Source organism: Pinus tabuliformis, chromosome 6 (genome assembly GCF_031772625.1).
Source record: "Pinus tabuliformis cultivar Carrire ecotype Pingquan chromosome 6, CPIR1, whole genome shotgun sequence".
NCBI classification, from domain to species: domain Eukaryota; kingdom Viridiplantae; phylum Streptophyta; class Pinopsida; order Pinales; family Pinaceae; genus Pinus; species Pinus tabuliformis.
The window spans coordinates 622,487,292-622,559,380 of record NC_142292.1 but is presented as its reverse complement, the minus strand read 5'-3'; the positions used below and the strand labels follow the sequence as shown (position 1 = coordinate 622,559,380).

General features: G+C 32.6%; 3 protein-coding genes across 3 annotated transcripts; 1 reads left to right on the top strand and 2 right to left on the bottom strand.

Moving 5' to 3' along the window:
- Nucleotides 1-7,972: 7,972 nt before the first annotated feature.
- Nucleotides 7,973-9,036, bottom strand: LOC149260132 (uncharacterized). The gene is made up of 3 exons (XM_089379066.1): nt 8,927-9,036; nt 8,575-8,672; nt 7,973-8,299 (listed from the first exon to the last, which is right to left on the bottom strand). Exons 1-3 carry the CDS (start codon nt 8,978-8,980, stop codon nt 8,116-8,118), a joined length of 336 nt encoding a protein of 111 aa, XP_089235192.1. The 5' UTR covers nt 8,981-9,036; the 3' UTR covers nt 7,973-8,115.
- A 525-nt stretch (nt 9,037-9,561) lies between these two features.
- On the top strand, nt 9,562-10,075 carry LOC149260131 (SNF1-related protein kinase regulatory subunit gamma-like PV42b). The gene has a single exon (XM_089456804.1). The coding sequence runs from the start codon at nt 9,647-9,649 to the stop codon at nt 10,073-10,075; it is 429 nt and encodes a 142-aa protein (XP_089312930.1). The 5' UTR covers nt 9,562-9,646.
- Nucleotides 10,076-29,265: 19,190 nt separating this feature from the next.
- Nucleotides 29,266-30,546, bottom strand: LOC149260130 (bidirectional sugar transporter SWEET3b-like). Its single transcript, XM_089456798.1, has 5 exons — nt 30,497-30,546; nt 30,176-30,398; nt 29,893-30,054; nt 29,635-29,757; nt 29,266-29,481 (listed from the first exon to the last, which is right to left on the bottom strand). The coding sequence occupies exons 1-5, from the start codon at nt 30,544-30,546 to the stop codon at nt 29,266-29,268; spliced, it is 774 nt and encodes a 257-aa protein (XP_089312924.1).
- Between the last annotated feature and the right edge of the window lie 41,543 nt (nt 30,547-72,089).

The window sequence follows — 72,089 nt, the reverse complement described above, 5'->3', positions numbered from 1 at the left end:
GAGTATCACAACAATAAAATCAATCTTATTTGTTGTTTCAATTACTTTAAGAAAGCTATTGAGTCAATGCCCAAAAATAACCTTTGGAATATCTTAGAAGAGATAAAGTTCTCTTTTTGAGTCGAGATTTGTTTTAGTAAGGATTTATGAGAATGTTATTACCATGTTTAGGAGCACTAAGGGGTATTAAAAGGAAATTATCTACAAACTAGGAGCCAAACAATGTTGCCCTTATCTTCTACCCTTTTTGACATACACATTGAAAAGTGAGAGACTTTTTTGGAAGATGTAGGTTGTGTTGGTCCAATGCTTGTTGGTATAGTCACCATCCATACTCCTTATGTCAATGATATTGTTATTATAGAAAGGAGTCACGATGAGCTTAATCAACAACTTATAATCATTAAGGAATTTCATTGTAGTATATAAATGACCATGAACATTAACAAAATAAAGGTTACAATAATCAAATCGAAAAAAATGACCTATATTACTTTCATGTATGACAACAATAGCTTTGTGGAGGTGTTTTTGTGCAAGTATCTTGGAATCGATATTTATCATCAGATCAATTGAAATTGTGGCATTGGAAATGTTAAATGGAAGGTGGAAATTTTATTATAGGCTTGAAAATAGCTGTAAATGAGTGTATATTTGGCTATTGGATAAAAAAATTTATTCTTTGAGGCTCTCATCAGTAATTGTATCTTGATATATACATGTGAATTTTGGGGATACAATATGTCCTGAGAATCTTGGAGAATGATAGAGTAGATCCAAAATAATTTTATAGCTTATAATCTCAAAATTATAAACTAAATACCCTATCCTATCCTCCTCATAGAAGTGAGTATTTCCCCTATAATAACCCAACTACAATTAAGTACTTAATGTATAATAACAAGATACAAAACACGGATTACAAGAGGATCCCTAAAATTGATTTCTACTCCAACCAAAATAGCCAATGATTTAAGCAGGGATGGCATAAAGATGCTTGAGTCTTACATAAGTAATTGTGGAATAAATAAGGAAGTTATTTTGTAAAATATTGATGATATTAAATATATTAATATTGTTATGTTTAAGGAAAATATGTAGGTATCTCTAATAAAAAATTTAAAATTTGTTTGTTATACCTTACACATATGTCTTATGTAAGTTATGGTTTCTCAATGGTTTAGAAATCAATTTCAAACAGGTTATCTTAATATTATTTCTATCACATTTTCCTGAGGCTTTTCATTTTGTAAAAATTTTAGAGATCATACAAGACAACAAAAGTTCCTCAAGTAAAAGTTTCATAATTATATTTAAATAGTTGGACATGTGCAATATTATACAAGTTTTTTCTTAGGAAGAGGCCAAAAAGCAACAATTTTTAGGAAAGTTACCATAACTTTTACTTGGAAAATAAAATTTTGTTTAAAGTTGTGGAATCATAGAGAAGACATACCAAAGTATTATAGATTTATGTTTCATATTCATAAGGGCTAAAATATTAGAGATATATCAAGAAAAATGTCAACCATTCATATATTATCCAAGTTAAGGTTTTAAAGGTACACAAATTGAAATTAATATATTTTTTTACTAGAAGATCCATTTTTTTAGGTGACTAGAAAATGTAAAAAATAGGAGTACTATTATTATTTTCTGATATGGATCCAAAGAAAGATCCAAAACCTACTACAACAATTAAAACTCCTAAATGTTCATCCAATAGTTATGAAGAAAGTGGAGACTTTTAAATTAGGTTCTCCCAATTAGAGAAGATATTTAATGAACTGGATGGTTGTATGTTGAAAAAGGAAGATTCATTAGGCTCTCAATAAAACCTTAAAATAGAAATTATTGGTGAATTGGAAAAATAAGATGAACAAAATGAAGGAATAAATAAAAAAATCCATAAAAGAATTATAAACCAAACTATTAAATAATCTCCCAAAAAAGGATATGGAGATCTCAGTAAATCATGAACATAATGAAAGGAATGGTGTTGAGACTCAATCACATATGGTTATAAGTATGTTATCACAATTGGAGAGAGAAAATATTGAATTATGAATTTTCAATCCAAGATACACACCATAAGGGCCTAAAATCAACACTAAGGAATTACTAAATTATGAAAATTTCTATGAGGAAGTGTGATGGTAACAATATTATCACATGGGTTTTCTAGATGGAGCAATACTTTGATATAAAATAAGTTGCATCCTTATAAAGGGTAAATATTGCATCCATTTTCTTTGGAAAAGACAAACATGTATGGTATAAATGACTTTGTTAAAGGAAAAAGGATTCTACTACACCTTGCTCCATTTTTACAAACTAAGTGATAGACAATTATGAGGATATTAAGAGAAATAAATTCTTGAGTCAATTGGTAAATATTTGACAAAAATTTTCAAATAGAGCACATTCAAAAATTCCAAAAGTTGAGTCTCAAGGTAAAGCTAAATTCAATGAATAATTTGTTAGATATGGAAACCTTAAAGGGAAGCATCCAATATGAGATGTGTCTCTTTAAATATAAGTTCCTAGAGCATGCTTTCTGTATAGGAAGGAAAGTTGAAATTATAAACATGATGTTAGAAAATTTCTCACCAACAACTGTAGGAAACATCATTCTCCCTTGGGTAGCCTCACTCAACCAATAGGGTTGGCACCTCCACAAATGGATGGAATAAGAGAAAAATGACTATGTTTAAATTGTGACAAAAAGTATAGTAAGGGGGGTAAATATAGTGAGAATAAATTATCCTACATGGAATCTGAAGAGGTAAAAGGTCAAGAAGTGGAACCATCATGAGATAAAGAGCTAGAAGAGACTGACCCAACAATACTCTTTCATGCATCAGTTACCATCAATAATCCAAAAGTCGTTAAGTTAGAAAGATACAAAGAAAAGAAAAAGGTAACAATGTCGATTGATTTTAGAAATATCTATAACTTCATCAATTCAAAATTCAAAGAAATTAGAAATTGTTTCATATATCTAGCACCAAAGTTTCAAGTAATGATTGTAGATGGAGGTACCATAATATTAAGCTCAATATGGGGAAGTACTTATTGAATAGTGATATGATTGCAATACAAATGATTGGTGTTGATGTTGTATTATGAGACTGATGGTTAAAATTATTGGGAATAGTGACATTTAGTTTTTAAGATCGCTTTATAATATTTACCTTAGAGGGAAAAGAATTTGAACTTAAAGGTATCCACGGGAATCCCCCTAAAATGATAAGCTCTATTGGAATGACAAACATACTCAAAAAAGGAAAAAAGGGTGTAAATGTGAAACTGTGTTCACTAAATGTTCAAATGTCAATATAATATATGTCAAAGGATCTCCATAAAGTTGTTAACAATCATTCCAAGGTATTAGGAGTAATTCCTAAGTGTCTTCCACTTGCTCAAGATTGTGATCATGTTATTCATTTGCAAACTATAATGTACCATAGATAAATGAAGAAGGGAAAACCATACTAAAAGCATAAAAAATCATTGAAAAAAGGATTAAGTAGCTAATTAACAATTTTTTAGTACTTCATCGAACAAAATAAACTACCGTGGAAGAGATGGCATGGGAAGATGACATATTCATGCAAAATCACTAGCAATTAGTCAACTGTTCATCAATAAAACTAGTTTGAAGTAGGGGGGCATGTTAAGCCCTATATAAGCCCTATTTTAACTATCAAACTCCTTATTAAGCCCTGTATATTGAGAGATTACATTTCTATTGTTATATTTTTACGTAGGCTAGAATGTTTCATGGCCCCATTTTATTATAATTGTATCCTTTGTCTTCCATATAGATAATAATGAGACTTGGTCCGAGGATTATCAAATATTTTCTTGTACATTGTATTGATAGTAAATGGAGGTTGCCCCCTAAAAGAGGATTATAATTCTTGGTTTCTTATCATTTTAAGGTGCAATGTTTATAACAAAATTATTGAAGTAGAAATATCCAAATGTCATACATGTGGAAATAGTGCAATTTGGAGTTAATGATAGTTAAAATATCTTTTTGATCTTTGCAAAGGAAAGAATCTTCTTTTCATCGAATGTTAGAGATAAGATTTGTCATGTTTGAAGAAAAATTGATTAGGAGTTGAGTGGATGCTATAATCTATTAAGATTTCTCAGTTTGAAGTAAAAATACTATATTAAAGTATGATGTTGCAATATGGATATTAAAAATGAGATAATGGTATAGGGTACCTTGAATTCACATCAAAAACATGTCCCCTTGTTGTTTGCAAAGCCAAAGTCAAGGAGTATAATATAATATTATGAGAAAAGGTTTATGAGAAAGGTTTAAATATGTCACCTTAATTTGGAGATAAATACAAATAATGCATTGAATCCTCATTCTTAATTCACCAATATTGAATAGACTACATTTTTGATAAAATCCTATAAGTGATAGGGCCAAGATGCTTGGATTGTGCAAGATATATTCCAATTGTTAAAAAATTTCATTGTAAAAAAGAAAAACATGATTACATTCAAATGTTGAATAATGCAGTGGCTTCATTATAGCATATGAAGATAAAATAATTATAATTTTCTTGGTCAGTATATGGTAAATTTTAATACAATTTGGATATACACACACCCACACATAAAAATTGGCAATGTTATTAATATAATAATTTTAGTTTCTTGTCAATTGGGTTTAGTTCAAATGATTGGGATAAATGTTGTCATCATTCCCACTCTATTCAATTCCTACATGAGACATATTGAGTACTTATTATAAAGACTTTGAGCCTTTTCTTCTTACTAATCCCTCGAGAATTGAAACATGTATATTCCTAGTATGAAATATAACAATATTTTTCATATATTAAACTTTAACATAAATGTAGAAATATGACATGTAATATTTAAGAGAAAACTCCATATAAATAAATATTGTTTTTTATTAAAAAATATCGAAATTATATAATAATGAGTTTAAGTGTATGATTCACTGTCATGAATAATATACTTAATTTCTAAATTTGTATATTATTAGACATTTGGTTTCCTACCCTCTAACTAGTTTTAAAATTTGTATCTTTTAACCAATTATTTACAATGAAATTATTTTCACATTTTTCAACAAGGTACACAAAAATTATTTATTAACTTTTAATTTAATAAATTATGGGTGATAAAATACGATATAGAAATGTAATATGGGTGATTAAATATGATACAGAAATTTAAATATGATACAGAAGAAGACTTATTAAATATATTAAAACAAGGGAGGCTGCATCGCAACTAGTCCCTGCCTTTTGTTAGGAAAGGCCTTAAGCGTCGGACAATGCAACTGTATAGTAAACACCCAAAGTCAGTCAGTGAGCCAAAGCCAGGGAAATGCCTTAAGTAAATGCCAAATTCAGTCAGTGAGCCAAATCCAGGGAAAGGCCTTAAGTGTCGAATAGCACAGCTGTATAATAAACGCCAAAGTCCGTCAGTGAGCCAAAGCCAAAGTCAGTCAGTCAAAGCAAGGCAGTGAGGCAAAGCCAGATCTAGATCATCGTTGTCAAAGCCAAAGCCAAAGTCAGTCAAAGCAAGGCAGTAAAGCCAGATCTAGATCATCGTTGTCAAAGCCAAAGCCAAAGTCAGTCAAAGCAAGGCAGTGAGCAAAGCCAGATCTAGATCATCGTTGTCAAAGCCAAAGCCAAAGTCAGTCAAAGCAAGGCAGTGAGCCAAAGCCAGACACTACTTTTTGCTGGGAAAGGCCTTAAGTGTCGGACAACGGAGCTGTATAATGAGCCGAAGCCAAAGTCAGTCAAAGCAAGGTAGTGAGGCAAAGCCAGATCTAGATCATCATTGTCAAAGCAAGGCAGTGAGCCAAAGCCAGATCTAGATCACTGTTGACCCACCAACATGAGCAAAGCTATAAATTGGAAGGCTACTTCTCTGAACCGCCTGCAATCACTAACTTTGTACTCCCGTGAATGATTGCAATCACTAACTTTGTACTCCTGTGAATCATTGCATGGAAAACTCTCTGCTCGATCGGTTGTTTTTGGTTTGCGACTCGACTCGACCTTGGTTTGTCAGGAAATACCCACAAACTAGTTTGGGTGTTATTAAGGTGGTTTCAATGCACGTTCAAGGAGACTCTCAATGTGTTGTTGGATGGCTTAAAGAAAACGGTCAGCTTAAAGCTACTGATCTTCTTTGCTGGAAGGAGAGAATTAAATTCTTGAAAGAACAATTCCAGCATCCCTTCCCGCATGTTCATAGAGAGCTGAATTGCAGAATGGATGCATTATCCAAGAGAGGTCTCCAGGAAGTCAAAGGTTCAATCGCAGTGGAAAAAATTCAGGACAACCAGCTTCTGTGGAGAGGGCGCTTTTCTGGTCCCTCTAATCACAGGCTTTTGCCTCTCTAGTTATCTTTGTCATAATCATGTTTATGTGCACAGATCATAGTGAACTAGTCTCTTTTTGAGTTTACTTTTTGTCAGTGCAAATTTTGCCTTCAGTCGGCTGTCTCTGTAATGTATAGAAGTTTATTTGGTTCTTTCCTCAGTATTTGAAGCCCCTGTAGTCCTTAAATGATGGTATAGTTGGTATTTAGTTTTGGGTTCTTTCTCTGTCTTTTCTGCGCTAAGTGTTTGTTCATGTTATTTTTACAGAACCTAAATAGTTCTGGAAGATATCAGCTTTTATTTCAGTGACTGTACATGTTTTCTATAATAGAAAAAATGATCTCTTTACTTCGGAATGAAATGGAAAAAAAAAAAAAACACAAACCTCCAAACATGGCATACCTTGTATTTAGTTCATTTTCCCATATCTGAATGTTTCTTCTACTCACCTATAACTTCTCATATTTCAACTTGAAATTTATTTACAATTTATTTTTTTAAATAAATTTCCCTCTTCCTCCTTAACTCAAGAAAGAGATATATATTACAACATTTTTCCGTATAATGAAAAGTCGAGGAAAAATAGAAAAAGACAGAAAGTAAGTGATGCAAGGTGTTTTAAGCGTTATACACAACCATCCTTAACAGACCCTTAGTGAAATTTCACTCCTTAACTGACCCTTGAGTCTCACTGCTACTTTGGTCTGTTCAGTTAAACCCACATATGAAAAAAGGTAGAAGTATAAATAATAATAATGCCACTGTACGAATTTTTTGAACTGCATGACTAATAATGGCTCAGCTGCCTACCCTTAACTCTCTTTGGGGCTAATATAGCATATCAATTTTCAATTTAACTAATAACTTTCAAAGTCTAAAATACTGAGGAAATCCACTTCCAGTTTGTCTAATCTAGTTTGAACTTTGGAAAAACCACCTTAGCTTGAACTTTGGAAAAACCACCTTAGCGTAGAGAAGAAACAACATGATAAAAAATAACAACAAGTGTTTGATTGTTGAGAAATATGATTGCTGCTATAGTATACTATTCATGTAATGTCAAACTGCCACAAATATCACCAGTTTCTTTCGTTGGCTTCCATAGACACAAGTCAAACATCCTCGTTTCTTGCCAGAAATATTCAACACGAGCAATCAAATGACCAATTCCATGTCCAGATATTTCATGGTCTACATAAGATACATCTGTTATAACAATTGAATTTGCTGGCAATGAGAAAAACAAAACATCAGTTAATAATACACGTTTCCTTTAAATTGACACTTTCAATGCATGTGCCATGCTCGATCCACATGTAATACATGTGTGGTGCTCCATGTTCGGTGTTAAAAAGAATTGAGAGGTCCTAAGAGGCTCTTTGTTATCTTTTTTATTACTACATCTACAGTGGACTTCAATGTGGAAGTTGCATTGACTTTATATTCCTCAAAAACCTTAATGTGCCACCAAGTTTCTAAAACCCCTAAGCAACCCGCATTTCCTGTGTTTTCACTTTTAATTAAACCATAACCCAGGCAAATGTAAAGAGTATAGCCTCCAGATTGTTAGACTCTCGGCCTTTTGCAATCCTAAAAACATAACATTCGTAAGGGCAGAAAGACTACAAGGAAATGTAAACATATAAATTGGGAAGAAGATACTGTAATATGATATTAGAATTGCATTTGAACATTCTCCAATTGTGTACTAATTATATTGAAAGTATTCAAGATCGTTGTAAAGAACACTGAGCTGTTACGTGTACGGTTAAACTACCCCAAATTTTGCAAAAAAGTGAAAGAAATGGGGAAGAGAAAAACAGGCAAGTAAAAAGAATCATTATGCTGTACTGTAAATACAACATAGAAGTCAATGGTACCTCGTGAGGGATTAGTGCGGTTGGAATAACCCTGCCAGAACAAAACAGCGATATGTTTAGGGTTAATGGAATAAATTAATTATTGAAAACGAAGTAAACACAGATAACCACATTATCTCGTCATTACAGGAGATGCCAATTTTTGTCAGTTCAGCAACATCAATGCTATTGTAAAAATTAATTTTACTCCTAGGAACCAGAATTGAAACAGATAACACTGTAATGATCTGGATAGCCATAGGCCCCTTCTTATGAAAGGGCAGAAAGATCAGAAGAACCAAACCCAACAAGCAATTTATCTCTTACCCAAGAACATGGCAGCCACCATCATGAACAGTCCGAGAGACCAATCCCATGAGCCCCACGCTCCCCCCACCATAGACCAGGTCAATTTTTCGCCCCACCTGCACCATATGGGCATGAAACCACTTGAATCCCACAAACATGCAGAATGCAAATTCCAATTCCAGCACACACAGAAAACAACAAACTCAACATATTTAAAGCCCTGCAACAATATAACTCATGACTACTGTCAAAATTCTATTAGAGAATTCATAAGCCCAATTTTCCTTTAATCAAGCAAATGCTCCATGGCACAGTACGCAAATACGTTCAGAAAACAACAGACACAAAGAGACACTGTCATACCCAATACCTTGTTTCCAGGGGAAAGGTTTCGCTGGGAATCAGCCATCCCAGTGGTCCCCATGACCAGGCAAAGGATGATACGAAAACACAAACCAGCAACACTATTACAGCGTCGTGAGGAAGATCTGTAAAGGCATGCCGCCCATGTGTTAATATTAAAAAATCTATAAATGGATAAAAACAACACAACAAACTTGTGGGTCCACGCGATGCTTGCATGAAAGCTACGTTGCCACTATGCAGACTTCACAGTAGAGTATGAAATTAACACATAAAAACATGTGGAAAAGAGTTTATCAGACCCTTAGATTAGACGATATCACATAAAATAGACCAACAATATCTTACTATAATTTTTTTTTTACTCTTTGTCCCGCTTTTGGAAAGGAAATGAAAGTAATAATTGAAATAAGAATACAAAAGAGCCATTGACTAAGTTCATTAACCTATTTTGAATGTTATAGTAAATTATTTTCCCAGGTCAATGAGTATTTTGAGTGGTATAATTCAAGTAGGTTATATGTGTAATGAAGGTTCATAACGGATCCCCCAAAGGTAGTCTGATGCAATCAAAACAATGGTGAAATTTAATAAACGTATAGATTATAAATTGCTCTGTCTGTTTCCAACGACAGGTGTTGGAAGGAGAGGCACAGTGCCCATGCAGATAACGAAGGCTTCTCTTTTCTTGTATTTTTCCAGTGGAGCTGGTGGATGATGAGACAGAATGTTGCAGAATCAGCCAGAGAAGGAAGAGATGAATGGCAACACGATATTGAAGAGCGCGAAAGTGAGGGAGATCATCCAAAACAAGCGCAGGCTGGTGGAGGTGCCACACACGGCGAGTGTAGCCGACACTCTCAATGCACTGCTTGCAAACAACATATTGGCGGTGCCAGTGGCAGCCCCTCCTGGGCAATGGATAGGAGCAGGGGGTTCCATGATATTGGAGTCTGACAAACTCACCGGCTCAGTCAGGAAACAATATATAGGCATGGTCAGTATGTTGGATATTCTTCTCCATGTTGCCGAATGTGTCGTTGGGACTGATATAGAGGCCAATCTCATGTCTGTTCCTGTTTCTGCTATCATTGGGCGCTCTTTGGAGGGACTCAGCTTATGGAGCGTCAATCCTGATACCAGGTACATCGCTTAGTTTCTGCTAAATTCCTATAACTTTGCATGTTTGGGTGTCTATAACAAACAACTAGGGCCACTTTTTATAGGCTGCTACTAAGTATTTCAGTTAATGGCAAAGAACGGGGCAGTAAAAATAGGTGACCAATTTTGAAATTTGGTGCAAGTATCCTCTCCTGTTATAATTGGTTTTTCATGATAGCAAAAATGATATTTCATACATTGGATTGCTGAACCTAAAACTTAATTTCCTGAAGCCATATTCTTCCTGTTATAAGTTTTGAGGTTTTTTCTACTCTATATTTTTTTGTCGAATGTGTTCAAAATTCCAGTAAGAATTTGTTCAACTTACAAGTTTGAATTGTGATTTTTTAATAATGTGAGTGTGCCAATAATTTTGAATGAGCTGAATTTTAAACTTTGACCAATTTTTTTACAGAATTCTAATGGCTTTACCTATTAAGCTTCATGAACACGGGAATTTTACTTCGTTTTCATGTGTTTGCAGTGGCATTGAATCAGATTCCTAGGGACGCCATGCCAGAGAACATATTAGTACCCCTGACTTTACATGCAAGGCAAGAGAGACTGAGACTTGCCATGACAAGAGACGAATGCCTCATCTGCAGGCAAGGTCAGAGGAAAACAAGCTGATTATGGTAAAACCACTTCGGCGCAATACGAAAATGCAGGACCCTTTTTATATTCGGGACCTGGTTCTGCTCCCTGATGAATTACCGCTACTGTTAGATTTACTGCAAAGCTTTTGAATGTTAGGTTTATTGCAAACTTATAAATATCAAAATTGATTATCATAACAAAGAATGCATGAAATCATCACAAAGGATGCAGTTGTTTTTCTTACTAAACATGAAATCATCACCTGTGCAGGTAGTAAATAAAATGTAACCACTGCTGACAGTTCAGATGTCAGACCAGCACCACACCTGAAATCTGCGCCCAGATGCTGCCTAGAAAGTATGTAACTGCTCCAAGAATAGCATTGCTTGCGCGTAGAGGTACAAATCCGTGCGTTTGTTGTCTCTGTCTGTAGAGGAGGAACAGTACGATCCTGGACTGGCCATATGTGAAGATAAGAAAAATGGGGATGAAACAAAGGTCAGGTTTAAAACAAGGAAGACCACAGCCAGATCAGATTCTCAAGCGAACAACAATTGTCAAGCATGCACCATTGGGTTCTCATGCAAGCTGCAAATTTGACACGGAAGTTGCAACGAGATGTCAAACATTTTAGCTTGTTTCTCATACATGATATATAGTAACAGACATACATGATATATCATATTACCATAGACATTTAATGTCTATAAATTAATGCTAGCATTAAACCAACGTTCATTTATATGAACATTTATATGACGCGTTTACTTATTACTCTAAGTTTTAAAATGAGGAATGCCTCGGTTTGAGGCCAAATAAGACTATAATTCCTTTGATTGGTTAAAATAAAAGATTTAAGTATAGTAATTCGTAAGAAGAAAAAAGAATTTCATTAATATACACAAACTTTGGTTAAAAGGGAAAAAAAGTCATTGATTTCAGTGTCGTACTAATGCATATCCGGAAAACCAATTACTATAGTCCCTGCCAGCCCTTTGGGCAGGGACTAATAATATGAAAGAGGACTTATTCACGCAAACCTACTCGTAATTAGTCAAGCATTTTATAAATTTGTATTCTTAAATAATTATTTTCGAGTGAAAACGTTTTATTTAAAAGTATAAAGGATTAAGTTATAAATTGACTTTTATTTACTCTTGTGAAAATCCTATGCGATAAATTTTAAATAAAATTATATGTAAATGAAGATTCATTTATTACTAACAAATATAATTATTTCATAACAAATACTAAGTATACTATTGAGGATATTGGGAGATGTATTATAAATAATTAATTCTGAATTTTTAGAATTCTTATGTATTGATTTATCCATTTATAATATTGATAGACATTATGTCAAAGGAGATTATAAAAATAATTATTTTTGTGGCAAGAGTTATATTGATGAAATTGTTCGTTTGCTATAGAAAAGACTAAAAGAACATGGAGCAGATATTAAGCACAAAAGATCTCGTACTTCAGCCTTGGCATAACATTCCTCAAAAGCTAAGCACCATGTTTTCTTGGAAGACACCTCAATCATTGCAAGGGAGGAACAATATCATAGACGGAAGATTAGGAAGGCTCTTGAGATTATAAAGCATCCACAGAATCTCAATAGGGACAATGGTATAGAAATCAATGGAAGTTGGCAAACTTTAATTAGGCAGATCATGACACCCAGTTCATCTCAGGTATAACATCTCAGGTAACTTTTCTCCACTCTAACGTTCTAATCTTATTTTATAAATAAAAATTAAATATAATAATAATTACTATTATTCTTAATAAATAATCAATATTATTATTATTAATTATTTATTATAATAATTAAATATAATGATGATTTATAATGATAATAATAATAATAATTGTGATTAGTAACGATTTTTAATGATAATCAGTAATTATAGTATCTATTAATTAATTAATTAATATTCTCTAAAATAGAGATAATAATAATTAGTTGGTTCAATTATCTTATATTAAAAATAAAAAGTAAAAATAAAATAATTATTATTATTATTCTTAATAAATAATTATTGTGATCATTATTAATTATTAATATTAATAATTAATCATTAATTATAATTAATTATTTATAATGATAATTAGTAATTAATTATTATAATATATATGAATTAATTAATTATTTTCTATTCTTTAAGAAATAAGAGCATTAATTAAAAAAAATTATTAAGAATACTAATCAATATTAATAAACTAATGATAATAATTATAATAATATTTATAAATACTATAAAGAATAATTATTAATAAATAATCATATGTTTATAAAAATAAACTTTAAATATTATAAATTATGAAAGAAAAATTTGGATAATAATTATTATTATAAAAAAATTAGGTTTTATATCAGCCTACATACATCTTCCTTAAAAAGAAATTATATTATACATATTTATCCTATGATTAAGCTTTTCTATTATCTTCATTCATAATGGTCATGATGATGGATCCCCATTGGGATTTGAAACGTTGAAAAATATTGGTTATTACTCTCGATATTCCAAAGATTAACTCAACCAATAAAAAAATGACCCATGGATGTCTTAAATCCAGAGTAAATTTATATTTTGAGATCAATTATTTGTGATTTTAGTATTCTCATACAAATTGATAAGACATAATCAACATTAATATGAATATATAAATACAATAAATAATTTTTGAAATAACATTTGATGTAAATAAAAAAAGCATCAGGAATACTTAAAATTAATTGATTATGAATGCTAAGTTGATTATTAAGAATCATTAAAATTAATTAATAATAAATTTTAAGTTGACTATTTAAAATTTTAAATGACTTTGATCATTTTCAATTATAATACATTTCATTTTCCAACCACAACTTTTTGTAAATATCTATTTGAAATCAATTATTTGTAATTGAAACTATCTCATATTGCTTTCACACTATGTATTTGTTTTGCCTAGAAGATAATAAATGACCTTGTTCTTAATAGATCAAAGATGACCTTTAATCTTATTTAGCTTTGATTAACTTAACAAAGTTTCTTTCACAATCTCACTACCATTTCTACTCTTGCACTGAATCGCCCTAACATTGACCTATTAATGGTCACAATTTAGAGACTAATACAAATATTTCATCTTATCTCAATATAATATGGTGATAGATAGTGGTTATACGAGTATGGTTTTCTTACCAATATAATGGTTAAATGGACATGAGTCCTACCTATTTCACATATCTTCACATATAAACTCAAATATTGAAACAATCATGTATATTTTATACAAGTTTATCAATTTAAATTTTATCAGAATTCTATCAATTTAACTTTTACTTGTAAGTGTATGTTTGTTTGTTAGTGTACTTTGTCATCGTTTAAGACATAAAGGACTTCTATTTCTCATGAAATTGTGTTGTGACAATTATAAATCCATCTTAAATTCTTATATATTATTTCTAGAGAGGAATGAAATCCATCGTCATGTATACCTTTCCTTGAATTTTCTCAATCTAAGAAAGATATCACATTAAGGGACTTGATTTATCTCCATACATGATAAATCCAAAATTGTGATGGAATATGTAGATGTCAACTCTATCTCCCTCATATTCGAAATATTTTAATGAAAATAATTCCTTTACTTTCAATTATTTTATAGGTATAGATAAATATAGAGAATTAATTTTGAAATTTTTTACTTGAAGTAGAAATTGAAATATTTATCAGCTATTAGCACTTGTTTTCAATTTAATTTTCTTTTTTAAAATCCATATTGCAATAATAGTAACAAGGACCTCATTCAAGACTGTAGATTTTGGGAGATTAAGATCGGGAAAACAACCAAATCCTGGGAGGACACTTGGATGGAACAACCAAGACTAAGTAATCAGTTGGACCTCTAAAGGATTCAAACTTTCACATCATAGGTGGGGGAAATGAAAATTAAATACCTCTGGAAGGGGCCTAAACAATAGGATACTTTGTGGATCTGGAAAACTCAAGAAGATTGGTCAGAGCATAACGATTCCTTTCCTTGGAACACAATTTTAAACATACCTTAGGAACACACTATTCTAAAGTGTCAGAACCTAGATAAAATCAGATGGGGCCATCTTCCATGCGGCTCATTCTCAATCAATGAGGCTTACTCCATTGCGGTGACCTTAGTGGATGACCACCAGGATCCCTTGTGGAAGAAAGTGGAAATCCAAATTATGACCGAAATTCTTTTTCTTCTTATGGCTCACTGGATATGAGAGGTTGTTAACCTAGGGAAAAATCAGTTAAAAGAATTTTTAGGTCCATTTGGATGCTTGTTATGCAGAAAGCATTAAGAATCCTTTGAAAATATTTTAAATAAATGTGAGGTTACAGGAAATCTATGGCACCTCATGGACCTATTTTTTGGCCACATTGATAGATCCCCTAATAGTATTAGAGAATATTTTAATATATGGAGAAGAAATTTGTTGAAAAATCTAATGTAAAGAGCGCTTGGATTCTTTCTCAATGCTTTATACTATGGAATGTACAGAAAGAAAGAAACCATGTGGTGTTCGAGGATATAGTGATCAAGGGAGGCCATATATGGGAGGAATTGAAATTTAACAAAAACAAAATTATTTTAAACTAACGCTAGACTGAGGATTGAAAGGAAAAATTTCAGGACCTGCACATCCTGATGGTGTTGGGCATTCATGTGGACCTAACTTTCCTTGCTCCTTCTACCCCCGCCCCCCACACCCCCTCCCTCGGAAGGTCCTCAGCTACTAGCTTTGCCCTTCACCCTTTGAGCCTTTTAAAAGTAAATTTTGATGGAGCATCTAAAGGAAACTTGGGCCCTGCAAGTTTTGGAGGTATCATCAATAATGACCAAGACATAGTAGTCAAACTCGTATTCATGTGGAGTCAGTCTAAACAATGTGACATAGTTCCTAGCCTTGGAAAAGGGCCTTAAAATGGAAGATGAATTGGGATTCAACAAGATTTGGATCATAGGGGACTTGAAAATTGATGTCTCCCTATGTAGAAACTCATCAACGGGACACCACCTGACAAAATCTCCTCAAGTTGGAGGCTAGAGCTCCTTGTTGAAAGGATTCATACTCAACTCTCATCCTTTGATTACATCATAACAGAACAGATGAGACAATAGGGTAATCAAGCAGTTGATAATGTAGTCAATTGTAGATGTGACAACTAAAATCATGACTTTCCCTAGGATTGGCCACTAGATATGAAACTTTACCAATTGAATGACTTTGCCCAGATCATAAATAATGATTTGAGAACCTCGATGGGGGTGCCTGCCCAGGAGGAGAATAGTTGCATAGTCAGTGGATCCTACATGGAGACATGACTCAAGGCTTAATGTAAGGTGGTGGGAGGGCAAGTGAGCCCCCCCGTATTACTCCATTTACTCTGCAAGTGTGTGGCATTCGTGTCTCTCTGGGATGGTGGAAATATAGAGAGATGGGTTTAAATACTTGGGAAGATGCTTGACTAGACCGTTCTGTGGTTAATTAATTCTAGAGAATAAGCTTTATGACTCTTGCATTATCCCAATGGGGGTCTCGAAGGAAAGTTGGTGCATGTTGGCTATGGTGTAGACAGGAATCTCAGAGACTCCGGTGGACTGTGCAAGCCTGAAATCCAATATGGCGGGGTTCTATTGGTAAGCATGCTCATCTTGGTTTTTTCTGTTCATCCTGGTGTGTTTAGCCATCTGGATTCTTAGTAAATTGGTCTTGGGGCAATGAGTAAGTGTTATGGGTGACAAATTATTTTTCTCAAGGTCCTGTGTTGTTATCATGGATTATGCATGGGATTCTTTGGGGTTTTTATCAGTTTTTAGGTTCAATATTCTCCTTTTCATTTTGGTACATGCCATATTTGGTGTTATGGGTGTTGTTTCTCCCTTGCTTAAATTTTTGGTTTAGGTGGAAACTGTGTTACTTTTGGGGGTTCCTAGTGAACTCTACAGTGTTGCGGGGCTCTTCTTTCTGGTTATGGTAAAGGAACAACTCCCCCAAGTACATCGACGCTGTAAGATAGTTAGCGGACTTTGGAAGTGGGGTAACTAGTAGTTGCAGAGGAAGTTTTCATGGCTATGTATCTAGTGCACAACTCCAGAATGACCAGAAAGGAGCTGGTGGAATGAAGATTGGCTACGGGTGGTAAATCTTGGATTCAGGAGTGAGTGGTGTTTCTAGAGGGGGAACCTTCTTGTGATTCCTTGTGGTGTGGGTAGAGGATGCCTAGCTGGAGGGTCGGTGCACTCTTTGGGAGGTTCGAAGTGGTTTCAGGGCGTCCATAAAATAATTGATTATGTTAGTCTCTAGTGGTTCTCTAGTGGTTTTGGTGAGATCGGATTTAATCTGAAGACCTTCCCCAGCTAACTACAAGGGGAATGTTTGGCTTGGGGTCATGGTCATGGAGGAGATAGGCATACTCACGTCAGTCATGATCTTGGTGGTGGAACGACACGGCGTAGAGGCAGGGGTGGCACTAGGAGCCCAGCAAGGCATGGGCATGGGCATGGGGATCCTCCTCATCATGCGGCCACTTCTAAGATATCAGTGCAATCTATTTAGGCAATGTTGGAAGCTTTGGATAAGATTCGTTGGGAGGAACATGAGAATATGATGGCAGCACTCCAGTCGGTGAAATACTTCCAATGCCACCTTCGTGAGCATGTGGTTGTGGTGTGACATGAACAGAATCTGTTGTTAGAAAAGCTAGACAAATTGGAAGCATGGTTAACCTATTTGGAGTAGCATGTATGCCTCTTGTATTGCCCTCCTTCCCCTGGGGATAGGGCCAAACAATTTGGCGTCCATCACTTCCAACGATTTGCCATGGTGACTTGAGTGTTATTTATTTTGCAAGTTTTTTGTTTTTGTTGGCCTTAACGAATTTGAGTGACAACTTTTAGTTTATTTTGAATATTTTGTAATAACCAATTATCAATGATTAGCAAAACAAATCAAAATAAAACCACTAGTTTTTTAATACTATATATAAAATCTTTCGACAACTAATAAAAATATAATATATATATATATATATATATATATATATATAACTTAAAATAAATATTATTATATTTTATTCATAAATAATCTTAATTTTTTTTTTAACATTAAATAACAATTAAATGTTAATCACAAATTAAATTATACATCTCGCATATGTTCATTGACTTTAGTAAATCACCTCTTAACACAAAAATGACTTATTCAAATTAAGAAAAAATATACATTTGAAGTTACATGTAATATAACTCGCACAAATTCTCGATTATTATTGAGTTATTTAATAAGTTTGTGATGAAAAATTAATATTCATTCATTGGTTTAGATAATCATTTTTAAAAATCACGAGCGTTATAAAACATTTATAATGTTAAATTATAATTTTGAGAACGCGATTGAAATATTGTACACTTTAAAAAAAAATTATAAATCCAATGAATTTTTAATATTAAATTCAATAATTTCATGTTAAATAAAAAGTTGTGTACTTTTGTTTCGTTAATTATCTACACTATTAATAACTATGATCATCAACCGTTAATAATTTCTATTTAATTAAGGTTTTACTAGGTATGATTTTAATATTTAATTAAAATTTTTATTTTATTGTATTTTATATTATTATACATTTATATTATTTATGAATTAAACCAATATCAAGATGGATCAAATTTCTTGATGTACATGTTTTTTATAATATAAAATTTGAAAATAAGTTTACGCTTTGAGAGTTATGATTTTTATTAGGGTTTAATAGATCTAAGGTTCTGATGGATGTGTGTCTTTGTGTGTAGTTTCTCATTTTTTAAATTATATTTTCAAATACATAAGTCAATTCAAAAGGGGCATATGCCAACTCTATGGACATATGCCCAGATAGACATACACATCCCCTCATGCTAGGTTGTAGAATGAGCTTTTTGGCTCAATTATGTTGTAACTAGAAAAAAAATATTGAATATAAAAAAAATTATATATATAGATATATATATATATATATATATATATATATATATATATATATATATATATATAATAAATAATAATAGTAATAATAATAATAATAATAATAAATAAAAATAAAAAATAAAAAATTTTGTTAAGTAATTAGAAGTAAAACAAAAATATTTGAGAAAGATGTTTAGATGTTATATTTTTCAAAAATATTTCAACAAGAGATTATCAACTATTTGAATATCTATGTTAACTAATTTATGTGGATATCAACTTCATATATATCTATATACACAAAAAAATTGTTAAAATAAAAGATTTGAAAGTTGTATATAAAAAAATATTCAATATAGGTTATCAATAAAATATTTTAATATGGATTAATATTGAAATATACTTAAGAATATATTAATAATAAAAAAATTAAGTGGACTATTGAAAAATTATGAGAAATTAGTCAATTACGACTAACTCTCATGGAAATGGTCATAGGTAAAGGACTTACTTAATGTAGTTGAATCCCAAAAATGATATCTAATATAATGTAGTGTGAAAGCACCTCAATACTTAAATACAAAAGAGTAAATCGAGCTCTACTTGAATGGTTCATGAACCACAATACTTGCTAAGGTTATGTAAATGGGGTAGCAAGCTAAGTGGACTTGATTATGGGGAAAGCTATACAGTTAAATGCACTTGAGCCACAGGTGGTCTGGGATGAGTAACCTCCCGGGGAGTCTTGGTTATTGGGTGAAAGCCCCAGAAGTGATGATTGACACTATGTGATTCATTTCACTAGTTTCAATCTCACTTATTCACACTTGTGAGAATCACTCGATGCAATGAGTGCTAGACAAAAAATATATCTATATTTGTAGGGAAAAAATGAATAGCTACTGTGTTAGATTATTTTGGGAAAAGTCTATATATTTTCATGTTTTTTATACACTATATTCTTGAAAAGGAATAAGTACTTATATGCATTAAAAATATTTAGGAAGTCTTGTTATTTTCTTAAGAAAGAGAATGTGTTCAAATGTTGTAAAAAGATAAAGGAGTCATGTTAGTTTCTTAAGAAATGACATGGGTTCACACGCATGAGAACCTTGCATATAAAAGATAGAGAAACCATGTTTTTTTTATTGAAAACAAGTATGTTTTATTTGCACAGAGAAATAGTGATTTTATTTGAAAAAAAATACATATGCAAATGCATAGAAACAATAGTTAATTGCATAAGTTTTCTTGAAAGAGGGAAAATATTATCATATATAAAAAAATAGTTGGACCCATTTAAAATAGAAATATGTGTTGCATACACAAAAGAAGGGATATTATGATAATTTATTCCATGCACAAACAATAGTCATTGTCTTATAGAGATATGTCTTTTTCACGGATAGAATAATTGTTGAGCTATATTACTTTAGAGCAATTATATGTAATTATTTTTATTAGTTTATTGAAGATAAGAACACGTGATTATATGCACATAAGTAATAGTTATATTTCTAGGATCCTGGAAAATAATACGTGTGAGATGCACAAAATAATCACCATTGTGATAATTTTTCTTAGAAGAATATGTGTTAATTTTCCACCATTTTGAAAAGCTAAAAGTGTGTTTGCATGGATAAAAGAGTGGCTTCTTTGCACATGTTCCCTTGTAGATTAATAAGTATCATAGTTAGCTTTCTTTTTGAAAGAATATAGATTTGCATGCGGGAAATGATAGCATGTTGTGTTAGCCTACAATGGAAAATATTCTTTTGGTAAAGAAGATTAATTTACATTTGCAAAAATCATAGTAATTTTTTGGATTATTTACAATATATATATGGGTAGTGGTAGTTTAATATTTTGGAAAAGGGGACATTTATTTATATGATTTATTGTATTAGTTTTCTAGAAAATAAAACATGTTTTTTCATGCCCTATTGTCCTATATATCCTCGAAAAGGAAACATGTATTTGTATTCTCTATTGTGTTAAGCTTTCTTTTGAGAAGATTCTTTTGGAAATAAAATGCACTTGCATGCATGGGAAAAACATTCGTTGTGTTAGATATTTGCATGCACCAAAAGTAATAGCTGAAGGGTTAGTTATTTTAATAAAGTTTATGTAATCACATGCACGCAGAGCATAACCAATGTGTGAGTTTCCTTTAAAGGAATGTCTAGATAGTTGTAGTGATTTGTCTTGGAGTAATGTGTTCTTGTGCAAGCAGAATAATAGTTAATGTGGTATTTACTTATAGACATGCTTTGATAGTTATATGCTTCTAATTAATGCTTGTGTAGTGTTGTTAAAGGAAGCCTGTCATGATATTTTATTTACATTTCATGAATGCACATGAATAGGTGATGATGCATCACTAATATAGATTTATGATTGGTTTGAATAATACTTGATCTAATCATGATATCAGGGGTTGTTGATAGTAGCCTTTACAGGATAGTGCTGTGACATATGAAAAGATGGAGTATGTTTACCATTATGGCAAGCATTAAGTTAGTGGTCTATGAAGATTACAGGAATGTGAGCTGCAAGATAATCTACTAATTGGAAGAATCATACCCTAAAGACATAATTCTCAAGGGTTTGTGGTTAAATGATGTCATGATAATTGTAATAGCTTATAGTAAGTATGTTATTTTTGAGATGATATTATTTGTAATATTTTATGACAATGGTTAAGGGATGGACTCCCTTATAACCATTGAGTCAAGGGTGAACACTATCATGAGAGTTTAATAATAAAGTTAATTGTCTGTTGGTTTTCACCCTACGGGGTTTCTAGGGTATATCAATGTCTAATGATGTGGTTGTCTATTGTACGATTTTTATGACATTGATTCCTTGCATGATGTGATGTTTATATTATCAAGAATGTGATTAATTGACCGAGTTAAAAGAATCATGGAATTGGTTCAAGGTTACATCAGGAAGATTAAGCTAATATGTTACAATAATGGTAGTTAATGGTTGTGTAACTTACTATTCCTTGCTAATGATTACTCTATTTATTGTGATGCTTTTTCTAATGGTCATTGAAGGAATATGGAAAGTAATTTAGAAAGTTACACATTGGGAAATGCTATAAATTCTAACTCCATACATTTTCATATGAGATTACTGGGTGATGTTACATTGGTAATTAAATTAATAGGGTTTTTGGGAAGATATTTATAGCATGAGGATCATAAGATCTCAATAAGTTAGCCTCATAATCCAAAGTATTCATAATAACCATGCCATTACCATTGTCATATTTTAACACCAAAATGTCAAAGTTATTATTAATATCACAAATGACATGAAATTCCTCAATGCAAAGGTTAAGACAAGGAGGTTTTTCGTGCCTAAGAATCCTACCACACTCTTGATGGATCTATTCCGCTTCATGAGAAGGAAGGTTATGCATGTTGGATTCAATGGCGCATGCGATACCTTCGAAAGAAATTCTCTTAGGAGTGAGGGTGAAATTAAAACCTTTTCCTAAAAGCATAAGGGTCGTGGGAGGTAATACAAAAGATGAAATATTTACCACTATGAAATGAAGGTTAAAGGTGAATGGAGGGGAAGGAGAAGAAGAAGGAAGTGATGGGGAAGGCACTTCCTATGAGGGGTGGGGAGAGATTAAAGAGATAGGAATAGGGTTAGAATGATAAGGATAGTGATTAGGGTGAGGGGAGGAAGGAGAACCATTGTGTTATAAAATTACTTTCTCATGCAAGAATTCTTATTCAGTCCAAATAGGTAAATTAGTTAAATTCTGCTTGAAAGAACACATAGTCAATACAAATCATAATCACTTTGAAAAATATTTTCTCATTGAATACCCATAAATATAAGAATCTTATATGCTTTGACCAAGAAAAAAACATTTCTCTTCTTCCATTTTATTCCAACTGAATCATTTACAAAGCCCTAGAAATAAAAAATCACCGAAACAAATTTAATTGTGAAGATGGATACAAATTAAGAAATTATGGAAACTACTCATCCAACTCTTTAATTATTAAACCACATCCCCCACCCATTTTTTATATATAACCTATCTTAATTTATTCAACATTTTTTCCTAATTTAATTTAATATTATATAATTTCATTCTTCCCTTACACCTTTTCCTTATTCCATATCTATTTTATTTAACTCAAATGTATTTGTTAACCTATCCTTTTTATTCTCTTTATCTTCCTATTAATTCTTTATTAGTTTATTCAAAAAAATCATCAATATTTATTAATTCTATTAATCTTTTCTCATCTTACTTATTCTTTCATTAATCATTTTTTAACAATTTATTAATTAATTTTATCTACAATTTATTATTTTTATCCTATATTTCTTAGTCTTTAGATTTGACCTCTAACTCTAATTATTTATAAATTATTTTGATGTAAGTTTGATAGTTTAATTGTTAATTATTACCCATTACTAGTTTTAGTTTAACATTTAGCCTCTATCGTCTATGTATCTATTTATTTACTTATTTACATTTTATGTTTTAAATTTTTTAATTATTTCTTAATCTTTTGGTTTTACCTTCCATCTTTTCCTATTAGTTATTTGAATATTTATAAAATCTCCATTTTCATATTTATAATCTTATAATTAGGCTTTACTCGGTATTTAAAAATAGGTAAAGTGTCCACCATAAATGTTATATAGTCATCCCACTTACACCATAAAAATATCCAAAAACAAAAAAATAACATTATTATTAAAAATCATAATACTACTAATTTTTTTTATAAAAATCCCCTAACATGTAAAACCCTTTTCATGATCATGATATTCATGGCACATGCATTTAATTCATGTCCATTTTTTTCACTATAGGCAGTCATCTGTGAAACTGATCCATCAAAGCCCTAGTGAAGAAAAAAGTGAAAGAGGCCTAGAAAACCGGATTGAGGGTGGAAGGAAGAACCCATATAATGATGCCCCTAGCAAGCTCCTCCTATTCAGGCTGCTATACTCCACAAGGCTGAAATTATTTTTATTTAAAATATGTTTGTGGAAATGTGGCGTACAAGAGCTTATTATGGATAGCATGGCATTTATTTATCTTTGTAACTAAGTTTTCCATTCAGTTTTTTTGCAGTTTTACGGAAAATTAAGTTTTGTATTCATACTTATAAAGTTTCAAGCATGATTAATCATTATATTTGATAAGAAAAATATTATCTTCTATGGGAGTGAGTGGGTGTGGGAGTGAGTGGGTGGAGTTATTTATTGTATTGTTCATAGTTCTAGGCATAATTGTTTTACCCATAATATTTTGTAGATATGGTAAAAAAAACTATAATTACGTTTTAATATAGTGTCAGTGGATTATGTTTTATGAATGCTTCAGAATGTATATAATGTATTGTAACATTGAAAAGAATATAATGAAAAAACAATCTTGCTTTCCTGATTTTAGTTCCAAGAGAGAATTTTTGTGTATATTTTTATGTTTTTGTCATGATGCATATTTTTCTATTTTTAAAAATTATATGGTAAATAATTTATATACAAAATTGAAACCTACATTTATGACGTAATCTTTTCATGGTTGTCAATATTAATAACTTAGTTTTTATCTTTAAATTAAAACATGTGAAAATATTTTTAATTACTATATTACTATTTAATTATAAACATTAATTTTTTTATTAATATATATATATATATATATATATATATATATATATATATATATATATATAGATATAGATATATGTGGACGGATGAATACAAGTTAAAAATGACCGTTAAAATGTGTTAGTAGTAATGTTTATTTTAAATGAAAATATTTTTTCTAACTTCAAGGAATGATAAAAATGTACGTAAAATTAATTTAAATATAATGTAATACGATAAAATATTTAAAAAATAATATATATATATATATATATATATATATATATATATATATATAAATAAATATATATATATATATATATATATATATATATATATATATATATAAAAGTAAGTTTGTGAGACTATAAAATGACTAGTTTCCAAATTAATTTTATAATGGTAATATGTATATGTCAAAAAAATGAGAAACACATGAAGACGAATCATATATATATATATAAAAGTTTGTGTGATTTTAAAAAGTCAAAACTAATTTCATAATGGTGTTTTACCTCTTCTTTATAAAATATAATGCATATGTAAAAGGAATTTGAGACACACATCATGGAGAATGATAATGCCAAAGTATTTAAAGAATATTAATGTGGAGTGATATTATATATTTAATAGGTAGTTATGTAATATAATTAAACAAATGTAGGATAATCAAGATAATTACATCTAATCATTGTTAGGTTTTGACTCTAAGGAGAAGGTGTTTATCTATGGTTGAAAGTTTTTAGGATATGAATATTAAGTTAATATTAAAATTTATTTTTTCATTCTAAATCACTTGGCAATAAAGGAAGACTTTTCATTGTTGTCACAATTCATTTTCTCCCTTTTTTGTTAGGCATTTGTAGCCATTGTCAGTAGTTTGGAAAAAGTAAAATGAGCATGAAAATACCTCTCCTCATATTTTGCATGACAATATCATTGCATACATTCAAATTATAGTTTTTAAAGAGAATCTAACACTTTTGAGACACTAACCCATACAAGACACATCACTTCCAAAAGCATAAATACAATTCTTTTAGCAATAGAAATAGATCATTCAATAACAGAATTATCTACTTCATTAACATACTTTTGTGATCATCAATATTTCTATGGAGCTGGTAAATCCAAATCTCAACAACTCCAATAATTCACTACTTATCTTGCATTGGGATACTAAAATGATGCTCCCTTAATTTACAAGTTTTTTTTTTTAATGGAAAACAGGTTGATTCATAGACCCACGACTTTTCCTTTTATTTCGTCCATTAATTTTGTCTACTAAGGTGGAACAAAATGACTTTAGTAGCCTATCATTTTCAAGGATCAATTACCCAATTATCAGTGAGAATCATCATACCTTATATAATTATGCCTTCCTTTTTGTTGAACTTGATAATGGGGCTTTTTACCACAATCTTAACATCATAAGTAGTTGTGACACTTTCTACGTAGTTATTACAAGAATGTACACTATTTTCTATGCATAAAGCCTCTATGTAAATCATATTTAACTTTTATTATATCATAATTTAATCATATAGTAATACATTAAATCATTCAACAAGTTATAGGTGCATCTCTCCATTGTTGGTTTTGAACGACTATCTGTAATTAGATTAAATTTGTATTTACTTCTTTCTCTCCACCATGAATTTAATTTGCTGCCTAATTCATCCCTTTCATTATCCTTTCAAATAGAATTCCTAAGAAAAACAAATTTGGGTAACCATCCCATGACATATCGTATCTATCCCACTTGACTCCCACTCTAGTAAGCTCCTCTTGCAATTCATCCTCCCCATATAGTAGAATATAGCTTTATAATTTTCACGAGATGATTTCTCACATCATATCCGATCATGAATCTTATCATCCATGAAATCTTAAAGCCTTATTTTGTGAGATAAAAACTCGTCTCATGAACATAATTAATGTGGAAAATCTTGTTGATCTTGATCTTCACCTTAAATAAACAACTCACCACATCTCTTAGCACATTTTTGCTATGACCTTTACCCACAACTACTATATTAAAAATTGAGTGGTCATGTAGATTGTGGAAAATGGTATTGAAAATAATTTCCTATTCATTACCCATGTTAAGGTATTAACTCTACTGATTACTCGTCATTCTTGTGCTTACCATCTTCAATTCTTATTCGTGTCATCAAAATGTCTCATCACCTTTGTTATCATTCTCTAGTATCATGAAAAAGTGGTGTAAGATGTCACTCATCTTGAGTCTATAAACTTGTTGCTAGGTATTCCCTATGAGTCTGACAACTTTAAGAGAAGCAGTCATTAAGGAAGAGTGTCAGAGTACATAAGTCCTCCTTTATTAGGTGTGATCACTCATTTGAGAAGTATTATGTCACTATTATGTGGGATTTGGTTAGATTTAGTTGGGTTGAAAAAACGTTCTCCAATTAATTAGCTTCCTAAATAGGAGTATGGTTGAAATATTTTCTCAATTAGTTGATTGTGAAATCAAGGTAAATCACTAATGTATTTATACATGTAACATTATTTGATTAATGAATTAGTGTTTATGCATTTTCGCTTTTACACAGCTAAAACTTATAGCTCTAACAAATATTTATTTGACTTTAGACAAAATTTATAGAAAATGTACCAAATTATAGAATAGCGAGACCAATTGAATTCTTTTAACATAATAATTTAATGTTTTGAATTCCTTTATATAATATATACATTTTGTAAACCATATATATAATACATATAGTTGACATTAAAATAATGAACTATTTTATTTATGGATCACATTTTTTAGATATACATGAATATTATTTAATCTTTCATATTGAAATATATTTTATTTATGTCTAATATTGAATTTTTGTATTATTATTAATATTTTTTAAATGCCACATATTAATTTTATGTTAAGAATTGAATGAATTACATATATTCCAATTATTATCCTTGTCAGTGAATAATTATTTTCTATAGTCTAAGGAGGTAATGTCTTCCTTGGAAAAATGTTATAGTGGATTAGTTTGTACTTTATATTTATCTAATTTTTTAATTTTTTTGTTTAAATTTCTTTTATAATTATGATGACCGATATAGATAATTGTTAGGCAAAATTATTTGACATTTAATTCTCTCTTTTATATATATATATATATATATATATATATATATATATATAAAAGGGGAGGAAGGTGCAAGGAATTAGTGATTAAGGAGTTGGATGAGCACACTCTAAGAATTTCTTATTTTGTAATCATTTTTGTGGTTAAAACTATTCAGATGCCTTTAAATTTTGATGTTTTCATGAATGATTTTGGTGAAATAAAAATGGATATAAAATCTTTCAATTTATATGAGTGTTTAACAAAAACACATTTTACAAATCAATTATGATTGGTATGAGCTATATGTTCTTTTAATTAAAATTTAACATTTATTTGTTTCTTCATTTGATTTTTTAAATCAAACAAAATAAAACAAAAAATTAAAAGTAATAAAATAAAAATTATTAATATTTTAATTAAAATTAACCATTTATTTTTATTTTTAATTATAATTAATATTACTTTATAATTTAGAAATTATATTTTATTATTTATTAAAAATAAATCAATTTAATATTAAAACATCTTCTCATAATAAATTATCAAACACATCTCTTATTTCTCAACCCAATATATTTTTTAACACTCTATACCGGAAACGAAATAAGATACTACGGGATGCCTATTTAGTGGAACCTAAGTCTCTACGGGGAGCTAAGCAGCCGGCACACAAAGTACAGGTTTAGGTAATCCCGGCAAGCACCAACTCGTCCAGGATCAAGTAGTTTTAAATTAAAAAAATATAAATATTATATTTTTATATTAAAAATATATAAATATTATTATTATTTTTAATAAATTAGAATAACAAAACAAAAATTATCAATCTCAACTTTATTCCCATCTATAACATTAATAATTATAATCATAACATCTCACTCCTTTCTTTTCATATTTATTAATTTTTATATTAAATATAATAGTCACAGTCACAAGTCACTCCTTCCTTTTCACTATCTATCAATTAATAATAATAATAATAATAATATCCATTTTTAAGGTCACAGCCAAGCCAGACACCAAATTGGTGTATGAGACCCCCTTATTTGTGGGACAAGGGACCCACCTCCGCGCAGCGATTTGACTGCTAAGTCTAGGAAGGCATACATACTCTACCCCCTCTGGTTTTGAACCTGTGACCTCTTAGGAGGAAACACATGCTCTTAACCATTAGGCCCACTCAAGCTGTATATATAATATCTATCAATTATAATAGTCACATTTAACGCTTTCCATTTAACTTTATGTTGAATAAAAATAAATTATTTATTAATCCAATCATCTACACAATTTCATATATACCTTTGTTGTCAATAGGTAAAATTTAATTTTCTTTTAAATGAAAAATAAATTAATCGTCTAAACATTGTCATATATGCCTTTATGTTTAATGTTTTAATTCCCTTAGTAAACTAATAAGAAGCTACTTTAGTATATGGTATTTTAAAGATTCCTAACACTTCAATTCTAAAATATAAGTGTTTTAATAAACCTTATTTTGGAGTTACTCTAATAAATTATATTCAAATTTCAGATTTGAATTAAACTAATTGACCAACTAAGGTAACGAGAGCACGAGAAATGAGAAATTTGTGACTAGCACTTTCACAAATTTAAAATTTGTGTTTCTAAACATCTCCTCTTCATATAGAAATTTGGGGCACAATTTTTCTTGCAGAATGTATATATGTGTGGAATTTTTTTATATTTTTCGGAAGTTACAGGTATAAACAGTAATGGCGGATGGAACAAACAGTGATGACAGATGGAATAATTCGATACGGACGCATACTTCAAATGTGCGGATCATAATGAACATGCAGATTGCAAAGAATCGTGTTTCACTCCTGCCACTGTTCACACTTTCAACTGCATTTCGATGTCTTGTTCCTTGGATTGGTATTTTCCTTTGTCCTCTTCCCTCTTTTCCTCGCATTTCTCCTTTCTCGGTTCCAACCGCTGCCCTCCATCCACTAGTTTTGCATCTTCAACACGTGGGCTCTTTTTGTTGCGATAAAAGCAGTATAAAACCATCTGAGCCAACCCCAACGGCACTCCAACAAAATTTGGTGCCTGCGCAAAATATGAAGTACACACAAAGCAACAAACCACTTAGCCGTAGTTTCAAATTAACGGTTCTTACTGCGCGATATGGTTGGGTCATATAAAGTGATCACGTGAATTTCATCGTATAAACTGGTAACAACAATTTATTAATTATATTACCATGATGACAATATCTCTGCTGAGAGAGCCATACACCATCCACAGCACACTTCCCAGGAACGCGAACAACGAGAAATAGAAGCTCGGCATGAATTCCACGCTCTTCGTTCGGATTACCATTCTCTGAATGGTAATAAGCACAGTTAAAAGACATTTACAATAGCCACTGTCAGTACCAATAATCGATGCTGAAAGCTGCTGAGCCTTCCGAGATTTTTTAATAATTATGAAAATTGAACAGAGCAATGTAAAGCTTACAATTACGGATAACGGTGAAGCGTAGAGAATAACAGTCGCTACCATTCCTGCAGTTCCTACAAGCACCTTCATATGCTTGTGGTCACTTACAGCACAAAATGAAGCTATCGCAATAGCCCCAAACAGCATCAACGCACAGGCGACCATCCCGGCCATTTTCTTCTGCAACAATTATAGAGAGAGACAGTAAGTGCATTCCCTCCAGATTGCATTAGTTTTACCCAGTCGTCTCTTCAGTTTCTAGTTATATCAGAGGTAATATACTGAAATTCCAATATTTTACCTTGGGTTTAGGTGGAGCAAATATAAGATAGATACAAACAAAGCAGCACTCGATAAGGAGGCCAATGCCATTGACAACCATAACTACAATGTTATCCCACCCGTTGCTGATCAGAGGGGACCCATAGAACGTATAGAGAAGACAATTGAAGAGCGCTATTGTGTATGGTAACCCCGAAAAGCTCTCTGTACTTCTCTTTTCTATCACCCTCTTGAATGTTGTACTGTTCACCAATATCACAAAAAAATATCAAATTAGCCCTATAACCAGTATGGTGCTTTATTCCTAGTTGAATTTTAGAATCTTGCACACAATACTCACATTGGCGCGCCATACATGAGCAAAGCAAAAGCACTTCCTGTAATGTCCATGCCGAATCAGAGAAATCAGTGGACATGATTAACATTTTAGTTCATTAACAACTATCTAAAATGCAAAAAAAAATAGGTTTGATATGATCTGTAAAAAAAGAAATTCATATCTATGATTATAGAGGACTTAGGCACAGCTTAATATTAGGGATTTAGTGGCGCTGAGAGACCTAAAATTCCAACACCCAAGCGTATGAAGTTGTTCATCATTTCTTTGTTCTCAACGCTGAGTTTTTTACTAGCGTCACTTGGACAACAAGAAAAAAACAATGCCTCTCAGCGGGGAGTTGGCGCAAGTCTTGTGCTTACAGCATTTGCAGTATGGGCATACAACTATGAGAGGGTGGGTGTATACTTATACCCCTTTCATCACTTGCAATTTACTTTGCTTTCTCTCTGTGTCTGCACTAATATTCTCTCACTTGCTGGACGCTGATGCAAAAAACGTCATGCAGCACGAGAAAGTAGATTTTTAGCACATTAAACAAAGAGAAAAGTACATGTTATTCAAATGGTTTTTGGTTGATCGTACGTCTGCAAATGCATTTCATGCCTTCCTGGAAACTGTTGACAACCACACAATGTATATTCCTATCCCACAGGCATGCAGAGAATTAGTAATTTTGTATTCAGAAGGTGTCACCATCTTTGCTTTTGTTAATGACCGCATATGCCCCGGGTCATCTTACTTTTTCCACATATATAAGAACGGTTCTCAGGGCATCTCTCTATTTCAATATTTCCTCTATTTTGCCTCATAGGTACCTGGTATTCATTTCAGACTTTAAAAAGTGTGTCCACATGGTTTTGTCGGTTTAGTTGTAACTAAGAAGCATTCCGTAAATTTTTATTCGCACACTTCGCCTACCTGTATATGCCAAATTGCCAATGAAACGCTCTTGGGCATCTCTTTTAAGTTTGAATCTTTCCTCTGTGATTCCCTTCAGTATTAAAATATGTCGGAGGTGCTTTTTCCTCTACGGTTTAAATGCAGCCTCCAACAACTGTTTTACGTAAAAATTATTTAATAAATTTAAGAATAAAATAATTATAATTTAGAAAATAAAACTATTTTTTTTAAATAGAAAACTATATTGTTAGAACTATAATTAACTAATTTATTATTTTAGTCCATGATTTTAAACTTAATTTTTTATGGTTAGATAAGGATTTTGTTTTAGTTAACTAATCAAGCAATCTAATTCTTAAGACTTAATAATTTACAGAAAAGTATTGAAATAGGGATATTGTTGATCATTTTTTCCAAATTGAATTAAGTAGAAAATTAGAAACATGTGACGCTCTACCACTATCATGGATACATAAAGCTTCATATGATTCATATGATATTTAACCTAACGACTTGTTGGAAAACAATGTTGTAGATTATGTGATATCAAATATCTATGTATACAACTAAATAGTCATTTTTGACAGTTTAAATGACCATGAGCCCAACTCTCATGATATATCTTTGCCCCTATAAACTTTGTCGTGCACAAAAGCTCCATTTAAAGTCTAAAGTTTTCATGCATAAGAGGGCCCATTGAAAAGAACTCCAATAAATAAAGGCACTTGCTTTTGAAAAAAAATAAAGTTCATATGTTTTTAAAGGACTTAAATACTAAATTAAATATCATATCATATAAGAACAATAGATCATAGTGTTATAACAACTATCTTTACTTCCATTAAAAAAGTCGCTTTTAGTAACGAGTAAAAAGAAAAATATAATTCTCACCCATTATCTCAAAAGTCTAAGAAATACACTCTATCTTACCTCTTCATAGAAGGGATCCCTTCCACCATTGTACTTAAGATATAAGAAGTAGATAAACAACATGGATTATAAGTGTATCTCCAAAATTTCTTTCTACTCCAATCAACACCACGAATGACTTAAATCAAGATGGCATAAATATGTCAAGTTTTGTCTAAATAATTGTGGAATAAATAAAAAAGTTATTTTATAGAATATCCATGATATTAAAAATATATTACAGTTAAGTTTAAGAAGAATTTATGGGTGCAATAAATAATTAGGCAATAAAAGAAAATTAAAATGCTATGAGAGGGTTTTCCTTTTAAAAGTATCTCACTATTTTTACTTGAGTAAATAAAATAATCAACATTACTAAAATAAGAACTAACTCACACCAAATTGCATAATGAAATAACATGGCATGTAAGAATCTATCACTTTTGAAGATTAAAGATGAAAAACACTTTCTCCTCAAGTATTGTGTTATACTCCAATTAGATCTCAATTTCAAAATATTAATAGCAATACCAACCTTCTTAACCAAATCTTCAAAGTTAAAACAACATTTAAATACTTCTCTTAATACATTTTAAATATTGAAATGACATTTTAAAGAAATTCAAATAATCTCTTATATTTCTTAATACCAATAAACCAATATTTATTTTAATAAATGAAGATAGTCATTAAATTTATAAATAAATAAAACATTTTTTCAAAAGTATATATATATATATATATATATAATCTTTTACATTTTAACAAATATCATAATAAGTGAATGCACTTTAAATCAAATTTAATTCGTTTAAGGTAACTCTCATAATGTTTTATTATAATATTCATAGACCATCTAATAAGTTAAGTTAATAATCGCATTATAATTATATATTTATAAATTTATAAATAAATAAAATTAAATATTAAAAATTTGATTAAATGTTATATTAAAATATATTTTTTTTAATTTTATATTTTAAAATTAATAATTTTAGTATTAAAAATATATAAATAAGATTAAAAACAAATTAAAATTACTATAATTTTATAGCAAAATTCTCGAAGAAATCACCCAACATGTGAAAACACTTTTCATCATCATGATATTCACGGTACATCCAATCTTGTCACTCTGATTTCTACTTAACTTATGTGAGAACTAATACTTGCTTCTAGGAAATTTAAGATCTTAGCATATTTAAGTGTAGGATGGTCCATGAGAGCTTGTTATGTATGTTCAAATTCAAATATAAATATGTTCAAATTCAAATATAAATATGGTATATAAAATATGGTATATAAAAACATACATATTGGTATTCGTTTTTTTTTTATCTAACCAATTTTCCATTATATTTTACAAAGTTTTTAATATAATTAATCATTATTCAGTTTTTCATAAATTTTTAGAAAGTTTTAAGTATAATTTTTTTTGATAATAAAATGATTATTGTTTGAAAATTTGAGATATTCACTATTTTTATTTTAAGAAATTTATGATAATATTTCTTTTATAGTAAGCATGTATTTCATATTAATCACATTAATATTTTTTTTGGGATCTATAATGCTTTTTATTTTGAGAAATTTATGATAATATTGCTTTTTATTTTGAGAAATTTACGATAATATTTTTTTTATAGTAAGCATGTATTTCATATGAATCACATTAGTATTTTTTTTTGGTGATCCATAATTCTTACTACATTATGGATGACAAAATCCTAAGATCTAATATTTTTTTATCTTTATAGTTTGTGTTTAATTTTGAATTCAAATTATTTTTTAAAGGTATATGAAAATATTAATATCATGACATTTTCAATGATCAATTGTCTATGGGTGAACATCAAACATACCTTATACATGTATGCCTTCCTTTAGGTTGAAATTTATAATGGGGTCTTTTACGGAAGCCTTAGAACCATAGCTAGTTGGGACACCTTCTATAGGTTTCTTCTATAAACATACTTTATTAGCTATGCAAAACATATATAGGTAAAGTGGCTCCAACTTTGGCTATATCATAATTGAACCATATAGTAATACAGTGAATCCTTCTAAATTTTCTAGATGCATCTCTCCATTATTGATTTGGAACAAGTACTTATAATTTAATTAAATTTTTATTTCTTTCTTTCTCTCCAACATGAAGTTTCTTTGGTGTTGTGTGCATCCCTTTTATTATCTTTTCAAAGTTTTCTTCATAATAAAACTAATTTAGGTATCCATCCCAGTACATTTCACTATTTATCCTACATAACTCCCACTCCATCAACCCCTCTTGTAATTCTCCCTCCTCACCTTCCATTGGATAACATTGCACTTTTCATAAGATGACCTCTCACACCACCATAGCTTATTGTGCATTTCATCGCTCATGAGATTCTAAAGACTTATTTTGTGAGATAGAAACCTTCTCGTGGACATAATCAATGTGAAAAATATGATTGATCCTGATCCTAACATTGTATAGACGACTCACCGTATCTCTTAGCCCATTGTTACTATGATCTTTACCTACACCTACTAGATTAATGATTGAGTGTTGAAGTAGATTATGGGAAATGATATTTAAAGTAATTTGGTCACCATCACCCATGTCAAGGTATTGTCCCTACCAACTAAACTTCAAATTGATCCTTACCATCTTGGGTGGGTCACCAAAGTTGCTCAATGCTTATTCATGTCATCACAATGTCCCATCACCTTTGATAATGGTCTCTATTATCATGAAAAAGTGATGTGAGATGTATCATTTCTTGATTCTATATACTTGTTGCTAGTTATTCCTTATGGGTGTGAACATTTTACCAAATCACTTCGTGTGAACTCATACACCCTCTCTAGGGATCATCAAACCTATTTATTTTAGTCCTTTATGCCTTCCATGGGTTGAACCCCTATCCAAAAATGGTGTAGTATGGTAGGTCACCCTTCATAAAAATGTGCATACTTATATCATTCCTGAAGTGAAAACTACTAAGCCCCCAAGTATGCACAATTGCTTAGACCCTCTTCTCATTCAATTTAGTAAGGATTTTGTTGAATTTCATGATTTTCCATGTTCCTTCCATAATAAACACGACATTGAGTTAGTCGCTAAAGCCCCCCTTCTTAATTCTTATGTTGATCAAGGTATACACTTACGTTGACCTATTGTCTTGCACATTGATCCATATTGTGTAATTATATACACCCACATATGAAGATAAAGGCTACAACAGAGTAGTTATAAAAGAGAATGGGATCGAGTGAATCAAATTACAAAATCCTTCGAAGCTATAATAATAGACTACCACATTCAAATAAATCCTTATTTTAAATATTAAAAACACTCATGGATCCATAAAGACATTTGCAAAGAGAAAAAAAATTAAAAGGATAAACAAAACCATGAAGTTTCTTCTACAAAAAGTAGCTATAATTGAGGATGACATTCCAAGATTAGGATTTGACACTTTGCATCATTAGGCAAAGATATTTTTATGTAAAAATGTCTAGAACGGTTTTTCTATAGGGATCCTTTAGTTTATAGTCCACACATTTGTCATCCAAACTAGGATGCATTAGCTAGAGATAATATGCTTGGTTCATTTCCATCAAGAACATGATATTTCTCTTGTCACTATAGTGTAAATTTTATATCAATAGATTGCGTAGGTTTTTAATTAGGATTCTACCTCCAAATAACTACAAATCCTAGTAATAAATAGTTAACTACACCTGTTTTGGCATATTAATAAATATTACGTTATAGTTTTAGTTATTCACTCTTAACATCGATATTGTTTTACTTTTGTCCCCATGCCCATATTAGGTTGCTCATTCATATGCTCATGGGAACTACCTTTACATACTATTTATCTTCATGCTACCCATTAGTGTAGACTTTGGTTGTTCTTTTGTAGGGTCATCTATGTTCTTTTACCTAGAGCATCACATATATGTTGAGAAATAATCATCTATAAAAGCATCTATGTGTTGGAGAAACTAAATAATATTGTAGAATTCACTATAAAGTTGACAATGGAGTCTTATTTTGCATTCAATTCTAGCATGCTTCAAATCAACTTGGAGATGATAGCAAAGGCAATAGAAAACAAAATGTGGTGGTGGTGGAATGCTTAAAATATGCACTACCAATTGTTTTATGGATTTTGAATATATAGATGTTGGCATGATCATTCAACTACGTGTCAACTACTATGAAACCTACAATGCTCCACCAAATGAAGAACAAACAACCCAACAAATGATAGTCTTCAAATATGGCATTTATATCCACACTTTATCTTTTGTGCCTCACAATAGTATCATGGAAATCTAGGCCATGATGCAATCTAGGTTGAAGTCAAAGTTGTATCACACCTTTCTTAAAGTGAAAGGACAATGGAGCCATTATTCACTTAAACTAAGAGGAAACGGTATAAAACATGAAAGAGCTAATTGGAGAATAATAATGTTGGTTTGTACTACATAATTAATAGGTGGTTATAAAATTATTAAAATAAAGGGAAAAATAAGTCAAGATAACCACCTTCATTTTCTAAAACATTTTTTCCTATAAAGAGAAGGTGATTATCTATGTAGGCACCATTTCTTGGGTCTCAAATATTCACTTACTCTCTGACAATATGTTCATGCTAGTGGATCAATTAAGTATGTGAATGGCAGAGTGTTTTGATAAATATTTTGTAGAATTGTATAGAATATTTTGTGCTTGTAGGCAACTATTTTTGCATTTTATTAAGTGTTAATATAGATAGATATTTAAATGTTCATTTCCTTTTATGTTATAAATATTGTACTTTAATATTCTAGAATAACAATTTTTTTAAAGGGACAACTACAAAAAAATGAACGACCTTGTATTTATAATTTACATACATATCAAGGAAATTTAAATAAAAAAGATAAATCAACTTAAACTACTAGATTCATGCAAAATGAAAATTAATAATTACATATTTCAATAGAAATAAACTACTAAAAAAATATTTGAATTTCAAATAATGCATATTTATTATACATTAATCATGCATTCCACGATTTCCATGTGTTATATAACATCACACACCAATAAAAATCACAAACAAATATAAAAAATAAACCCCCTTCACAATTTGAAATATGTTAGAGAGATTTATAGGTTTGTTTCTATAAACATTCAAAAATATTATTATTATTATTATTATTATTATATATATATATATATATATATATATATATATATATATATATATATATATATATATATATATAACCATTTTTTTACTCCATAAATCACTATGATGGTATTAAGAATCGTTGCAATTATTTAAAATTCTAAAATATTGCACATACAATATTACTCCAATAAAAATTGCATATATAACATCGTAATACCCATCCCAAATTTTAACATTTCAAAATGGTTCCCACAATACACTTATTGTGTAAGGGTTTCCCTTCAACCATAAAAGTATCTTTTAAGCCCTAAGATGTTAGTTTTCATATTTGGATGATGGTCAAGAGGTCGATAAAAAATTATGTTGTGTCAAAACTTATAATAATTTCCATATTAAATCATGTTAAATTTACTATAAGATCTTATGATCCTAGGGTTATGTTCATTCAATCAAGACATTATTGGATTTTCTCTATAACATGTTTTATGGGAAGCTTTTGATACAAAACGTTTGATGAGAGAGAGGAAAGATAGTGAAGAATTCATGGTAGCTAATTAAAGTTCCAGTGCACTATATCTTTGGATATACAGCCCATGGAAGGTAGCATTCATAATATCCTGAAATCATTCTCGAATGAGTCAACTAGTTGTTTTCTCTAAGACTTCGTTTATGTGAATTTTTAGATAGTGAATTTTTTGGAGGCTAGGGAAAAATACCATAGTATAGGTGATCAAATTTTCATATTTTTTTCACTATAATATTGGAGTTATAATTTGTCTATGATAGGGTTTGGGACTAATCCTGAAACCATTTTTAAAAGATTCATCTTGGGATTCTTGCAATAAACATTTTCAGTGAATTTTCCAACTCTGAAATTTTTAGAATATTGGGGTGACATAGAGAATTGCATGTGCAAAATTGTTAAGATTTTGATTTATTACACTTTATGAGTTTTATCTTGTGGAATTTATGTATTTTGACTATCCTTGAAATTAGTCTCAAACAAGTCAATTTGGCATTTTTTCTATCACAATTTCAGCGATGTTTTAGATTTTGAAATCTTCAGATTCTAAGAAATCATATCAAGGTGCTACAAGAAAAAATTCATATTCAAAGGGGCTAAAATGTCAGAGATATATCAAGACAAATTTCATCAATCTAGATAGTCTCTAGTTCAATGTGTTAAAGGTACGCAACTTACAATTGGCATAATTATTCATTGGAATATCCATTTTTAGGTGATTGAAAATTGCGATAGAGGAGTATTAATATTATTTTCTCATATGGAAAAAAATTCTATTAGAAATAATACTCCTAATAAAAAATAAAACATGAAATTGAAGAAAGCAAATACCTAAAATAAAATTCTCCCAATTAAATAACCAAGTTGATGTGTATGAATATTCTAAACCCCTGTTTAAGTAGGAAGTTGAGGATGCAGCTTCTATTTAGAGGATTGGCCCATAAATTGGAATTCTTATCATAAGGATTAGAGGATTGGCCCATATTGGCATTCTTATAATAAGGATTATAGGATTGGCCCATAAATTGGAATTCTTGGATGAAAGGAAATTATATTTTTAGATATTCATAGAAGAGGAATGAGAGGCTAAACGTTGGACTAGAATTGATTACCAAGGTGGATTGTGGTTGAATTAATGAATAGTCGTGGAAACATTTGAACAGGTGTTTGATGATTTCATATAAATGTATTTTTTATCTTGTTGTTGATCTAATGGAGGAGACTACTAAGGTTCAAGCAAACATGTTAGTCTAATAATTTTTTATTGGAAATGTTTTTGCTACTTGCATTTGGAAATTGTGTTGTTATATGTACTATTGAATTGCTCAATTAGTTGTCTTAAAATTAGGGATGATATTTAATGATGTTGTTAATGTTTCAATGAGTGAACCCAGCTTGAGATATTTAGTAGTTTGATCAACTAAGGCATATTCTTTCGACTAACTAACCTAAGTTCAATTTAGTTATTGGGATATGCAGATTAAGTAATATTGTGTTCCAAAATGTGCATATTTTTTAATGGGAGCCTATTTAGAGAATAAGTTTTAACTATTGTTTATGTGTTATTGCCTAGTTAACCAATTGACTAGAAATGTGTTGTATTATTACCGAGTTGTCTAATCGACTAGGACAGCAGTGTCTTGTTTGGTTAGTTGGATCATTGACCAAGAGAGTTTGAACAATAATTTGGTAACTTTATTGTTTTTGTTTGATCATATTTTTATGTGCTATATTTTATTAAATAGATGGAAATATTGTTTCATTGATTTCCAAGTAGATTGGGTGAAGAATCATATTGGTGATAGTTGTTCAAAATATACTTTCAAAAGAATTAATGTGCCATGGATTGATTGGTATGATGGTTATTTACAAGATATTCTTTAGAGTTGATGATGTTTCTTACTATACCTAGATGAATTATTATTTTTTGGTGATCAACACTTGTTGCCCGTATCAAATTGAGGGAGGAAATTATGTAATTTATTTTTTCCTCCAAGATGATCCTTGGGCAGGGCCAAGGATGGTGGAACCAATTATTGTTTTCAAGAAATCTTGTTGGATTATGGATTTTCCCATTAGAGGGATTCAATTGATCGACTATGTGTACCTACTTTGATCACTTCAATATCCATGTTTCATGACGAATTATGGTTATGTGGTCACATACATGATGGTTTGATCATCTACCCAAACTATATGTCAATATATCTAGTTGACTAGTTTATCATAAATTATCTCATGGAACTTTTCTCATCAAACTTTAATGTTAATGATGTCTATTAACACCACCACTACTCTTGGAATATCTCTTGTTCGTTTCTAATGTTTATTATATGATCCACTAATAAATATCTTATTTTCTCTTCTTAAACATGGTCAACAACCATGGACCCTTTCCTAGTATGAAAAAATTCCTATATGCACACATATCCCACTCAAATATTAAATACCCCTTTTCGACTATCTACTTCTTTGAGACCATGCTTATCAACAGTATGCTTAAAATATTTATGCGTGACTTGATGCATTTACATCCTTTCCTTACTATGATCAATACCCAAATACCAATTCTTGGTGCTCAAAACCTCCTAATGGAATCCATATCCTAATTGGAGGCCAAACATTCCCTCTAAAATTCCTTTATAGTGGTTCAAGGACTCATTAATGCTCATGATACTTGAGAGCTTTAGTTATTTCCTAATTATCTTTAACTTCCCCCATGACCATTATCAACATATTGAGACACATCCCTTGTGTCTAAAAATTTATAATGATCTTCATATGTCATTCATAGAGCAAAAAACTATGAGCCCTAGAGGACTAATTTTGTTCATACGACCCTTTTTTACTTCATCGACCATTGTCTAGTATTTGAGACCATTCCAAACTGATGTAGGAGTCACAACCAACCCCAACCAATATTGGTTTAAGGATTCTTCCAAAAAATGAATCATGGAATCCAAAAATAGAGGACATGATTTCCTCTGGTTTATGTAATTTTTTATTTTTCTAGAATCCTCTAGAAGGCATTAGTTGGCAGAGGACAAGATTACTCATCTTCATTATGGTTTTTGTTTCTTTGTTTCCAGAGATAAGTTGTTTGGGAGATGTGAGGTAGAGGTGACTGATGCAATGTAAGAATCAGACCAAGAGAGAGAGGACTAGGGTAATTTTTAACTAGGATGAGAGAGAGAGGGCCAGGGTAGTTTTGAACCATGTTGAAAGGCCATCATGCCATCACGACATAGATTTCATTAGGTTGTCATGACATAGATGTAATCATTTTTATTTCAATTGTATAAGTAGCCCATTTTTTATTCGAATTTATTTTGTTTTATTTATGCAATCCCTGGTTAGAAGTCAATGGTTTATTACATGTTATGGTTATGATGTCTTGTCTGGTAGCCACAAGAATAGTATTTTATCCAGATCCAAGTCGACAACCATGCATTCAACCCATGAATTAATTTCTTTGTAAGTGAAATATGAGACCACCAAGCAGGGAAGGATTGTGTCTTCACATGAGAGCCATGCAAAAATGGTGAAGGTTAATTAGAGGTAGTCAGAGCAAGAAAGGAGTCAAGGTCTACATGGTCAGGCGTAATTCAAACTAATGGCGAGGAAGGAGTCGACCAACCTAACCCACAACTTAGGTGGGACCCTGTTGGATGGTTGGGCCCTGAACCAGTCAGATGTCCGCAAGGAAAGAGAAAAAGGCTAACACTTGATCAAAGTGAACACTTGCGACCTAATGTCATGGTAAAGATGAGTATTAGGGAAATTATCCACATTGGAATTGAGTCAACGTAGCTACGAGATGGAAAATATTAGGCCACAAGGTCAGGAGGTTCTTTATTTTCGGCATAGAGAGATTTTGGGGTTTTAGAGTTGAGATTTCATTCTTGCGCATGCTAATTTGGAAGCTTAGTGACAAATTCCAATCATGGGACTAGATTCCTATTTTTTAAGGATACCGCAAAAGCTAGGAGGATCATCCCAGAGGATATGAGAGAACACACAGTCTCGAATTTACAAGGAAAGGAGAGTCCCTTTGCTATGTGGAAGACCCTCACTGAGCTATTAAAAAATGGTAGTGATGCTAGGAAATTCGCATTGAGGGACAAGCTAAGAAACATATGCATGAAGAGGAATGATACCATTCCATATTACCTCTCCTTATTTTCTCAGTATCGAGATTATCTTATACTGAGATTATCTTAGAGGAGTTGGAGAAAATATTCCCTCTTTAGAACTAGTGAGCCTAGCTCTCCAAGGCCTTCCAAAATCCTAGCACAGCTACCAAGACTCTGTAAATGGAAGGGATAAATTAACAAATTGGGAGAGACTTTGGTCTGATCTAGTGCAAGAAGAAATTTGGTGGAACATTAGAGATGGAGTAAGATCCAAATCTGAGGAGGAAGAGAACTTTTCCTTGGTTGGGAAGAGAAAGAAGTGTAATGGAAAGAAGGGCCAAATCAAACTAGATTCCATCCGGAAGAATGAAAAGAAGAAGGATCGAAAATAGATAAAATGTTTTCATTTCCATGAATTTGTGTACTATGCAACAAAGTGTCCACATGAGAATTCTAACAAAAACCCTACACAAGGAGCAGGAGGTGAATAACTTGCCTCAAAATTCGAATTAAACATCACCATGATTGCATGCATGGCCAACACTTTAATGGGGAGTGTGTGGTATCTAGATTTAGGTATCGTGTTTCATATGATGGGACACAAAGAATTATTCAGTAGCCAAGAGGACAAGGATATCTGAATGCACATAAAAATTGGGGATGATGGGTGGTAGAGTACCAAAGGAATTGGAACTGTAACCTTTAAGAGGGAGTTGGGCTCCCATATTCATATGAAAGATGTCATGCATGTGCCCGGGTTGAAGAAGAACTTGATATTTGTAGTTGTATTGCAAGATCGTGATAATGATGTTGTTTTCACTAAGGAGAAATCCTTTCTAAGACATCTATCTACCATGCAAGTGAAACATATTGGAGTTTGAGTGAAGAATATCTACAAACTTGAGGTGGAAACTTACGTTGCACTGAATATCAAGTTAGAAAATATGTAGAGTCTATATGTTGGAGAACTCTGGCATAGGTGAATGAGATAGTTACAACATGGAGCCTTAAAAATCGTGTATCATATTATGACCATTCTCTCGAAATGCACCCTTAATAAGCATGATGTCTGCAAGAGATGCACATTGGGGAAATATGTCTAATCCACCTTCGAGGGTTGAGATAGTGGAGTTGGAGAAATCTTGGAGCAAGTCCACTTTGATACATATGGACATTTTTTATAGCCTCTATAGTAAAACATAGGTATTATGTGATTTTTGTTGATGATTTTTTCTAGAAAATGTTGGATCTTCTTCATATGGAAGAAATATGAAGTTTTCTCAAAATTTGTTGAATTCAAACCATTGTTTGAAAAGGAGACTGGTCAGAAATTGAAAGCCCTAAGAAATGATAATGGAGGAAAATTTGTATCTAACACCTTCAAGGACTTTTGTTCCAAAGAGGGTATTAGAAGAGAACTGATAGCACCTTGTAACCAAGAACAAAATGGGGTTGTTGAAAGGAAGAATAAAAGCATAGTGTGATTAGTAAGATCCATGTTTCATGATGAGGGGTTGTCATTACAACTATGGGAAAAAGCATGCAACACTGAAATTTATCTGCAGAATAGGGGCCCTCATAAAATACTTGCCATGATCACAGCCAAAGAAGTTTTCTCTAGGAGGAAGCTAGATTTATCTCATTTCAGAATTTTTTGAGCTGCTCTGTATTGTCACGTCTCCAAGGATAGCGAGAAGAAACTTGAGCATACAGCTAAGACGAGAGTCATTGTAGGATATATAGATGTACCTCATATTTATAGGGTGTATTTTCCCTCACTCAGGATGACAGTAGTGAGGAGAGATGTCAAATTTAATGAGGAGAAGCCTATGAAAATCTATCTATAGCATGTGTTAGGTATCCCACCAGAGGAGGATCCTCTACCTCTAATGGAGAAGCCTCATGCAAAGCTTCGGGATGTTGTGGAGCAGCCACAAGTAGAGGAGCAAAAAGGAGGCCAAGTGGAAGCACCAACTCAACAAGAATCTTCCAGAGAGGGGGAGGAAGCGAACTAGAGAAGCTGACATATTGGTATAGGATGCACGATAACATGTAAGAGCTCCTACATTAGTGCACAGGAAGAGGATTTTGCTAGACAGGTAAACTAGGTATATGGCTATCTTGACATAACTCATTGGGACATAGCCTTCCTCATTTGAGGAAGCAGTTTGTCAACTAGTGTGGGGTGATGCCATGGTGGAAAAGTATGACTCCATCATGGAGAAAAGTGTATGGGAGGTGGTGTTGATACTAGAGAACAAGTTAGTTGTTGGTTCCAAATGGATCTATAAAGTGTACCATGCAATGGATGGGAGAATCAAGTAGCACAAGGCTATATTTCTGCCAAAGGGTTCTCCCATGTAGAGGGAATGGACTATGAGGAAACATTTTCTCGAGTGGCAACATATTCATCCACCATAACCATTCTAGCATTAGTTGTGTAGATGGAGTGGAAGATCCATTAGATGGATGTGAAGACCCCCTTTCTCAGTAATATTTTTGAGGAAGAAATTTACATAGAGAAACCAGAGGGATTTGAGACATATGACGAGGAGAAACATGTATGTAGACTCAAGGGAGCCTTGGATGGTTTCAGACACATGCCTTGTGCATGGTACACTATGATCGACCCATATCTCAGTGCATTGGGCTTCACCAAAAGTGAAGTAGATGCCAACCACTATCACATTGTGGTAGGTGGAAAGTTTCTTGTCTTGGTTTTGTATGTTGATGACTTGATACTTATAGGTGATGATCAGTTGATTCACTCTTGCAAGGAGGACCTTTCAAGATAAGTGAGATGAAATAAATGGGCTTGATGCATTACTTCCCTGGGCTTGAAGTATGGTAGGGTGATGGTGAGTTGTTTATGATTCATTGGAAGTATTCCTCTAAAATAATTTAGACATTTCACATGGAGAAATGCAAGCCTAGGGACACACCTCTAGCTACAAACTGGAGGAAGGAGATGCCTCTTCAGGAGAGGCAGTGGATGCTACCATCTATAGAGATCTTATGGGATACTTGATGTATCTAGTGAACACAAGGCCTGATGTATGTTATGTAGTTAATTAGTTGAGTCATGCCATGGTGACGCTTACCACCCTGTATTAAAAGGAAGAAAATCATGTGTTAAGGTACCTTAAAGGCACAACCAAGTATTAGTTATGGTACAAGAGGACAGAGGGATTGAAGCTCCAATTCTTCACTAATGCAAATTGGGCATGGATTCCATCAGACATAAAAACTATTTCAGGTTCTATCTTTAGTGTTAGGTATGCATTTACTTCCTTGTATAGCAAAAAACAAAGGTCTATGGCACTCAACTCAATAGAGGCTGAATACATGGCTACAAGTCAAGAAACATGTGAGGCCATATGATGAGGAAAATACTTGTGGGTCTTTTCAGTCAAGAGATGGATCTGATAATGATCTATTGTGATAATTATAATTGTATTAAACTCTCTAAGAATCCAATATTTCATGATAGGTCCAAGCACACTGATATTAGGCACCATAACTTGCGAGATTGTGTGCAAAGGAGAATTATGTTGCTAGACTACATTCCAATTGAGGAGAAGGATGTAGATATCTTGGAAAAGGCATTTTCAAGAGAAAATTTTGAATTCCACAAGTGTAGGATAGGGTGGTGCAAAATCCCTTCCTTGCTAAAAGGGAGTGTTAGAAATTGTAGCAGGAAAGGCTCAATTTGACTTTTTCCTTAGTCAAATTGAGTAATTCAATTTTCCACATCAATAGGATGACTTGGATTATAGTTAGCTTGTGTTACATGGCCTTCTCTACTAGTTTATTCAGTAAATTTGCGTTATAGGCTGGAACTAGAGTTGTGCATGTAGTGATTGCTAAAATTTAGCAATCTCGTTTAACTTTCTTTTAGTTGAACTCAATTAAATTGAGATCGAGTAATAAGTTGACTCAGTGGAAGGTCAGTTGAGTAGTATAACTCTTGTTAACTCAATAATATCATAGTTAAACTAGTAAATCAACTAAAAATATCCCAGACATGCATGTAATTCAAATTGCATAGCTGGAGTGGAGGAAAAGGAACATTGTAATTATCAATTGTATACTAGTTGAGTGTACAGGCTTGATACTTAAGCAGTTGAATCATTCCTTGGGAATTGCATAATAAAGTAGGAGAAAATTCCTATATTTTAGGAGCTAATTTCCTCGAAGATTGCGTAAAGAGATAGGAGAAAGTTGGAGCCTTGAATTACCTAAGTGTTTTCCGGCACAAGATGTTAATTTTGATACTTCTCTATGTTGTTTCAATTACTTTAGCCCAATTCAATTCTTCAATTAGCAATATTTTCATTCAAAAGTAATATTTCCAATCATGAACAGTAATTGAAGATAGAACAATAAATGCAATGATAAAGGAGACAATCAACATGTCAACAAGAGACACCAACTTTTTTCAAAGACCAGGGAAAAACCCCACTAGTGGTAAAACCCTTTAAAAACTATTCTTTTATTAGATTGTCATAAAATGTTTAGAAAAGAGTAAACTAAGACAAATATAAAATAATCTAGAAAAAATAACCCAATAACATTCAAAAATATCTTCATAGCATCAATATATATTAGAGACAACTTTTCTTGTCTTCGGTCAACTATGGTCAGTTGCAGTCAATTATTAAAATTTTCCCTAGTTTACAGTCACATGGAGGAAGAGTTCATGCATGTGACTAAGAGATTCTAACCACTCCCTTGAGCCTGCAAACCTTCGACTACAGTTAAAATTCTCCTTTGGCAAGCATACGACTTTGACACAAAACTCTAAAATATGAGCGAGCTTTGGACCCTATAATCTCAGACCTGTGTGAATCAATTACCTCAACTCTGCCTCATACTTGTGTGAGCCAATCAATGAAGAATAGAATAAGAAGATGTTTGGTGATATTTAAATGAGCTTGAGGTCACTTTTATTTATAGCCTTTTGACGAATTTGTTGTTAGGGCCTACCTGTCCAAATGTGCATATGTGACATTTTCTTCATATGTTCACTTTCCCTTATTTGATTTGAGTACTTCAACAGTCAAAATGGGTACTTTCAAAAAGGGTAATCTCCTTCAATTGTTGGAATTTTTCACTGGGATACAAAAATTAATACTCCCTCCTAGATAGGGAGAAATTCCAATTGTATCCTGTCATGTATATCCTATCATCATATCATGTCCCATCTCTACTCAACTCTATCTGCTGAAAGATTCTCGAATCTAAAGAAGAAGAATCAAGGAGCATTAGCTTCCACCCTCTATAAAATCAAAGAGCACATCTCAATCTAAAATAAACATGAGGGAGCACATCTCAACCCAGAAACTCATGGGGGAGCTAAACATCTAAAACCCCATATCAACCAATAGGGGATATAGGGGAGAACATATCAACCCATCCTATTTCCCATGGCTCTTCCAAAAAATGACCCTCAATATTCATTTGGTAGAACACCTACATAATAATCATCTTGGTTTGTACACCACAAGTACACTCTCAACCCATTGGCGAGATGGGGAGTGTTAATCCCAACAAGCCTAGCTTATGGGTGTGATGCCAACTGGGGTATACTCTGTAAATACCAAGATAAGGGAGAAACATGTCCAACCCTATGGATAATAGATAAGGGAGAAAAATATAAGACCTTATTGTCCAGAGATCCCTCAATCCAGGAGCCCTCCATCTCAATTCCTCACCCTGGGAACTCAGACACAGGGGAAGAGTCAGCTTAGTGTTCTCAACTAGTGATTCCCCTTATCAGGAGGGGTCACATGCATCAGTCTAGGCTGCCCTTTAAAGACCAAGAACTTCCATTTCATTAAATCCTATGTAAGAATGTTTACAATCTACTCATTTGTTGATATATGATGGAGTCTAACGACCCCTCTCTACACCATGTCTCAAATGTAATGATATCAAATCTCAATGTGCTTAGACTTGTCATGAAATACTAGATTCTTTTCCATATGTATACCACTCTTTTTGTTGCAATATATCATTATAGTGTCTAACAACTCCTCAAATATCTCTCCAAAGAGATTCCTCAACCAAATTTATTCGCATCTAGCCATGTTAGAAGAATTATAGTCTACTTTAATGGTACTAAATGCTACGGACTACTGCTTCCTTCTCATCCAATATATCCTGCAGATCTGAGACCAAAACAACATCCTGACGTACTCTTCTTGTTGATAACATTTCCTGCCCAGTCAGCACCAATATATCCATGAAGTCAAACATCTCTAGTAGTATATCTCAAACCAAGGGTGATCATCCCATGCAAATATCTCAGAATGTAGTTGGCAATGACCCAATATGCATGGAGAGGCTAGGTCATGAACTGATTGAATGTGTTTAGTACCTATCATATGTCTAGATGAGTCTTAACTAAGAACATAAGAGCCCCATTTAATTTTCTATACTCGAATGGATTTTCCAAATCAGGTCCAAAATATCTTGTGTTTTCTTTCATGTTTTATTTTTTTATCTAAGCTTTGAATTCCTTAAAAATGTCAAAGGCTTCATCCTTGTGCTTCAAATAATATATCCATGTATTTTTGTGGAAGTCATCAATGAAGGTGATGTAGTATGTTGGGTTGTGTTATATTTTTTCCACGACTAGCCCTAGTAGTTAAACTGAGGGGTTAGAGGGGGGTTGGAGCCTCCCCTTCATTGTGCCACGCAAAGTAGGGGGGTGAAAGGTTTAACCAGGCCTTCGTGTCTTTATACCACCCTCGCTTGAGCCTTAGGTGGCTTTGACTGGATTTGAAAGCTAGCTTAGGAAGTCTATGATCTCATATGTTATTGAGTTTGTGCTTGTACAACAGAAGCCTAATCATAGCTAGGCTCTCCATAGAGGAAAGACCTACTGCTGTAAGGAGAATAGGATAGGGTTTATTGCTTTTAATTTTTAGGTTATATGTTATAAAATGCTTCTGGATTTGCTGAGTCTTTCTCCAAGATTCTCTAGATATGCTACAACCCCAGACCTCACATCCATATAAGATAAGAGGAGTGACTAAAGTTTCAAAGAGGAACTTCCTTTTATCCCACATTACGAGGTTTGTTGTTTTACAATTATTTTCAAGACAAAAATAAGATTTCCACCCCCCATTAATCCTTTTCTCAATGCTATATTTCTATTTGAGATTGTGATAAATATCAATTCCTAAGTATTTGTAAGGATACACTTCCTCCAAGTTATTATTGTCATACATAAAATTAGCGTAAGTGTCCTTCTTGGATTTCATAATCATAACTTTTGTTTTGTCAGTGTTAATAGTCATACCCATGGTAGAGCAGAAATTCTTAAAAAGCCTAAGTTTCTTATCAAGATCAGATGGGCACCTTGCGAGAAGAACAATATCATCAGCATAGAGAAGAAGGATGATGACTATCCCAGCTAAGATCATGCCAACACAACCCGCTTCCTCTAAATAACCTTCAAGCTTGTCGATGTAAATGCCAAATAGGGTAGGGGAGAGGGGGCAACCTTGTTTAACTCCAATATTACATCTATTATCTTTCAAACACCCCTCATTGCTTTTTAGCTTGGAAATTACATTCTCGTATAATCTTATAGTGGCAGCTCTCAACTCGAAAGGAACCTTTAGCTCTTCTAATATATTCCAAAGGTTGTTTCTAGGTACCGTATTGAAAGCCTTTCTAAAGTCCCCAAAGCAACGAAAGAGATTGGATTTATCATTACGACATTCCTCCACAATGATCCTAAGCGTAACGAGGTGGTCTGTTGTTGAGTGGTCCCTTTTAAAACCCACTTGGCCTTTCGCCCACTTTCCTTCACTTTCAAACCATATGCTCAACCTCTTTTCCAAAATAATACCATATAGCTTGGCTAAGAGAGGGCCCATAATAATGGTCCGATAATTAGAGGGATTATAATTTACTATATATATTATATTATTATTATTATCTTTATTATATTTTTTTATCGATGATGATGATAATAATAATACAATATAATTGTTATTATTTTTTTTATAATTTTATATTATTAGATTTTTTAAATAATATAATGATAATCTAATATTATTATGACCTATTCTTATTATTAGTTAATAGATATTAGGAGTTTATATCATTATTATAATATTAATATAATATTTATACAGTAATATATATAAATAATCTGGTTGTTAATATTTATATAGTTATTAATAATCCTAAATATTGATAATAATTAACCTATACAAACCTTGAGCTAAATATTAAAAATACTAAAGCTTAATAATAATAATAATAATTAGCCCATGGGGCTTTGGATTGACGGTGAATGGGTGCGCTGTTAAAGCACTCCTTGCGATAGGTCACTGGTTCAATTCCCCGTGGGTACTTAGTTTAGTCTTAACCTAGAAAATAATAATAATAATAATAATAATTAATAATACTAATATTATTATGAGTTTATATTATTATAATAATATTAATATAATAATCATAAATGTATAATTATATAAGAATATAGTTGCTATTATTTGTATAGTTATTAATTAGCATAAATAATAAATAAATGGTCTTTATTGTTTTTATTATAATAATATATTATAATAATATTGATTATATTATTATGAAAATATGGTAATTATACTCTTATATTATTATAATAATATAATATTATAATCAAATATTATTATTATTAGTATACAATATAATTGTTATTATTTTTTTATAATTTTATATTATTAGATTATTTAAATAATATAATGATAATCTAATATTATTATGAGCTATTCTTATTATTAATTAATATATATTATGAGTTTATATAATTATTATAATATTAATATAATATTTATACAGTAATATATATAAATAATCTGGTTGTTAATATTTATATAGTTATTAATAACTATATATGGGTATTAATAATTTTGAATATTCATAATAATTATTAATGTGGTTGATATAAGTTTATTGAAGTATATCAATCAAATTGGAAAATGTAATTGTATATATACTTGATATACATTTTTCAGCATATATCAACCATATTGATTGAATCTTTCACTATTTGCTTGAGAGGTATCATAGGATAGTTTTGATAGGGACGTGGTATTCATTTCGGAGTTTAAAAGGTGTCCAGATGCATTATGCTTTTGTGGGTATCGTTGTAACTAAAAAGTATTGCGCAAATTTTTATTCGCACACTTGAATCTTTCCTCGATTTATATAACGAATTATCCTGGATTCCTTTCCGTATTAAAATATCAAGGTGCTTTTGTCTAGACAATTTAAATGCACCCGTCAACTAAACTTTTGCAATCTATTCCAATACACTTTTGTTTCCATGAACTTTTATAATCTATTCCAGTACACTTTTGTTCCCATGAACTTTTATAATCTATTCCAGTATACTTTTGTTTCCATGAACTTTTATAATCTATTCCAGTACACTTTTGTTCCCATGAACTTTTATTATATGGTGCATAATTTTATTGCACGCTTCATAGTGGACATAATAGGCCAACTTTTGCATTTTATATTTCCAAATCATATTAACCTTACATACGTAAAACGTTGTGGGGAAGATTTTAAATATTAAAGTTATGATGTATATTACAACTGGTCTTCATTGTTTATTAATTTTATTTTTTTAAAAGAGTTTACATATTACATATTAATGTTATGATGTATATGACAATCTAGTTAAACATTTTTTATTCGAAAAATGAGAAAAAAAAAAAAATAATTTGTTTTAATTAAAAATAAAATAAAATAATGATTTTTTTTTAATTATGTAATATTTTTTTTGTAATTGTAGAATTATAACTAAACAAATTATTATTTTATTTAATTATTTCAACTATAACTATCTATAATTAGATAAGGTCCTTATTTTAGGTAACTAATTAAATTATGATGATGATGATGGTGGTTAACGTCCACTGAGACCAAACATTGGTCTATCAGACCTAAATAAACAAATTATTTATTTTGATTTAAAATTTTATTCCTATGCTCAAAAAGCTTGGAGAGAAGCCTCCCGAGCTCACTATAGTTTTGACATTGTAAAAGGCTAGGAATGTCAGTATTGTAACAAAGATTGTGAAATTGAGATCTAATGTGGTTGTACACAAGGCACTCTAAGAGGAAGTGATTTTCATCCTCGATATTCCTCTTCTCACATATATGGCAGATCCTTTCCATCCATGGCGTTTTAGGAACTGTCCAACGGCCTATTTCACTATGGAGCTCATGAGAATTCGTTCTAATCTTTGCTATATTAATTTTCTTCTTTGAGCTAGTTAAAATAGAGAGATACTTTTGATCTTCTAGGGTGGGGTTGATGACATTCTTATAATAACTTAATTTTCTTTTAGCCGCTAAATCTTTCTCACACCACATTTTTTCTTTGAACTTAGAAGTAACAATATCTTTAATGTTATTTATGTTTTGCAATGCATCATTCTCGTTGATCTATCAATAGTTCAACCAGGCCCTTGTGTCTTTATGCCACCCCCGATTGAGCCTTAGGTGGTTTTGGCTGGAATTCAAAGCTAGCTTAGGAAGTCTATGATCGTCTATGTTATTGAGTTTGTGCTTGTACAACAGAAACCTAAGCATAACTAGGCTCTCAAAAGGGGAAAGACATGCTTCTATAAGGAGAATATGATAGGGTGTATTACTTTTAATTTTTAGATTATAAGTTATAAAACACTTCTAGATTTGCTCAATCTTTCTCCATGATTCTCTGGAGATGCTGAAACCCCAAACCTCATAGCCATATAAGATAACAGGAGTGACTAAAGTTTCAAAGAGGAACTTATTTTTATCCCAAATTACGAGGTTTGTTGTTTTACAATTATTTTCAAGACCAAAATAAGCTTTCCACCCCCCATTAATTCTTTTCTCAATGCTATGGTTCCAGTTGAGCTTGTGATGAATATCAATTCCTAGGTACTTGTAAGAATACACTTCCTCCAAGTTATTATTGTCACACATAAAATTAGCGTAAGTGTACTTCTTGGATTTGATAATCATAACTTTTGTTTTGTCAGTGTTAACATTCATACCCATGGTAGAGCATAAATCCTTAAGAAGCCTGAGTTGCTTATCAAGATTAGATGGGCACCTTGCCAAAAGAACAATATCGTCAACATAGAGAAGAAGGATGACAACTATCCCAGCTAAGATTGTGCCATCACATCTTGCTTCCTCTAAATAGCCTTCAAGATTATCGATGTAAATGCCAATTATCCAAGACCTAATAATTTTCACCAATTTAATGAAGTGGTGGAAATGACAACAAGAAACTTTTATACATTGACAAGGCATCACTATTGTGAATTATGTGATATTAGATATCACTATATCTAAGTAAATCATGATTTTGACATTTTAAATGACCATAATCCTTCTAATCATAGACCTTTAACACTATAAACTCTAAAATGCGCCATGAATAAAAAACTCTTTCAAGTGAATTTAGATAATAAAGGCACTTGTTTTTTTACAAAAATAAACTTGATCTTTCCTTAAAGGGTTTAAATACTAAATTAGATCTCCTCTCATATAAGAATAATATTGAAGACCTTTGTAAAGCCTCCCATTTTCAAGAACTTGAATTGTTATGTAATGGTTATAAAGACCAATGCTAGTATGTGATAAACATGTTTATGTGAATGTTTCTATTTTATTAATAAAGTTATTAATGTTATGATGGAAAATTCATGGACTGGCACTAGAGAAGAGGATGAAACTTGCCAAAATTGTAGAGGAATCAGATTCATTATGATTTTTCCTAAGAAAAATATATATAGAAATATATGTGTGTGTGTGTGTGTGTGTGTGTGTGTGTGTGTGTGTGTTAACTTAGTGGGACATAAAGACCGGGAATAAAAGCACTGCAAGTGGAAAAGGGAGGATTTTATCTTTAAGGAGAAACATGAAAAAATCCTAGGCTGAGGGGAAATAGAACCCCTAGAGGCAGGAGGCTACCCAAGAAAATTTTATGAACATGATAATGATAAATAAGCATTATTGAAGAAAGAGTAGATGTTACTCATGCCTGGCAAGTTGTCATAGCTCGAGGGGAATTAGAGGATTCATGGTTGGGAGGTCTGGTGTAGTCAACCATTGATTTTTCGAGCTCAAGTATATTGGTCAGAAAAATCCTAACTTTGCTGGAATGGTTTTATAGTAGATGTATGCTATTTTATAATGGTTGCATGTTGATGATCAACTATCTTTCGTCGATGATTATTGTTATTAATTGCAGAGTTGCATGCTATGTTAATATTCTTCCTACTTGCCGAGTTGAATATTATATTTATTAAATGCATGCTAAAGGTTAGATAATTATTGTAGTGTTAATATTATTCCTAGTTGCAACATTGAATATTATATTTATTAAATGCATACTAAAGGTTAGATAATCATTGTAGTGTTAATATTCTACCCAGATGCAAAGTTCAATATTCTGTTTATTAGATGGATGCTAAGAGATTAGAAAATCACTATAGTGTTACTATTTCTTCCAAGTTGCAGAGTGGAATATTGTCCTATACTAGATGCATGTTAAATATTGTTACCAACTGAGGTTAAATATTTCCTCTCATTTGTAGAGTTAAATTGTTGTGTTGTATCTAGGCATACTAATGTTTGGTTAACCACTGTAGTTAGATATTATTCTTGGTACAATTTTATATAAATGGTTGGTAGCATATTGAATAGTAATTGTATAAGGTATAATGGCTGAGGAAGGACCTGCATATTAAGGTGTTCCATGAAAATCTGCAAAGGAGGAGGTTTAGCTCTACCTGCTTAGACTAAAGTACATAATGTATTTCATGTATCGCTATTAAAAAAATATGTGCATGATAGCTCTCACGTAATTGACTGACATATTCTACAGGTGGAGCCCAAAGGAGATTTCTTTCCCGAGCCACTCTGTGTTCTGGAACGGAGGGAAACTGTAGTGCAGAATTGAGTCATATCTTAGGTTAAAGTGCAGTGGCAACACTTTACTCCTGCGAAGGCAACCTGGAAGAAAGAAGAGGTCATAAGGGCTTCTTATCCTAAGTTATTATGTGTTGAATAATAACACTTAGGACGGTGTTAAGTTAAAGGGTGGGATGATGTAACACCTCCCATTTTCAAGAACCTAAATTATTATGTAATGGCTATAAAGACCTATGCTAGTATGTGATAAACATGTTTATGTGAATGTTTATATTTTATTAATAAATTTATTAATGTTATGATGAAAACTTCATGGACTGACCCCAGAGAAGAGGATGAAACTTGCCAGAATCTGAGAGGAATCATATTCGTCATGATTTTTATTAAAGAAAAATATAGATAGAAATATATATATGTGTTAAGAGATAAGTACCGGGAATAAAAGCGCTGCAAGTGAAAAAGGCAGGCTTTTAGCTTTGAGGAAAAACATGGAAAAAGCCTAGGCTAAGGGGAAACAAAACACCGGACGACAGGATGTTGCCTAGGAAAAATCTGTGAACATGATAATGATAAATAAGAATTATCAAGGAAAAGTAGATGTTACTCATGCCTCGAAAGCTGTCATAGCTCGGGGGGAATCAAAGGATTCATGGTTGGGATCAGGTCTGACGCAGTCAACCATTGATTTTCTGAGCTCAAGTATATTGGTTAGAAAATTCCTAATTGTACCTAAATGGTTTTATAGTAGAGGTACGTTATTTTATAATGGATGCATGTTGATGATCAACTATGTTTCCTACAATTGTTGGTGAGAAATTTTCTAACATCATATTTATACTTTCAACTCTCCTTCCTATACATAAAGCATGCTCTAGGGATTTATATTTAAGGAGACATATCTCATATTAAATGCTTTCCTTTCAAGTTCCCATGTCTAACAAATTATTCTTTGAATTTTTCTTTAACTTGAGGCTCAAATTTTAGAATTTTTGAATGTGCTCTATTTGGAAATTTTTGTCAAATATTTACCAATTGTCTAAAGAATTGATTTCTCTTAATATCCTCATAATTTTATATCACTTTGTAAAAATAGGGAATGGTATAATAGAATCCTTTTTCCTTTAACAGAGCCATTGATACCATACATGTTGGTCTTGTCCTAAGAACATGGATGCAATATTGACCCTTTTTAAGGATGCAACCTAGTGTATATCAAAGTATTGCTCCATCTATGAAAACCATGTTATAATATTGTTACCATCAAACTTCCTCATAGATATTTTTCAGAATGTAGTAATTCCTTTGTGTTTATTTGAAGCCCTTGTGATGTGTATCTTGGATTGAAAATTCATGATTATAGTTTCATGATTCAATATTTTCTCTCTCCAATTGTGATAACATACTTACCATATGTGATTGAGTCTCAACACCATTCCTCTACTTATGCTCATGATTTCCTTAGATCTCCATATAATTATTTTATGGATTTTTATATTTCTTCCTTAATTTTGTTCATCTTATTTTTCCAATTCACCCATCATTTCTATTTTAAGGTTTTCTTGAGAGCCTAATGAATCCGCCTTTTTCAACATAAAACCATTCATTTCATTAAATTTCTTCTCTAATTGGGAGAAACTAATTTCAAAATCTCCACTTTCTTCATAATTCTTGGATGAACATTTAGGAGGTTTAATTGTTGTTGTAGGATTTTGACCTTTCTTTGGATCCACGTGAGAAAATAATAATAGTACTCCTATCTTTTACATTTTCTAGTCACCTAAAAAAATGGATATTCTAGTAAAAAAATATATTACTTTCAATTTGTGTACTTTTAAAACCTTAATTTGGATAATATATGAATGGTTGACAATTTTCTTGATATATCTCTAATATTTGAGCCCTTATGAATATGAGACATCAATATATAATACTTTGCTATGTCTTCTCTACGATTCCACAACTCGAACCAAAATTTGATTTTCCAAGTAAATGTTATCGTAGCTTTCCTAAAGCTTGTTGATATTTGGCCTCTTCCTAAGAGAAAACTTGTATAAAATTTCACATGTCCAATCATTTAAATATACTTATGCAATGTTTACTTGAGGCACATTTGTATGCCTTGTATGATCTCTAAAGTTTTTACAATATGAAAAGTCTCAGAAAAATGTGATAGCAATAATACTAAGATGACCCATTTGAAATTGATTTCTAAACCATTGAGAAACCATCACTTACATAAGACATATCTCTAAGGTATAACAAACCAAATTCTAATTTTTTTATTAGAGATACATAGTGTTTATCCTTAAACATAACAATATTAATATTTTTAATATCATCAATATTCTACAAAATAACTTCTTTATTGCCCAATTATTTATCCAAGACTCAAACATATTTATGCCATCCCTGCTTAAATCGTTGGTTGTTTTGGTTGGAGTAGAAATCAATTTTAGGGATACTTTGGTCATCCATGTTTTCTGTCTTGTTATTATACATTAGTACCTAATTTTAGTTGTGTTTTGATAGGGGAAGACTTGCTTCTATGAGGAGGTTGGTGGATCCTCCTGTTGGCATCAAAACTATTGTCTGCAATTGGGTTTATAAAATTAAGTACAAGGCAGATCGTTCAGTTGAAAAATAGAAGGAAGACTTGTGGCAAAGGGGTATTCACAAAAACAGGGTGTTCACTATACATAAACATCTCCCCCTACAACTAAATGGGGAACTATTAGAACCTTATTTTCTATTGCACCCAAAAAAGGATGGAAAATACATCATATGGATGTAAAAATTGCATTCTTGAATGGTGAGTTGAAAGAAGATGTCTTCATGTTTAAACCAAAAGGTTTTTTAGTTAAACAAAAAGAGAAAAAAGTATACAAATTGGTGAATTACTTGTATAGTTTGAAACAAGCACCCCAAGCATGGTATGAAAAACTAACTGAGCATCCTCTTAAGTTGAATTATGAATTATAAGCATTTTGATCTAGATTATGCACCTTTATTTGTCGAGAAAATTGGAAGATCAATTGTATATCTAGTTTTCTATGTCGATGATTTGATGATCACATGGAACAATGATGATTACATAGAATCTGTTAAGAAGGAGCTTAAACATGTTTTTCTTATGATAGTTTTGCATTTAATTCATTATTATTTAGGAATTAAATTCAATCAAAAAACTCAACATATTATTTCTCAGAAAAATATGTTGTTCAATTATTGAGTAAATTTGGAATGCAGGATTGTAATGTTTTTTCTACTCCAATAAAGAAAAAGCTAAATATTACTTCAAATGAAAGCAAAAGATCAAATAAAGTACAAGTGACTTGTTGGAATTTTGATTTATATTGCGACTACTCGTCCTGACATAAATTTTGTTGTAGGAATACTTTCCAGATTTATGCATCATTCCTATGAAACGAGTGTTCAAATATTTTAAAGGAACTCAATCATATGACATAAAATATTACAAAGTCTTAGACGTCCATCTCAGTAGTTATTCAAATGTTGACTTTCATGGTGATAAAGAGCATGGGGTGTCTACTTCTAGTTATTTGATGACTCTTGGATCAGTAGTTGTCACTTTGAGATCACAAAAAATTTTGTATTTTCTCATTCTACACTAAAGATGAATATGTTTCTGTAACACAAGATACAAAATAAATCATTTGGCTTCGAAAAATACTTGAATATTTGCAGGAGAGACAAAATATTTCAACGCCTCCCTTTGTTAACAACATATCGCTAGTTCAAATGGTGAAGAATGCTAGATTCCATAACCGAAACAAATATATCAACACAAAATATCATTTGATTCGACATCATGTAGAGCCCAAAACAATTGATTCTGACACATTGTCCTACTTCCGAGAAAATTGAAGATACTCTTACCAAAGCATTGGGACATGAAAAGTTTGAAAATTTCAAAATTTACTTGGCATGTGATATGCCCCTTCGAATTAAGAGGGGGATGTTAACTAATCCTTTAGGATCATATTGTATATTAGTTAGTATTAGTTCATTAGTTTTTTCCCTGTATTTCACATTAATATTTTATGGAGAAGTTATTCATACATAATTTTCTCCCCCTGGTTTTTCGTTGCATAGATATTAGTTTTTGAAATCAATAAAACAATGTCTGTTGTGAAGTTTATTTAATGGGACCTGTCTATATTTTTTTTATTTTAAAAGAAACATATACCAACTCAAAATTGATACATTTTCCTCATAATAAATTGTAAATTATATCACTCAACAATATCGTTTTTTTTAACTTTTTCTATTAAGAAAACTCTAAATATTAATAATAATAATAATTAAATTTAATAAATTACAATACAAATCAACATTTATCTAATTTAACTAATTATGATAATACCTTGGTGACAATATCTCTGCTAAGAGAGATATACACCATCTACATCACAATTCTAATGAAAGCGAATAACGAGAAATAGAAGCTCAGCATGAATTATGCACTCTTGGTTTGGATTACAAGTCTATTAGTAGAAATAATGAATGTTGAAAGTTGTTGAGCCTTTTAATATTTTTCTTAAATCGCTCGTATTGTGTGCCAAAATTATGAAAATTGAATAGAGCAATGTAAAGCTTACAATTACAGATAGTGGCGAAGCGTATACAATAATTGTCGCTACTATTTTTGTAGTTCGTACAAGGACCTTCTTATGCTTTTGATCATCTACAAAACAAAATGAAGTTATTGCCATGGAAAATTTTAGGGGCTAATATTCGCATGTGGGCTAATTTCCATGATTTTTAAAAAGAATTTTTTTTTCCAATTTCCATTTTTCTAAAAATGATTTGCATAATTTTTACAATATAAAACTATTTACCTTAAAAGTAACAACCATTATATAGGGACTATATATAAAATCGTTGTAAATTTGAATAATTTTACAAATATATCAATAAATATTTCATAATTTTCATACTATGGACTAGTGAGATTCACCAATGTTTTTAAACTTCAAGATAATTTTCCATCCTTCAAATTTTCCCTGGCTATCACTATAGTCCCAAAAACCACCAACGCAAAAGTCACCATATTGGTTATTTTCCTCTACAAAAAATTTATATATAGAGAGAGAGAAAATAAGTCAAGGCCCTCCAAGGTGCATCAATTTTATTGAAGCGACTGTTCAGTTATACTATCTACATTAAGGAAATATGTTGAAATTCCAATATCACCCAATATAAGAGAGATGTAAACGAAGCAATACTAGAGAAGAAGCCAATGCCACTCACAACCATGATTATGATGTTATCCCACCCATTGCTGATTAGCATGGAAATTGAGGCAAAGTGTTCTATTTTCGACAACAGACGCGGAAATTAATTCACCCAATTGAATTCTGCAATAAAACAGAGCTAAAAAGACAAGAAAATTTACACACTTTGAGAACAAGGAAAAACAAAGTGGTTGTGCCATAAAACTTAAGCCTAAAAACTCTAGAATGATATCACAAAACAATATACTTTAAAGTATATTTTTGAATACATGAAAGATACATCCATATGAAAAATGGAGGCTTCATCAAGTAAAACTATGAGTTCTTACTGAGATTTACACTCCACTAGGAATTATGGAGAGTAACCTACTGTAATCCCTATAACTAAATTATGTTACACACTGAACATAAATTGCTCCACTATTTTATCTCCTTGACATCTCAGACTCACATTTGTCACATAGGAAAAAACTTCTACATACTTGTTTTGTTCAAGACATACATTTTTAATATTTCAATACATGACAAGATAAAACATTTAAAACCTGGGATGGAAGTTTGTACTAAAATGTGATTTTTTGAACTTACAGATGTTGTGTAGTTCATATATCAATTGCGGAATAAATGTGTGGACCATAAATTTTACCAACCCTCCATTAAATGGCCATTTGTTCTTAATTATCTTATGTGTTGTAGAATGGGAAGTTTGTACTCCCGCTAACAATTTAATTTAACCAATGCCCTTTAGCTTGCAAACAAAATCCACGACATGCAATAAAAATTTACTTGGTTGACTTACTCGTGTACCACAAATATGGTTGTTGTGAATTTATTTAATGCTATGTTTGGGATTTATTTTCCAACATAGAGGTAACCTGTAGAACTTGTAAAGAACACAATTGAAGAGCACTATTGTATATGGTTACCCCAGAAATTTCATTGTAATTCTCTTTTATATCACCCTCTTGAATGTTTTATTGTTCACCAAAATCAACAAAAACATGTCATTCTGAAACCCAATATGGCGCTTTATTCCTAGTCGAATTTTTATGTATTGATATTTTCACAATATATTTACATTGATGCTCCATACATAAAAATAGAAAAAGCACTTCCTGTAATGTCATGTCAAACAAGAGAAATAAATGGAAATGATTAATATTTTAGTTCATATACCACTAACATGACTATTCCAAATGCAAAACTATAGGTCTCATGCGATCTATAAAAATAGAAATTCATATGTATGAGTATAGAGGACTGAAACACAACTTAATATTAGGTTTTCGGTGATACTAAGAGACCTAAAATTCCAAGTCTCAAACGTATGAAGTTGTTCATCATTTATTTGTTCTCAAATGTTGAGTTCCTTACTTGCATCATGATAAAAACAATACCTCTTAGAGAGGAAGCGGTGCAAGTGGCGCAAGTCTTGTGCTTATAGCATTTGCAGTATGGGCATACAGCTATGAGAGGGTGGGTGTCTACATAACTTTTCTTTGTCTCTGTCTCTACACAGATATTCTCTCACTTTTTGGACACCATTGAAAAAAAGGTAATGCAACATGAGAAAGTGAACTTTAGCAAATTAAACAAATCGAAAAGTGCATATTATTCAAATGGTTTTGGTTGATCATACCTTTCCTTCCTAACAACTGTCAACAACAAAATGTTTAATATTATTTTCCAATTCCACACAATTAGTTTTTTTTTTTTTTTTTTTATTATTTGATCATGATTTCTATTGATATTCAAAAACCAAAAATTACAACTGACATTATTTCTAGCATATTGTCAAAGTTGTCAACTAGAAGTTATTATTCGCACAAGCCCAAGAGTGACAATTTCCCAGATGTACAAAAAATACCATAGGTATTGACAACTAGATATAATGACTAAGCAAGGATAACCATTGCTGAAACAAACATACTACGGTAATAGAAGCAAACATAACATAAGAGAAACAGAAAACATGAGAACCCAGAACATAAATGTAGATAGTGGAAGAGCATAGGTAGAGTCATTCATCAAGGATGAATACTAGTTCATCTAGAGATGAATTTCAACTAACCATATTGAATGGTGTAGCATTGATGATCACTTCACCATTCTAGGGCATTGTGGAGTCAGTATTTGAATATAAATTAATGTAGCACTCGATTTTGTTCATCCAAACTGCGATGTCATCCATATCATATTTGATATCCCTAATTATTTTTTTGATTTCCTCCTGACCCACAAATAGCTTGTAATTATCAACCTATTTGTCCCCTAGAACCATGTGGAACAAAGAGGCCATTTTCCTGTGTGAGAATATTGAGTGAAGGAAAAATAACCAGTGTTTTCTACATTTACCTGGGTCGAGTACCCACTTTGTTTTCCTTTCAAAAACCTTGAAATCTAAATGGTAAATTCGTTCACAAAATTCTCTTGCCTCCATGGATTGAATTTCCTGTCAAACCTCTAGAGGCATAACATCAAAAAAAAATTCCACTAACTCGCAACCAATAGACGGTGTTTTTTGCATGAAGACACCGCAGATGATCCTCCCCTTCTACTGATGAGTTGTTTTCGTAGTTCCATCGAACAAAAAAACCTCCAGTCCAACTTAACCAAAAAATATTGGGATAACCCATAATTAATTTTGCAATGGATGGTTAGGTGAGACCGTGAAACAAAACCCTCAATTCCCAGGAGACTGGACACAACTAGCGGTGTGAAATACCTAGTGTAAACATCATCCATGTACCCATAATAATGAATATTCCAACCAAACATGACTATATCAAATATGACTTAAAAATATAGACAATTCCTCTGCTTGAGACGTCGTAACATACCCCTGGTCAAATCGCATTAGAGGAAATTTGAGCCTAAGAGTGGACTCATAAGGAAAAATAATAAAATAAGCATTAAAATTATAAAATAAGAGCTTTGAGTTTTGGAAGGAAAAGAAGAAAACTACTTTTTTTAATTGTATTTCTAGCTTTTCTCCTTAGAGGTTTACTCAAATTTCAAGTTTAGGCACCCATTGGATGTGGAATTAAATTTTGTATTCAATGAGTACCCATTATGCATACTTTTGAGAAGACCCACACTGACAAAAATTGAAGATACATTAAAAAAGTGTGTTTAAAACGTTTTTTTAATGTATCTTCAATTTTTATCAATGTGGGTTTCTCAAAAGAGTGCATAATGGGTACTAGTTGGACATGAAATTTAATTGTACATCCAATAGGTGTCTACACTTGAAATTTAGTAAGCTTTTAAGGAGATAAGACAAAAATACAATTAAAAATTTTAGTTTTTCTTATTTTCCCTACAAAATATTAACATTTAACCCTTTTTAACTTTAAAGGATTTTGATTGGTTTACATATTATGACATGGAAATTACTTGACAAAATCATAGGCACTTTTAGGCTAAAATTTATTGTAATGAAAGGTCACAGTATTAAAATCAAATAGAAAATGAACCATTGTACTAGACACTAGAAAACAAGACTGGGAAGTTAAAGGATAAGCCAAATGTTTTGAGGGATTGCAAGTCTACTAACGAGAGTACTACAACAAACTCAAAAGAAGGCCCAGTGGAGGAATGATGTAGAAAGCACAAAAAATACATTTGATAGACACCCTTGACCCCACAACCCTGTCAGTGACAACGATAGAGGGGAAAATACATAGAAGATACGATTCGAAATAACCACCACCCATAACTATATCCCTCAACAGAACTTGAACTAGGATGTCTCACCAAAAAACACAAAAACACAATTTGAAGTTACACCATACGCAATTAAATGACATAGATTGATCGCATGACCACCCGAGCCCCGAAAACACCATCTCATACCTGCTCAATGTTGGACATAATGAGAATTGACCACGATAGTTATTATCATAACAATAAACTCTTAAAGGGTTGTGACCATGGAAAACACAATCCACCTGCACATTCCTTGAAAGAATGAAAGAAGCATGGTGCCACCCTACAGACACTGGTGCTCTTCACCACCCTACTATTGGGTTGTGCTATATTTTTTCCACGACTAGCCCACATAATTAACCAGGGGGTTGCCCCCCCTTCGTTGCACTGATTCTGTAGTGGGGGGGTCACACGGGGTTTGAGGGGTGCAAGTAACCCCCCTCTATGGGGTCTGGGGCAACGCCCTATAAAATTTTATTTTTTGGATGTTATCTTAGGTTGGGAGGACCTACCTATGGTTTTGTGCATGTTTTTCGCACATGGTTTCAGACGCGATGGTTTTCGATCCATGGTTTTGGATGCAATGGTTTTTGGTCCGTGGTTTTGGATGGGATGTTTTTCGGTCCATGGTATTAGATGCTTTGGCATGTATAGATATGTATTGTAACATTGAAAGGAACATAATGGAAAAATCAAGCTAGTAGTCTTGATTTTGGGATTCAGGGGAAATCTCTGTGTATATGTATTTTATGTCTTATGCTCTTGCATTGTTTATTTTATGTGTTTTAGAATTCATATGTAGTTAATTTATGTATGGGGTTAAAACCTACACCTACAACAATAATAGAGCCTATATATAACTAAAATGTAATGGGACCATATAAATTATCTTGAGATCTTACCAGAATCCTTGGTTCAAAGACAGAGATGATAACAATTTGTGAAATAATTATACCACTTAAAACATAATCTACCAATGGATACCCTAAAAGAGTCATAACTGTTTGGCACCACCCTACAGACATTGATGCTCTCTACCACCCTACGTGCTCAATAGAGCTTATGTATAACAATACTGAAAAGGCATGGTTAAACCATGAAACATAATAGAGACTTTTTCATTCCTTCACCACGCACCAAGTGTTAAACCCCAACGTGTGCCTCGTGTGCCCAAAAATGCCCATAATTCGTTTATCATAAATGTTGTTCGATCACCTATTAGGGAAACTTTGCCCTATCTCCATTCTCCCACAAGCCTAATCCTCCATTGTTTCCTCGAAAACCTTAACTTCTTGTTTGATGGTGTTGTCATAACCCACAACCTTGTATCATAACCTCCTAAACTAAATGCCACAAATAAACCACAATAAAACACCCACAATTAACACCTTTGGCCCTCTCCACGCATTGGGGACTTTGTGCCAATTTGGTGTCTTGGCACACTCTCCCAGGGTCATGTCCACCTTCACCATCGAAATGTGTTACATGTTACTCATTATTTTCTTACTTCTCATTCGCCAGAACGCTGCCTGCCTGAGATCGTCAATGGTTTCGCATCAACTAAACACCCACACCAGGGATCAACCTATCAACTCTTTTCCTATCCTATGTTGCCCATTGTTGTAGTACTAGGATAGAATCATGCTTTAGCCATTCATACCACTCTTCCTCGAGAGCTACCTCAGTTTCACTACTGCCCCATTTATCTAGAACATCCACTACTTTATTAGCTTCCCTCTTCATATGAATAGGGATAACATAATGAAATTGTAGTATGAGTTAGCCAATGTTACTTTCTATCTCTTGCCAATTCCAGTTGGATATTGCTTTTTTATGAAGGTGACCTAGTAGAAGTTTGTGTGCCACATTGGTCTCAATTTAAGAGTCCCCATCAAAGCAGCAGCAGAGGAGAAAGTGGTTGAGTTCTTAAGGGAAAATTGATTTTATAAGTTTGGGTACTCTAGAGAACTGGTAACTGATCAAGGCAGCCAATTTACATCTCACATGATTGAAAATTTAATAACCCAGCACAAGAGAAAGCATAGAATATCCTTTCCTTACCACCCACACGCCAATGGGCAAGTGGAGGTGACCAATAGAGCAATGGAGGGCATCCTGACCAAAGTGATTAGAAGTAGCAGAAAGGACTGGGCAGGTAGACTAGTTGAGGCCACTTGGACCTACAATACCACCTGGAAGAGGATTTGTAACATTCTTGTTGCAATACTAGTGCTCATCACTTTTTGGCACCATTTCCGGGGAGGTGTCTGAGTAAGATGTGATTTCTGTTTTATTTATTCCACTTCTTATCTCTGACATTCTACTATTAGCTTCATTTATGAAAAATTAATTATAAGTTAGTTTTCTTTCTTTTCCATTCTGCAAGTGAGATTTCATTCAAGCGGTTACTTTCCATTTAGTTTTTGATTTCAATTCTGAAATTAGTCTCAAATATTGAAAGACCCACAAAACAAAACAAAAACACTTCTTTCATGCCTCGTAGGAATAGTGATAACTTAGGGGACTTTCTATCAAATACCCCCACCACTTCAAACAACCAACCTTTCCTCTTCTTCAATATCTGTGAATTGGAGAACCCCTTAGGTGAACAAGCAGAGATTTTTGAAGAGCCTACAGGGGGAAAAGAATAAGGAGAACCCATTCCAACTTACCTATTGGCTGAAAATAGAAATGACAGAGGAGATAGAGAAAGAATTAAGGGTGTCTTTCCCATGAGAGAAATTAATGGGGATACCGAGATGAAAAACATAAGCCCCTCTTCTCTTCTTCATTTCCATGGCCTGACCTCAGAAGATCTAGATACTTTCTTGTTTGAGTTTTTTTTCATATGTAGAACTTATGATTACACCACTGATGAGAAGAAGTTGAAACTATTCCCATCCACTCTCAAGGATGCAGCTCTGTGTTGGTTCATGGGTTTACCTAGGGATAGCATCACAACTTCGGCTTAGATGCATCAAACCTTCAACAACAAGTACTGGGACTATTGCAGGTCCAAAGACACTAAAGAGGAATTTTTTAGGATGACCTTGGGGCATGATGAATCCCTAGAGGATTATGAAGAAAGATTCCAGCCTAGCTACAAATGGGTTAGGTGCACACTTGATCCCGAGTCACTAAAGCTAGTCCTACTCCAATGGGTAAGGGAAGATATTTTGGATACCCTAAACCTACTAGCAGGAGGGGACATCTACCAGCTACCCTATGGAGATATCAAGATTGTCTTTAGGTATCATTCTAGGGCAGCTAGGAAAAAGGGTAGGGGTATTCGACCAATGACCAACCCATCCTCCTCCAACACATCCATAAAAGGTAAAATAGGAAATATGCTGGAAGATTTCAGGAGTGAAATGTTGCAAACCCTTTCCCTATAGATGGACACTCTGCACATCGGAAGGAGGAGGAATCAAAAAGAGCATTAGCCATCTTTTTCCCTAGATGGAAAAGGAGGTAGCCTAGAAATGAATGTCCATTAAACCTGATCGAAATATGCTCAGTCTGTGAATAAAACCACTCCACAGACAAGTGCCCTTCTCTACCTAGACTAAAAGCTATATCTCAGGGAACTGAAGGGGTGACTGAACAACTCTGCTACATAAATCAAAGGAGACCTCATGGGCCTTGGCCATACTAGCAGGACGTGCAAGGGTCATCCCATGCATATTACAACCTTAACCAAAACAGATCCATTCCCTCTTGGGGACCCCCTTCTCATCCCTCTTGGTCTACACCTCCTCCTTAGTCTTTTTCACCTCAATACCATTCCCAGTCGATTAGCCAGTCATTTTAGCCATATACTCCACCACAACCTCAGTGGAATGCACCACCCCAGGGGTAGAGGCCCCCATACAACAATTCTCCAACTTTATTGCTTTCATCTCCTACTCAACCACAACTTTTACACCCTGCTCCACCTAAACAACCTCAGATGCCTACACAGCCAAATCCGAAAATGAACAACAGAAATGCACATCAAGTGTACCATGGAGAGACATATTATCTTTCTTATGTTGTGGAGATTTAGGAAATCAACCTAAGATTTTGGATTTACTCCTGGACAACCAACCTCCACCTCCACCTAGGGAGAGTGAGGAGGAAAGAGAGAAAGGCATGCCTAGAGTGAATCCACCACAGTTTCATGAAATATTAATTCATCCAGTCCAACCTACCCCAAAAGAGAATGAACTTCTAGGTGAATTGAAAAATATATGTGTCAAAATTCCACTTCTCGAAGCCATCAAGTAAGTACCTATTTACAATAGATTGATTAAAGAGAAGTGTCTGAAACATCCAGGGAGGCGAAAAAGAGACACCCCTACCATTAATGTCATTGGAAAGCTATCCGACTTAATGTTGGGGCAAGTAATTTTCCCAAAGTATTTGGACCTTAGAAGCCCCGTAGTAGATGTGCACATCAGTGGCGCCATTGTCCCACACACTTTTATTGATCTTGGGGCTTCCATGAATGTAATGACTAAGGACGCCATGTTCAAGCTCAATCTCTAGGGTTCATTAAGAGAGACCAAAACAGTCTTGGAACTTACAGACCATTCCACAGTAACCCTTGAGGGGACTGTTGAGGATGTGATGGTCTCCATTGACTCTTGGGAGTAACCTACAGACTTTCTATTTCTCCAACCTAAGGCCAAGCTTACTGGTTATCCTCTCATACTTGGGAGGCCTTGGTTAGCCACTGTCAATGCCTACTTCAGCTGCAGGGCTGGAAATATGGCTATAAAAAATGGGCATCTTTCCAAGTAGTTAGTCTTGTACCCTCCTGCTCAGCCATCTCTAGAACATGAATTATTTTTATGGCTAGAAGAGGAGGAATAAGATGAAATCTACTCATTCCAACTCTATACCTTAGAAACATCCATGAGAGGAGGACAACCGGATGAAGATGATTTTATTGAGCACATACTCCAAAGTCCAACTCCCAGCACCTTGTACACAAAGGAAGTAGTAAAGGTAACCAATTGCAACCATCAGATTGATCTATGCTTAGCTAATTCAAACCCTACCTATGTTAAAAGAATAGAATTCGCCCCTGAAAGAACTTTGAAAATAAAATTTTGTCTTTGTACATTAAGAAGAAAAGTTGTGCAACATGCTAAGGGAACATCTAGATGTATTTGCTTGGAGTTACAAGCAAATGAAGGGAGTGCACCCCTCAGTGTGTACTCACCACATTTATATCAAAGAAGGTTCCAAACCCGTCTGGCAAACCCAAAGGAGAATGAATCCATCTCTCAAGGATATAGTCAAAGAAGAACTGCAAAAGTTGTTGGATTCAGGATTCATTTACCCTATCTCGGACAGTGAGTGGGTTTCTCCCTCAATGTTGGTTCCAAAGAAAAATGGGAAGTGGAGGATTTGTGTCAATTACATAGAGTTAAAAAAAGCCACAAAGAATGACCATTTCCCTCTACTTTTCATTGACCAAGTGCTAGATGACCTGGCAGGGAAAAAGATTTTCTCTTTCCTAGATGGGTTCAGTGGGTACAATCAAATATAGATTAGCCCAGAGGACCAAGATAAAACCACCTGCACCTGTCCTTGGGGTACCTTCTCTTATAGGGTCCTTCCTTTTAGCTTATGTAATGCCCTTGCCACTTTCAAGAGGGCAGTCTAGAGTATCTTTGTTGAGCTAGTCAATGATGTAGTAGAAATTTATATGGATGATTTTACATCCTGTGGGTATGATTTCTAGGAGGCTCTCTCCAACTTTTGTAAGGTTCTAAACAAATGCATTGAAATGAACCTATCCCTTCGTCCTAAAAAATGTGAGTTCTTAATGAATGCATGGACTACTCTAGGTCATTCAATATCCCAGAAAGGACTGTAGGTGGACCCAAATAAGATAGCCATCTTCCAAATGGTCCCACATTTGCAAAAACAGAGGAATGCTAGAAGTTTTTTAGGTTTACCATGATACTATAGGTGATTTGTAAAATACTTTAGTAAGTTAGCTTCTCCTTTATTTGGGTTATTGGCCAAAGACTCTGAATTTTTATGGTCAGGAAGCTATCAAGAGGCCTTGGACACCTTAAAGGACAAGTTGACGACAACAACTATTCTCTGAGGCCCAAATTGGGCCCTTCCTTTCCATATACTTGTTCATTCCTCTCAGAGAACCATAGGAGAAGCTCTAGGCCAAATGGATGACGAGTTAACTTATGCCATCTATTTCATCAATAAGAATCTGTCAAAGGCCGAACTAAACTATATAGTGGCTGAAAAGGAGCTCCTAGTTGTTGTGCATTCATTGAACAAATTTATGCATTACATTACAGGTTACCAAATACATACTGACCATGCTGCAACTATATACTTGATGAATATACCCAATGTAAATGCCAAGATTATTAGATGGTTACTTTTATTACAATAGTTTGATCTAGCTAGTATTAATAAGCATGGCAAGGAGAATGTTGCGGCAGATTTTTTATCCAAGTTGACTTTTCCTGTAGGGAGGAAGGAATGGTTGATGACCAATTACTGAATGAAGACATATTCCCCATTTCACCTCCCTCTCCATGGTGTTTTGACATAGAAAATTACATGGTGTCTGCATAGTTTTGACCGAACTTGTCCTCCAAAGAGAAAAGAAAGATTGTGAGGAAGAGCACCCCATTCACTTGGATTAGGGGCAACCTCTTCAAACTAGGCCCGAATCACATTCTGAGAAGATTTGTTACGGAGGATGAAGTCTTTGACATCATCCTAACCTGTCATGCCGAGCCTTGTGGAGGTCACTTTGTAGCAAAAACGACAACATTCAAGGTGCCACAAGCTGGTTACTACTAGCCCACTCTTCACCAGGATGTGAGGAGGTATACTAGTCAGCATGATCGGTGCCAAAGGATGGGAAAACATAACCCAAGGGATGAAATGCCTCTGCAACCTCAAGTGACTTTCAAGCTATTTGACAAGTATGGCATGGATTTCATTGGACCCATTGACCCTCCATCTAGGCAAAAGAAGTACATCATTGTGTGCACTAACTTTTTAACAAAGTGGACTAAAGTCAAGGCCATCAAAGCAACAACAGAGGAGAAAGTGGTTGTGTTCTTAAGGGAAAATTTATTTTATAAGTTTGGGTACCCTAGAGAACTGGTAACTGATCAAGGCAGCCAGTTTACATCTCACATGATTGAAAATTTAATAACCCAGCACAAGAGCAAGCATAGAATATCCTTTCCTTACCACCCACAAGCTAATGGGCAAGTGGAGGTGACCAACAGAGCAATGGAGGGCATTTTGACCAAAGTGATTAGAAGTAGCAGAAAGGAATGGGAAGGTAGATTAGTTGAGGCCACTTGGGCCTACAATACCACCTGGAAGACCACCACTGGATTCACTCCTTATGATTTCACCTATGGGAACAAGGCCCCGTTGTCCATTGAATTTGAATACATCACCTTATGAATGGTAGCACAACTAGATCTAGATGTCACCAGGGCACAACAAGAGAGATTTCTCTAGCTAAATGGGTTAGATTAGTTTAGAATGTAGGCCCTCCTGCACATAGAGGTGACTCAAGTTCAAAGAAGAGTTGGCATGACAAGAATATAAAGGACAAACAATTTCAAGAAGGTGATTGGGCTTTATGGTGATTGGGCTTTATGGTAAGCTAAGGACTAGATGGTTAGGGCTTTATGTCATAGAAAAATGTCATGATAATGGTTCATTATAGGTAAGAACCATTGATGCAAAGGCCATTCCTTTACTTGTCAATGGGCACATATTGAAGGTCTATAAGAAGCTCTTTTCAAAGCAAGAATTCATCAATGGCATTAGCAAGATATTGATTATGGTGGAGCAAGTCTCAACTTCTACCCCATGAGGCACTTAAGTCCCATTGTTGGGTTGAAAACCTCTTGAGGCGGCCCATTGGTGTAAAAAAAAAAAGAATAACAAGATCTTTGGGTGAAAACCTCTTTTGAGGCATCCAGAGCAAGGAGCTAGGATGAGAACCTCTTGGAGGAAGACTAGTTGTTATATATATATATATATATATATATATATATA

What these genes read in the sequence shown, in the direction of transcription:
- LOC149260130 (XM_089456798.1), bottom strand. Translation starts at nt 30,546, where the DNA reads ATGGACATTACAGGAAGTGCTTTTGCTTTGCTCATGTATGGCGCGCCA. An exon ending in TTGCTCCACCTAAACCCAAG is followed by an intron (nt 30,055 to 30,175) that starts GTAAAATATTGG and finishes TAATTGTTGCAG; the next exon opens with AAGAAAATGGCCGGGATGGT. An exon ending in CTTCACCGTTATCCGTAATT is followed by an intron (nt 29,758 to 29,892) that starts GTAAGCTTTACA and finishes ATTACCATTCAG; the next exon opens with AGAATGGTAATCCGAACGAA.
- LOC149260131 (XM_089456804.1), top strand. Translation starts at nt 9,647, where the DNA reads ATGTTGCAGAATCAGCCAGAGAAGGAAGAGATGAATGGCAACACGATA.
- LOC149260132 (XM_089379066.1), bottom strand. Translation starts at nt 8,980, where the DNA reads ATGGGGACCACTGGGATGGCTGATTCCCAGCGAAACCTTTCCCCTGGA. An exon ending in ACCTTTCCCCTGGAAACAAG is followed by an intron (nt 8,673 to 8,926) that starts GTATTGGGTATG and finishes CATATGGTGCAG; the next exon opens with GTGGGGCGAAAAATTGACCT. An exon ending in GGTGGCTGCCATGTTCTTGG is followed by an intron (nt 8,300 to 8,574) that starts GTAAGAGATAAA and finishes TTGTTCTGGCAG; the next exon opens with GGTTATTCCAACCGCACTAA.